The sequence below is a fragment of the Castor canadensis genome, chromosome 2 (assembly GCF_047511655.1).
Source record: "Castor canadensis chromosome 2, mCasCan1.hap1v2, whole genome shotgun sequence".
Taxonomy (NCBI): domain Eukaryota; kingdom Metazoa; phylum Chordata; class Mammalia; order Rodentia; family Castoridae; genus Castor; species Castor canadensis.
The window spans coordinates 12,939,742-12,998,651 of NC_133387.1; the positions used below are offsets into that span (position 1 = coordinate 12,939,742).

Below are 58,910 nucleotides of genomic sequence, written 5' to 3' on the forward strand. Positions count from 1 at the left end.
ATGAGTATAGCATTTAATACATTCCTGGGAAGTATGAAGTGCTCTGTAAAAAGTAGATGTTATTGTTATTGTTACTACTACTACTGGTATTTTGATATTTTTATGAGAGTAAGCCTAAGTAAAAGATCTTGGCATTAGACTAGATTGGGCAGAACAATTCAGGCAACCAGAACATAGTGTCTGCCAAGATAACCATGGTGACTGCTCTATGAGCCATGGCTGCTAGATCACCATTTTGAGAGGTGGCTACTGTGTACACGTGGTTGGGCATGGCAGTGGTGGGGATGACTCATCCAGAGCAGGGCGCAGAAGATAAGGGGGGCCGTGCTCCTGAGGCAGTTCAAGGGACAGAGGTTGCTTTGCTGAGAGGAGGCATCAGCATAAAGAATTGTGAGCCCAGTAAGCTCTGCTGCTATCTCTCCGTAGATGTTGTACAAAACAACATCTCCAAGTACAAAACTTAAGTCCACGCTTTGGTAGTTGCTCATCTAATTCAGTTGCCATGCTTTACCCAACTGAATTAGATGGCAATCAGCTTACTCTTATTTAATCTGAATTGTTCCTATTACCATTTTCCTAGAGGAACATTGGTCAGGGGATAGATAGGTGGCAGAGGAGCAAGTAAGGGATGACAGGTAAATGAGGCTGGATGTTCACATGTTAAGTTCTGAACTTCTTGGGGAAGGACAGCACTGTTAATATGTGCCCAAGCAGACCAAACACTTCTAAAATCCTGAAGCACCGTTTTCCCCTCAGGCTGATCACTACTTCCGTTCTCAGCCATGATTCCACTTCTATTGTGGCCATCGTTGTTCTCCTAGCCATCAAAAATACAACTTGAAGCATATCTCCAACTCTACTGCAACCTCTCCCCAACAATCAGTTTCCAGGACTTTATTTCCTTGCATAACTTTTTCTTTCTATGTACTCCTCTTCCCTTTGCCATCACCCTGCCCAGGCCCTCACTTCATCATTTCTGCAGCAGCAAAGTAGCCACTGTCTCCTGTTTTTTATTCAGTCCATCCAGATAGCAGAACCACCAAATCATCCTTTTGTAGAAATGATTTCATACTGTCACAAAGGCCACATTTTCCCCAATGCCTTATTTCCTACTGCATGAAGTTCTGACTTTTCTTTTTGTCTTTATTGGTACTCTGTAATGTGCCCGATTGACATGGTAGCTTTACTTCACTTCTCCAACATTGCAGGCATCCTTTCACATCCTCCTCCATCCAAACAAATGCACCCTTGCTTTAATTCAGGCTGATGCAATCAGTAAAGTTTGCCAGTGTGCCATTAGTATGGACATCCTAATATACCGCATTTTGTTTAGGAAAAGGACACAAGGGACAGAGGTGAAACATCTGCTACAAGAAATGTGCTAGTTTTGCAGGTGAGAGCTCAGTATGATGTGGGAAGAAGAGTTTCTGGCTTGAAATAAAAATCATTTCACTAACATTTATGAAGCATCTTGGGTGGGTATGAAGGCAGAGGGGGTGCTGTACCTGCCATGAAACAGTTTCTAATTAACAGGGAAATGAAGATGTAAACCACCAGCGTAATAAAATGCAGAATAAAGATGGAGGCTCAGTACAGCCTAATTTCTTTGTAGAAGGCATGAGGCCCTGTGACGCAGGCATGGGAAAATATTACCTTCATTTTCCAGATGACAAAACTTGCTTACCTGACTGAGAGTTTAAGTAGCTTGTTTATTGTCACAGAGCTAATAATTAGCAGATTAGGGTCTCCTAGATGGATGATCTTTTTAATACTTGACTCTGCCTACAACCAGCAGGTCTATGGAACACCTAGAAAAAGCAATTAAGCATGCTTGGGAACAGTGTGAGTGGGCATAGAGCTGTGAGGCCTCCCGGGCAAGGTGGCATTTGATCTGGGGATTAAAGAATCAAGGAGATTTCAATCAGAGAAGAAAGGAGATGAGGAAGAATATTCTAGAAATAAAGGAACTTCATGAACAAAGTCACAGTGCAGGATAAGAAGAGTAGACCAAGGGCAAGATTGCTTAGAAGTGAAGACTCCTCCTTCTTCTCCCCTGAGAAACTGAGATAAAGGAGGGGGAGAGGCTTAAGTGTCTCCCCACTGATAAACAGGCTTCACCCAGAGGCCAATAGTGTGTATTTGGGGACAGACGGTTACTGTGGCAGAAGTGCCCCTTCTCCAGAACCACTGGTCTGGGGCGGGGGCAGAAAGGAGGTCATTTCCTAAATCCCATTCCTCAGATTAAACACCTAGAGCAGAACCAGGAAGGATTCGGGGAGCCAGAGAGAAGCAGACTAATGGCAAGTACCCTGGAGAAAGTGCCTTCTGGAGCCAAGTGCCTGGGGTGGGGTGTGGGGTGGCTTTGTGAAAATGCCCTGCCACTCTACAGAGGAGGGAATGTGAGGTTTTCAGAACAAAGGGAAAGACAAGGGAGATGATGGGAGAAAGTGAGAAGAAATGGAGAATCCAAGGGAGAGGTTCATTCTGAGATCTATCTGGGGACATTGCCTTGAGATGAAAATATGTGTATGGGGGTAGGTGAATGGCAAGGTGTAAAAATGGCCTGGTGAAATTTTTAATGCATCTCCCTTCCTGAACCAGCTTCTTTCTACTCCTCTCTTCCTCTTTCTTTTTTCACTTCAGGAGGCTGAGGACAAAAGTGGGGAACAATTGAGAGGACAGAGTTCAGCCACTGGAATGGGGCCTTCCTTAAGCCAGGAGGTAAGGGTCTCTTCCATGACACTGGAATCATCCCTTCTAGCAATAAAGCCCCACCAACACTTATTGTTTGATCTTTACTCAAGAGAAGTGCTTTTTCATCTTCAAGGCTCTAAAGAGGGCTGGGTTTAAGGAAAAATAAGCAGAATTATCTCTTTGAAAAAGGACCTTAGTACTAACTTCTTCATTCTCTTTCCCCTCCACTCATTTTCTCCCTGTTCCTCTCTCCCAATCCCCTGTATCTTGTGTTTTTCACCTCCTGGTTCCTCCCACAGAGTTCTGCAGAAGAGGGGCTGCCCCCTGAGTGGAACAGACAGAGAGCAATGACCAGGAAGGTGCTGATAGCTATCCTGCTTTTTGGTCTGCTCCTTGGCTCTTCTCTGCTTTGGGTCTACATCTTCCGGAACTGTGGTCCTCGTAAGCAAGATCATGGAATATCCCAAGCTAGGCAACTCTCTCTCATGCTCCTGACTTACTTGCCCTGGCCTTCAACATTCCCCTGGGATCCTGACTTCTTCCTTCTTGAATACCATTCCAGGGCACTCAACAGACTATTTCCACCCTGTCTTTCCTTTGTCCCTCACTCAGAATCCCTTTGCCAGTCCCTTGGGGGAGCTCTTGTCCCTTTCCCTCTTCTCTCTTAGCTCTAAGCTGTTGCCCATAGGATCCTGTGAGACACCTGTGTGTTTGGATCTCCTGGCCCACTACCTGACTTCTGGGAACACTAGTGTGGCCCCCTGCAATGACTTCTTCAGCTTTGCCTGTGAAAAGACCAAAGGGACCAGTAATTCTTTACGGGCTCTTGCAGAGGAGAATAAGAGCCGACTACAGAGACTACTAGGTGAGAAAAGAAGGCTGGCAGATACTCTGTGCAAGTTGACTGAGCCTACAATTATCATGACTGCCCCAAACTTTGCATAACTGTAGAAGAACAACTGGTTTGTGAAATTCTTAATGAACTCTTCAGGGAATTTCCTGGATTTGTTTCTCCATGACTGTTCCCTAACACCTCAGCAATCTCCCTTCTTCCTCTCTTCTGATCTCTTTGTTCATTTTTTCTTTATTTAATCCCCATCCTCTTTCCTTTTTCTTTTATCTATGATTACTCCATTCTCTTCAAGTCCTCCTTTTTTAACAAGTTCTATCTTTGCAAATGTTCATTTTCTATCATATGCATCCATCAGCATCTCTTCAGCAACCTTGCACTTTATTTCTTTTCTTCATCACTTTCGTTGTCTAGCCTTCAAACCTGGTCTTCCAGTGCTTCCTTATAAACATTTCTCTCACTCTCCCACCATTTCCCAGTTCCTCTCTCTCATAATAGCCTCTTGCTTCTTCACTAAAATCTTTGCTATGGCAAGCAAGTGGAGCAGGAACAAGTGGGGAAATAGGACTGGATGATTAGAAATGATGGTAGAATAAGAGGCAGGATAGTGGGGTAAGAAGTGAGATGGAGTTTCATTACTGGTGATGTGTAAGGGAAAGAATAAGTTGTACAAAGGATATGCCAGAAGACAGACAAGTGAAATGGAGGTAAAGAATATTCCTGCACATAGGTCTACAAAGAAGGTAAAACAGCTGCCAGATATGAGAGGAAAAACAAGAGGAAGAACTGAGGTCATCTAAGAGTTTGGAAGTAGGTTTCAGAAAGTTAGTGATGGGTGAAAATTTGGAAATAAGAACATATAAGATAGGCAAGCATTCCATTCCAAGAAAACCTGGAGAATGTGTTGATGGTATAAACTGGAATCTATACACCTTTTTAATGAGAAAAGAGTGGGAAGTAGGTCTTCTTTTTGTAGAGAAATAATTCATAAGGCATAGAGATGAAAAATAACATAAAATGCTCAGATATATTCTATTCCCCATAATGGTATGAAGAGATATCAGGGAGACTGAGGGGGAGGGTTAGATATTAGAGGGTGGATAATTTAGACAAATGTGAATTTGGATTGTTGTGTTTGTTTCCTGGAATCAAGGGGGTTGGGGAGGAGAGTTTGAACTAAGAGAGCCTTCCCATTTCTTCTCTTTCTAAACCTTTTCATCATATGAGTTTGCTTCCCTGAAATCTCTCAAAGTCCTTGGTTTCCTGAAGTTTTCTAAGTTCTTCATTCATCTTGTTCCTGCCTTCCGTTTCCACCCTTTCTCTATCCATATCCCACTTATTCTTGTCCTTTTCTTCCATGTCTTTTCCTTCTTTTTTTTTCCCATTTTTTAAAAAATCCTCATCATCTTTTTGCTGTACTTCCTCTCTCTGCTTTTATACTTCCATTAAGTTGATCTATTCCAACTTGGGCATTTCTTCCATTTTCCTCAATTGGGTCCCTCCTCTTCCTGTTGGTGAACTTCTCTTTCTTTCCTATAAGCTGTCTCCCACTTTTTCTGTTTGTCTCTAAACCAGTCTCCACTCTTAATTCTCCCATGTTTTCTTTCTAGAGGCCCCAGGATCGTGGCACCCAGGCTTTGGGGAGGAAAAAGCCTTCCAATTCTATAACTCTTGTATGGACACAGATGCCATTGAAGCTGCAGGGGTTGGTCCCATCAGAGAAGTTATTGAGGAGGTGAGGAAAGTTGGGGTATCAACCTAACTCACAGGACCAATGCATGCTTGGGGCTGCTATTTTTTCCTAGAGTGTGGGATCCCAAGTTCTAGGAGGGAGATGGAAATGGTAATACCCTGTGAAGAATCCCTAGGGTGAGAATAGGGAAAGAAGTATAAATGTGGAGCCTTAAAGGGATCAAAGGGCTCAGAAGTCTGGAGATAGAAGCTATGAGAGGAAAGAAAAATCACGACAATGAGCCATAGGTGTCACAGATCCCTATGTTCAACACTGTCTCTCTTCTTCCCAGCTTGGAGGCTGGAACATCTCTGGAAATTGGACTTCCTTAGACTTTAACCGAACTCTGAGGCTTTTGATGAGTCAATATGGCTACTTCCCATTCTTCAGAGCCTATCTGCAACCTCATCCTGTTCTTCCACACACACCAGTCATCCAGGTGAGGGATGAACTGGCAAAACCACAGCTGGACCTGTGATAGCCTGGACTTTAGGCTATCATCTCTTAGAGGAAAATTTCAGGCTGGGAGATAAGAGGAATGTGCAATGTAGGGAACAATCCTATCTTAAGGGAACATTATTTCTGTGAGAGCCAGGGACACTAGGTGGGGGTGAGAGAAGGAGCAGCAGGGCCAGTTCTGGGAAGATCGCAGCAGTTCAAGCCTTCCTTATTGCTAATCTAGATTTCTTCTAGACCTCTCAACTAGTCTCCAGGATTGTCCTCCTCTTATTTACCTGTGATTTTTGCTAGAGGGACCTTTCTAAACAAAAGGCTAATTATGCTATTGTCTGTTTAAATGCCTGCCATTTTAATGGATTACCAGGTCATCAAGATATGATTCCTAATCTTTAGCAAAGCTTTGCACAGTTCATGATCTGACCCCTACATACTTCTCTAACCTTATCTCCTACCACGTTCCTTGTCTCCCTTATACTCTAGGTTCTACTAACTCACATGTAGCTGTAAGAATATTCCTCCTTTCTATGCATATGCTGATCCTTTTGCCTACAATAATCCCTCACACTCAGCCTGGAAGACTCTAACATGTTTTCAAATGTTGCCTTTGAGTATCTCTTCCAGTAAGTCTTCACTATTATCTTAGTTATGAATTAGGTGAATTCCTTTTGTCATTCTATTTCCTCATGCTTTCAGCATTTAAAACTCTTGAGTTGAAGACTGTGGGCCTCCTAAGAACAGGCAGCTAGATGTCCTCTTCCTCAAGCAGATAGCAGCCCTCACCAGGTGTTTATTGAGTGAGTAAATAAATAAATGGTGGAGCCATTACTAGTGTGGTAAGCAAGGGAGTGCTATATGTTTCACCTTTAATCTAAAAAAATTCCACAACTTAATAAGATTGTGGATATTCAAGAAGACCAAATAATCAGTATGAGGTATTCTAAAATTCAATTTTAAAGTGTATGCTAGAAATTTAACTGCTGTGGCATTTGGAGATTAGTTAAGATCTAAACTGTTTAAGGAAAGGTTCAGAGAAGAGAACATGAGTTGACTTTTCAAGTATGGTGAAGGTGAGGCTAAAAGGCATTAAAAGAGAAGCATGGAAATTCTAAGCTAAGGGAAGTACTTGGAGTGTTGTGACTTCATGGAGGAGCCAGGGTAAACTGGAATGCAGTAGGAAGAAAAACAAGGCTAAGAATATGAGGTTGGACCTAATTATTGCTGACTTAGGAAGCTAGGAAATGTTGATAACTACTGACATACTAGAAAAAAAGAGGAGCCAGTGAGGCCTTTCAAATATTATGATAGTGGTATAGAACTGAAGTATTCAGCTGCTTTGGCAATCATCTTAAAGGTACTGAAGAATCTAAAATTTTGAGGTTCTGACATAGTGGTAAAAATAGAAAAAGAGTCAGGGACAAAGATACAGGCAACTTCATCCTAGTGGTAGTGGTCTGAGGCGTTTTCAGAAGACTTGAAGACTGAATATAAATAAAGGAGATAGAGGAAACACTGAATGACCATAGGGTTGGTTTGGTACAAGTGGAAGGAAAGTAGTTATCATAAGCTCAAGTCTGAATGGGCTCTTGGGGGCTGAATAGGAAAGACAGAGTCCATGAGGGGCTGAGACAGAAGGAGAAGAACAAGAACAGTCAGGGAGGTGGGAGTTGGATCGGAATTGATGGAGCCATAAAGAAAAAGGGAGGAACTTTAGGAAGAAGGGTCATTGTTGATTCCAGAGATTTCTGAGATCATACAATAAGGAATGGGATGGCACCATTGAAAATCTGGAGGTAGTTTCAAAAGAGAGGAATGGATACAGTTTGTATGGAGTTCAGAAGGGAGATAAGGAAGTTGAAATAATGGGCACAGATGCCTCTTTTCTCTTTAAACTTTGGGCCTTAAAATAGACAAAAAGGTCAAGTGGAAGATTTTCTGTAAAGGAACAGAGGAAGAGTATAGAGTTCAGGATGGAGGAGGAATATTGCAGGAGATAAAGGAAAGGGTAGAAGCAAGGATCTTCAGAATCAAGAGCACAATAGGACTAGAGCTAAGGTGATCTATGTGTGGCATTTGCCTGGGGTGCAAAATTTAAGAGTGTCCCCAGTACTTAGTATTGAGGTAAATAATATTTAGTGAATATTCATAAAGATATCAGTCAATGCAGAAACCTACCATGAGCAAGTTATCACATTTTTGTTTATTATGTACTTTTAAAATTATATTTTTAAGGTGGAATAAAACTATTATGGACGTCTTTGAAAATACTTACAATTAAAAATAAACTATGGGCAACTTATGGGGAAATCATGATAAGCACTTTGTTTTCTGAGTTTTAAGTACCTCTTAAATACTGCACCTGAGATTGAAGGATCACCTTCCTTACCCTAGAGATAATCTTGGCACAGGGAATGACATTCTCCAAAATGCTGATTATCATGCTTCTCTCTGGCTGAGCATTCCCAAACTGGTTGTAACAGCTGTGATCTTTTGGCATTTCCATGTATGGACTCCTTCCCCATTCTCTCATCCCCAATCCCTCCCTTTCTTTGTAATCTTGCTCCTTCTCTGTTGGCCTTTCATTCCCATCTCCCCCCAAGATGTCTTCCATGGTACCTCCTACCTTCCCACACCTGCCCTCTTCATTCCCCATGCTCCCCATTTCTCTCCAGTCTCTCTTGTGTCCAGATAGACCAGCCAGAGTTTGACATTCCCCTCAAGCAAGAGCATGAACAGAAGATCTATGCTCAGGTAAGATGGTGCACAAAGCCCTGGCCTCTGAGACAAAGAGAAAGGCAGGGGGCTCTGGTGCTTGTGACCATGGATGTCCTCCTCCAGATCGTGCGGGAATACCTGTCATACCTAAATCGTCTGGGAACCTTGCTGGGAGGTGACCCAAGCAAGGTGCAGCAACATGCCTCCTTGTCCATCTCCATTACCTCACGGCTGTTCCAGTTTCTGAGGCCCCTGGAGCATCACCAGACACAGGATAAACTCTTCCATATGGTCACTATTGATCAACTGCAGGTGCCTGGAACTGAGGGCCCAAGGACTGTGGGCATAACAATCTCTCTCTTAAACTATTCCCCTAACCTTTTAATTAAAGCATATCTTCTTCCTCTTGGTACCCTTAATTCCTCTCTATCCTTAACTTTCTCTGTCCCCAGTCCCTCCCTCAACACACCCTTCCCCACTCCCAGTCAAACCCAAAGAGAAGCCCTTTCCTCTTCCTCCCTCTTCCTTTCCTCTTCCTTTCCTTTTCCCATTCAGCTTTGTATCCTTCCTCTAAGGAAATGGCCCCTGCCATCGACTGGTTGTCCTGTTTGCAAGCAACATTTACCCCGATGTCCCTGAGTCCCTCCCAGCCCCTCATGGTCCATGACCTGGACTATTTGAGAAACATGTCACAACTGGTAGAAGAACTTCTGCTGAGTCACAGGTTTGTCCAGGTGGGATTGGAAAGACAGGGGGATAAAAGGAGAGTCTCAGGACACATAGGTCTCAGGGACAAACATCACCATGGATGAGAGGGACCTGCTACATGTGAGGATAGAAAGGGTATGGGGTGGATGACACAATATAGAATTGAGGAAACAAGAAGAATGCAAGGTGTGGGAGCATGGGAAAGAGTAATATGAAATGAAGGACACAGGTGTCAGATAAGATGCAGGGTCAACCCAGATTAGAAATCAACCTGTAAAGAGCCCCTGCACTTGAGATGTTGGAAAGCCTGACAACTGGAGACAACTGAAGGCATTTTTTTCTTTTCAGTAGCCAAGGGCTGTGGGAAGGAGGAAGAGGCACATGGGGTGAGGAGATAAAGGTGGTGAAGTCTTAGGATGCTCTGGGGGAGAAATTTGAGAAGGGCCATTCTCCGACTATGTAGGAAGATCCTGGAGCCCTTGTGGGAAAGAATTTCTAAGACCATTGCGCTGATATAAGGAAGTCAAGTCATGGGTACCTGAAGTGATTCTATGCTGGGCTCTCTGCTTTTTCTAACATTCATATGGCACCCCCAAAGACAGTGGCCTTCTCTCAGGAGCTTGGACTTAAGGTCCTTTATAGTAACACAGTGGCAACAGCACCTAGAAAACCTTTTTTGAGGGAAGCAAAAGAATATTTAGGTGGGCTCCAGCAACTTTACATCAGGATACTTGGTAGGAGAGCTGCCAACAGGGCAAGGGGAAGTCACAGAATCCAGCTTTGTGTTGCTTGGGGGATATACCTTAGATGAACTGAGGTTTCTTGGTTGTGGGAATAGATGAATCTTTTTGGTTAAATCTGAGTTCAGCCTTCATCTAGCCAAGGTCCTTTCCCCCCTGTAACTTGAAAAGGCTGTCTCTTTATGTGGTCCCTTCTATCATTCCCCAGCCCATTACAAAAAAGGCTCCTATTGACTTGTTTTCATGTCACAGGTTGTTCTTTGTAAATACAGAGAAGGGGTGGCCTCCAGGAGAATTAAGGTGACTTCACACAAGTTGAATTTTCATGGAGTATCTCCAGATTCCTGAGCTTTATGTGGGGTCACTTTTGTTTCCATAGGGATTTTCTGCAGAGTCACATGATCTTGGGGTTGGTTGGCACCCTTTCCCCAGCTCTGGACAGTAAATTCCAGGAGGCACGCAGAGAGCTGAGTCAGAAACTACGGGAGCTGACAGAGCGACCACCTATGGTGAGAAGAGAGGGTGGCGGTGTATTTTCTTGATTGGGGCAAATATTGGTGCATGTCTATGAGGAAAGGGGCATAAGACTAGAGACCCCTATAAGTCTAGGCTCTCCATGGAAGCAGTCAGGATGGGAAGACAGAGTAAAATTTGAGAACCAAGCTACCTTTAGGTACATAGCTCCTGGATACCTCTGTGACCTTTTGCTGAGTATTAAAGCTCAGATGTAAAACTAAAATTATAAAGGATGACTCTTCCTTTGACATCACACTTAAACTATTTGTTCGGTTATCCCGAGATCTATGATTTGAGGACCTGAGTGTAAGATTTGCTGAGATGAGAGATAGATATGGCAAGCAGTGGCTTTCCCTCTGTGTAGATGATTTCATGTTTAATGCTCAAATGTGCATGACAAAGAGTTCATCTCTGATCCAGTGGGATCCACTGGGTCACACATAGGCTTTGTGGTACAGATCCTAAAATATCTGAGAAGGTGCCCGTGTAGGAAATGTGTCTCACTAACCAGTGTCTACTGCATTATCTAAGATGCAGAGATGCTTTGTTAGTGAGAAACTTGAAATCCTAGGTTAAGTACATGTAAATGCAAGTAGAGAAGTTTACTACATTGGATATATCCCAATCTCAGTGAAGGCCTGCTTATAGATTGAAAATCACACTTTTCTTATTAATTTGTTGTTCATTTCTCTACTTCACAGAAACCTGAAAATATCTGTGAAATACTGAGAGGGAAAATGTATTCACAGAGATTGGAATGGTTGTTGCTTATTGGGAGCTTTAAATGTGTTAGACATTTTCCTAAAACCTTCAGTCTATTGGCTGACTTAAACTTCAAAATTCTATGAGTTCCCATGGATTTAATTTTATCTTTGTTTTAAAGAGGGTGTAATAGTTATTAAGGAACTTGACCATAGTAAAATAGCTAGAATGTTGTTAGAGCAAGGATTTGAATTCTGGTAGTCTGGATTCATGGTCTGTGTGCTTCCTCATTGTTCTTTAGATCACTGTTTATTAAGGGCCTATACTCAAGGGGGTAAGTTCCCAAGTTGCTCCTGCCCAGTCTATCTCTTGATCAGATGAAGCAAAGCAGAACCCTAGCTCCTCTTAGTGGGGTTGCTACAAAATTCCTGGCAACAAACAGCTTCCTGTAAATCCAAGGACCATGGCCTGATGTCATGTCTGGCAAGGTGTCAGAGTGCCAACAGTGATACTCATGCTTAAAGAATGTGGAAGGCCCACAAATCCTGAAATCACCATCATTTCTCTTAGGGTAAATAATTGTCCTTGGTCATAAAACCTAAATCAACAAATACTTGCCAACAAATAGTGATGTGACCTTGGAAAATCCACTTTACTTCATTTTCTGGACCAACTGTACAAAATATGATAGATATAATACATAATAATGATAATAATAGCTGACACGGTATATACGGTATTACGGATAAATAGATGATAGATAGACTGATTGATGACAGAGTCACTGTTTCACCGTCAGGCACTGTATTTGCAGTTAGCAATGATTATTTTATTTAATCCTCCTAGAAATGCTCTGAGGTTTTTAATCCCCATTTACAGATGCAAAAATAGGCACAGAAAGATCAAGTAACTTCTATAAGATCACCTTGTTCCTAAGTGAATAAAGAGATTCTAAAATCAATTTACTTGGCTCATGAGGCTATGTTTTTAAACACAGGATTAAGAAATGCATGTGTGCTATAAACACTGGGTTAACAAACCTTTCTATACAGGGATGGATAGTAAATATTTTTGGCTTTGCATTCTGTATGGTTTATGTTATCACTACTTGATTCTGTCCTTGTGGCACAAGGGGCATAGCTGTGTTCCTAGAGGACTCTGATTTAGACAACAGATACTCTTGGGGTTCCCAAGATAAGGCAATTGGAGGGGCTTGAATATCATTGGAATATCTTTGTAGAAGGTAGACTTGAGGTATATCTAGAGAGGGAAGGTGTTTTCTGACATATATCATCATCTCATTGGGACAGTGAACATGGAGGATCCTTCTGGTAAATATGACTAAGGAGAGAGGATGAGGCTTGCATGCAAGGCTGTGCCCAGTGTTGCTGCTGGAGCATGCTCTGCGTGTTTGAAAACTAGCAACTAAGCCAGAGAAACTGTAATAGAGCAAAAAGGACAATAATAAAGTAGAAATCAGAGAGGGAGGGAGAAAACTGTGTAGGGTCTGCTAGGTCACAATAAGGACTTTTGCTTTTCTCTGAAATAAGGACGTATAAAATAATTTTCTGTTTTATGTTTTAAAGAACATATTGTAGGATAAGCAATGGTGCTTCCTGACTCATGATATATAAGGAAGAAGAGAGTGAGTAATAATAGGGACATGCAGAATAATTTTCTGTTTTAAAATTGCATATTGCATGGTAAGCAATGGTATTTCCTGACTCATGATATATGAGGAAGAATGGAGTCAATGACAACACCGAAATTTTGGGTTTGATTTGACCATTGGGTTTGGCTCTATCCAATGGTCATTGATTATAGATTTCTGACCACATTTTTCTGAAGCAATTTTAATTTATAATGTCTTTATTCTAAAACACTGCTAGGTCTCATTATCTAACCATCTTTTGTTGATTTTGAATACATAGTCAATGGAAATGGCTGTTAAGCTAGCTAGGTCTTTTTTATGAAACTTATAAAGCTGCATTTTAGGAAGTGAAAGCAGGATTTAACATTTGTACCTGTTAAAAAATGAACTATTTATATTTAGTCCAACATCTCAATTCATTCAGGTATTTTAAACCTTTGTTTCAACAGTCCTTCCTCTTATCTTTCTTTTTAAATCTTGGGTTATTTGCAACTTTATTCTGTATTTCTTTATCCAAACTACTGTCAAGATCCTGAAGGGGGAAGGGCATTGGTTGCTACTACTAAAGACTTGATTCATTTATTTGATATTTATTGAGGTCCTACTATATGCCAGAAACTTCTCTAGGCATTGGGGGTACAAGCAGTGAACAAAATAGGCAAGCATTCTTTTCTTCAGGTATTTATATTCCAGTGGAGGAAGAAAGAAAATGAACTAAATAAAGTATATTGGGTAGTGTCAGAAATAAATCAAAACAGCAAATGAAAAAGGGGAATTCGAGGTGGGGAGCAGTACTGATTTTCAGTAGAAGATCAGCAAAGGACATATTAGCTCTGAATCATTCATCACTAATGTTTTGTGTGGTTCAGCCAAGTAAGAGGTCACTCATATTGCATTGTCATTCAATATCAACTGCACCACCTGATTCACAAGAACTTAATCTGTGGTTTTATCAAATGTCTTCCTGAAGTTAAGATAATGCCAACAGAGTAGCATTAGAATATACAGAGTAATGCTAATTGAATTCCAGTGGAATTTGGAATATATAGAGTACTTTCAAGATAGAATATATAGAGTACTATTTCACCTGACTCTCAAATCTGCAGAACAGGCATTATTCTCATTTTTACAGCTGTTATAGCCAAATTACAAGGGTTTAAGTTCATAACCCATACTTGTAAATGCTGGATTCTCTGCTCAAAGGTAGTACTGTGGTAGGTCACTGAGAATAAATTGTCTATAGATATATTTTATTGGCTTTTAGAGTAATATACAAACTTTGAATTAATTGCCAATGTTCAAATATTAGGAGATGACATGCCAATATTCAGATTTCCAGTCCAGGAGTGTAAGCAAGCATGTGTGTGGGATTGGCAGTGCTGGGACAGTGACAATGTCTGACTTACAAAAGTGACACAGCTCACCTTGGCCTGGTGTACTCTCTCCAATATGCTGTGACCCTGCCAAGCCCTATGCTTCTGATGTCAGATGTCAAGTTATGTTATCACACAGCCCCTAGCTGAGCCTGTGGCTCCTAGTCTTATACCCCACTTTAATATGAGTCTTCTAAAGGACATTTTTAAAATTATTTTGACATCATTTGTTCTCACTAACCCCACCCTGACTTTTAGTAGTTGTGCATTATTTTCCAAGTGTTCAAAAACCACTCCTTTGATAATTCCTTTAAAAATTTTGTTTAGAAATTAAGATTCCTAACTGACCTATAATCTCTAAATTCTGCTGTACCCCTATTGAAGACTGGTCAAATTTTTGGTTCCCTCCAGACTCTTGAAATTTTCCTTGATTTCTGTCATTTCTTTATTGTTGTTCATGGTTTGGGAGTGATATGTGCAATTTTTCAGTGCCCTAAAATGAACCCACTGAGCTTCATCATTGTGCATTTATCTTTTATATATTGGAGATTTTTTTCTCTCTTTCATCAATGTAGTTTACTCCATCATGCTATATCTTGAGAGATAGCAATGGTAGTGGTCTGGGTGGTGTTTATATTCTTGAGTAGCCAGGTCCCATTACAAAGGATATTGAATAAAGGGTCAGGCACCAGCCAAGGGGATCAGGAAGAGTCAAGAACTAAGAGATATTAAAAGGGAGGGCATATCCACACTGCCAGGATCCAACAAGTCCCTTGCCTGATGCTGCTTGCTGCTTCCCCAGTTATATCAATAGTCAGAGGAGAGATATTTCTACATCTAAGCCTGTCTGCAGTATGAAGGATGCTGCAGGCAGCCAACAGACTCTCTATTTGATCCAGTCATTGCAATCAAATTCAGATCTCCCTTCAGTCATCATTTACTTTTCCCATTTATGATGCAGTATTCTAAATAGCATATCATAGAAAGAGTCTAAATCCCTTCTTCTTACTAGAAAAGACACGAGCAGACCTTACCATGTTAGGAATAGAACACATAAATATAGACAGTCATGTCTGAAAAGTCCACAACAGGCAGGTCTTGGACTTTCCTTTTCACTGCTACCAATTTGGCCCAACTTTTTGTTCCTTCTAGTGGGATGTCCATATTCCCTTCTCTAATCTTGGGAGAAGCCCAGATCATGCTGAAAGCATTAATGGCAACCTCCCTACCTTCCTAGCTAGCAGATCTTTGGGAAGTAAGTTGCAGAGATAGTTTCATGTGTCCATCATCCAACCCTTATTAGCTTCTTCTTCTCTTCCTCTTCCTCCTTCTTCTTCCTCTTCTTCAAGGTTTAGCTCAGCAACTCTAGGCTGCTGCTGAATCCTTTCCCCTGGCTCCTTGAATGTTTCTCTTTCCTCCCTGTGTCAACTCTGGGCTTACCCCTGGTCAACTCTGAAAAACCATTCAAGCCCACCACTGAAATATTCCCAAGCATCTTGTTTTGTATTCTCTGGGCACTACAATTAGAAAGACATGTCAATGGTTCTCTCAAGCTGCCAACAATAGCCTCTGTTGAAGTCTTCCATCTTACGCTATTTTTTCCCCTGATTTGGTTGAAAAATGTCACAGCTCTCTGAATTAGGCACTTAGTTTTCTTTCCCTTCTTGTAGCAAACAATATAGCATCCAAAGCCCACTTTTGCTGGTGGTTTTCTCCTCTTTAATGTCCACTTGAACAGTGGGCATGGGCAATGATGCAGGAAGGGAATTACTGTCTTCAATTTCCATTTTGAGCAAAGAAGTGAAGGAGGGTGGAGTCATTGCTGAGACCCCAGGGCCAAGTGTGTGGTGGGAAAATGGTGAGGACAGAGCCCTTGGTAGGACCAGCTCACTTCAGCTTTGTCTCTGCAGCCAGCCCACCCACAATGGATGAAGTGCGTAGAAGAGACAGGAGCCTTCTTTGAACCTACCCTGGCAGCCATGTTTGTTCGTGATGCCTTTGGCTTAAGCACCCAAAGTGCTGTATGTGAGAGCTCTCCCCTGCCCATGTCCCTCCACCCTTCCCACCCTGTGTACCCTGCCCTGGTTCTGTGGACTGTGCCCTTCTCAGTACTATCAGGCAGTAGAGAGAGGTCACTGAAAGGGAGAACCCAGAGGCCAGCTGAATCCCTTGGGCAGCACAGTTCAGCTACAGGACACAAAGTATACAAACATGCACTAATTTGGACACGTCATCTGATTTTCCTGGTATTGTGTTTGTTCAACCATAAAACGAGAAAATCAAACTGCTTAACTTTTAGACTCCTCCCTGTTTATCTACAAGTTTTCAACAACATGATACAATATGAGCATGGGATGACGTAGAGTGCAAATTACTGAATGCTTTGTGAATTTCTGCCACATGTCAGGATCTCTTATGAGCACTTTGCATGAACTACTTGATTTAATTCCTATATCATCCTGATTTTATAAGAGAGAACTTAGGCACAGAGAGGTTAAATAACTTGCTCAAAGTCAAGTGGCCACCAAATAGCAGTGTCAGGGTTATAACTCAGGCAGTCTGATGCCAGAGCCCAGGTTTCTGATATTGTCACTCATTTTCTTTCACAAATAAAGGCTACATGTACAATGGTAGATGACTGAGAAAGCAGGGACTACACACTCAGGCTGTGAAGCTGGGAAGGCCCCAACTTATAGGGAGGCTGAAAAGCTCAGGGAAATGGAGAAATACATGCCTTAAGAGGGAGGGTGTGAGGACAAGAGCCCTGAGAGCAGATGGGAACAATAACCCTCTCTCTTCTCCTTCTTCTGAGTGGTTTACCTGGCCCAAAGAGTAAGGACCCGTCAGGTTGAAATCTCCCCACAGTAAGGAACCAACTTCCTAGTCCACCCTCAGAGTGGCCAGCTCCCACTTCCCTCTCCATGCTTGGAATTGCCTTTCCAACTCCACAGACCTTTGTACCCTGGAGGTTTGTGGTACACTGGGAAATAGCCCTAACTACTTCCCACTGTCTTCCTGAGTTCTTCCCCCTTCTCTGACTGCCGCTTGTGCCCAGGTATCTCTCCGGGCCAAGGTCCCTTCCTAGGGTTAGGAGCTGGTCCTGATTTTGTTTCCCCCTGCCCCACAGGCTATGAAATTATTCACTGAAATAAAGGATGCCCTCATCGCACGCCTCAAAAAGCTTCCCTGGATAAGTGAAGAGACCCGGAAAGAGGCGCTGAAGAGGGTAAAGCCAGAAGTACAGGTCACTGTGGCAATGTTTACAGGGTAGATGGAGTAGAGCACTAGATCAAGAGATAATTATGGAGGGGAGAGAGCCAAAGGCGCAGAGCGCACACAAAGTACCAAAGCCACACTGTACACATTCTAGGGACAGTGTTGAAGGCTCGAGTGATCCAAAGGGAATGCTAGGCTCCTACCACTTTTTGTGTCTCTTTCCAGGTCACTCAACTGCAAGTGGAGATGGGAGCCCCACAATGGGCCTGGAAATCAGACATGGCCAGACAAGAATACAGTGATGTGGGTCCCTGCCCTTTCTTCCTCCTCCTCAGTCCTTGACTACTTCTCACCTCCCGGCCCCACAGCAAGTCTTTGCCGGGCAATCTGTTTTCTCTGGGTGATTCTATCCAAACACTTCCATGGCCTGCTGCTGGCTGGCTCTTACTGGCAAAAAAAAATAGAAAATTTAATTTTCAGGTTACGAATGCATGTACGTGTGTGTGCACATGTACACACACACTCATGCAGCATGATGTACCTGTGTGTGTTTATGTGTGCTCATGCATGTAAGTCTGTCTGCACCAATGTGTGGCAATGTCAAAGCAGTGGCCTCCACTAATTTGTGGCCATTCATGTTCAGGGCTTATCTGTTTGGGTTTAAATGTTCCCTTCACATATGTCCTGCCCATCTGTACTTGTCTCTGTGTATTCCTACCTTCCCCCAGATACAACTTGGACCCAGCTTTCTGCAGTCTGTCCTGAGCTGTGTCAGATCCCTCTGGGCTAGAAACATCCGGAGCTTCCTGCAGCCTTTTCCCCACCACAGGTATGAAAGAAGAGGAGGCAGATACTCATTCCAGAGATGACCCATGTATAAATTAGTAAAGAAAAGTGATAATGGTTGGGAACACCTGTGTATGCCTTGGAGTAGCAATAAATGATGGAGCTATTCGATCTCCGCACAGATGGCGGGTACCCCCCTGGGAAGCCAATGCCTACTATTCAATACCTGACCACGTGGTAGTCTTCCCAGCCGGCCTCCTCCAACCTCCATTTTTCCATCCTGAGTACCCAAGGTATGGCCATTCTGTGAGGGTGGGCAGAGGGTTTCTCAAGGAGGATTAACAGGCGTTACGATGGATGGGACCTGTGGTTGGAGAATTGGTGTCAAAAAAAGATTCTGGAGGTAAGACAAGTTCTTGTCTCCCTAGTGCTGTGAACTTTGGTGCTGCCGGCGTCATCATGGCCCATGAGCTCTTGCACATCTTCTACCAGTTCTGTGGGTAGCAGGGGACATTGAGAGGTGGGGCTTCAGGAACCTTAAGGGAGGACCTGAAAAGAGGCCTAGAGGGGAGAGGAAAGTTATTTAAGGGTTGCAGGTGGGACCAGTCCCAGAAATTGTCAATGTTCCTGGGAGCCAGATCAGTCTGTGATACCTCTTACGTCTCAGCCACCAGTTCATTCTCTTGTTCCATTTTCAACAGTACTCCCTGGGGGCTGCCCAGCCTGTGACACCAATGCCTTAAAGGAGGTACTTCTGTGCCTGGAGCGCCATTATGCTGCCTTACCATTACCCAGCAGAGCTTCTTTCAACAGCTCCCATACACTCCTGGAGAATGCCGCAGATGTGGGGGGGCTGGCCATTGCATTCCAGGTATGTCAAGGGTCACGACCTATTTTTAGCAGTGGACTAGAAACCCTGTCCTTGAGTTGGCCTTCCTCTATACTCCATGCAAACATAGTAGCATATCTTTCTACCTTTTACATCTCCTCTGAACAGACAGCAACTTGGAGATTCCTCTCCTACCCCACAGATTCCCCGACCTTCTAGGGTATCTGTAGGTCTTCTGGCAAGAACTTATCTTCCGGCTCAGACCAGTGTGTCAGTGCACTGGTGAAGGAGGCCTATGAACTTGTTTGCAGTATTGTGTAGAGGGCATGGGACTTCCAAATGCCCATGGGTTTGAAGCCTAAAGGCAAATCTCCATCCCATTTCATGCCCAGGCATACAGCAAGAGACTATTACAGTACCATGGGGAGACTACGCTGCCCAGCCAAGGCCTCAGCCCTCAGCAGCTCTTCTTTCGAAGTTATGCCCAGGTAGGTAGCTGCCACCCTACTTGTGATGCTTGCAGGACCTTCCTCTATTAAAGACTCTCCCCACAATCCCCCCAGCCTATTGCCACAGTCCTCCTGTTATCCTTTCTCACTTGTCCCCCTGTAATCATCCTCCAGATCACTATAGATTCTTCAGCCAAATATAGCAACCCACTCCTCCCTCCCTGCTACCACAAAAAAGAAAAAAAATCCCTACTTCTAAGTCCCTCCATGCAATGAGCCCAACTTTTTTGTCTTTCTTGTCCCAGAAATACAGACTGCTTAAAGATGAGTCGACAATAGGCTAACTCTATACGCGTTCCTCTTCAGAGACCTTACCCCAGGAGTGGTCCCCAAGTGACATAACTCAATAACCTTGTGCTCCCTCACCAGGCATGATTCTCAATTTATCAACACACAGAGTCCCTCATGGAGCTCCTCCATTAGACCTCCACCTCCATTCCCGTATAAATGTTATTATTACATGGTCCAGGCCCTCCCCCACACTCCTTGCGTCAGATTAAATGACCTACAAATGGCAAATACTTCATGTGGCCCTTGACCATTCTGTTCCTGCTCCCCTCTTTATTTGCTCCCTCTAGTGGTCCCCTAGTTTCCATGTCTGCCCTGTCTTTTTTTTTTTTTTTCCAATACTGGGACTTGAACTCAGGGCCTACACCTTGAGCCACTTCACCAACCCTTTATTGTGAAGGTTTTTTTTTTTTTTAAGATAGGGTCTCATGAACTGTTTTCCTGGGCTGGTCTTGAACCTCTTTCTCCTGATCTCTGTCTCCTGAGTAGTTAGGATTACAGGTGTGAACCTCCAGCATCCAGCAACCCTATTTAAAAAAAAAAAAAAACCTATCAAAGAACCTATCAGACCTGCTCTGCTCCTTAACTTTCCTTGGCTGCTCTTCCTTCTCTCAGGTAATGTGTAGAGAGCTCAGCACCCAGGATCCTCAGGACACTCACAGCCCTCCCAGCCTTCGAGTTCATGGGGCCCTCAGCAACACCCCTGCTTTTGCCAGACATTTCCACTGTCCACGTGGTACCCTCCTAAACCCCTCCATCCGCTGCCAGCTGTGGTAACTTGGCTACAAAACAGACCAAACTGCAGATGTATGGACTTCCCTGACCCCATCCGGAGAGCCAGGGCAATATCTCCTTTCCCTTTCTGTTTCAACAATAAAAGTCGGCACTTTCCTCCTATCATCTCTTAATGGTCTTTCCTGCTATGTTCTATTCCTTGAAGTCAGAAATGATAAGAGGTGAAAAGCCAGGAAGGGCTCCATGGACACCAGAAAAGGAAAGAACTAATGATTGGTGAGCTGGAAGGTCTGAAGGTCAGTCAGTGATCCAAAGGCTGAGCAATTAAATAAGCCAGTTAAAGACCCAAGGACTTAGGTTAAGTTTTAGAAAGCTGCTCCCATTTTTTCAGGTTTTGTTGCTATTTTATTTTTGCTGCCTCTTCTCTCAAAGTTACTGTTTTGGACAAAGGAGAAAAAGGGTGGGTCTAGTGTCTGTGGCCTGGGACATGAAGCTCTGGGTTGCGGCAATGGCAGTCTTTTCTGCTGCTGCACCCAAGAGTCAGGAAGGGGTGTATACATCCTTTGGGGAAGTCATTGCCTGAAGCTCAACTGAGAGAGGAGGTCAGAAAGTGATCATTAAGTAGAGGTAGATATCCAGTTCCTCATTCAGGAACCAGATCACAACCTCAGCCTCGATGTCCCTCATAAAAAAACCATTAGGCTGGCCAGGTTAAAGCAGAAGACTAGATTAAAAAGGTGGTCTCGGAGAGCTGCTGTCTCGGAGATCGTGTCTTCCTCTTGTTGGGCCATGTTAATCACTTGCCACAGCTCACCCACCGAGGAGGCCACAAAGTGCTCTTCGAAGTGCTCTTGGTCTTGGCCTGGAATAGGGAGAAGGGCAGGAATGGGCAGTCTTAATCCTGAATGGCTCCCACCCTCACCCTGGCTAGAATGGAGAAGAAATAAAGGTCTGAAGAAAAAGGGGGGGTCAAAGGTATTTGGCCCCACTGCCTCACCCTTACCTCCATGAGAGGTAACGTTCCATCTAGAGGTCTTTTTTGATCTCAGTTCAACCACAGCCCCAACTCAAACACACACAAACTCCCACTTCTAACACTAGCTGCCTCCTCCAGAGTGTTACATTATTTGCAGAGTGAGAGACACCTTAAAGCATGAAGACAATCAAAGACCGTCTGCCTGGACAAACATTCATGCTCATCCCTGCAGAAGCTGCATGTTATTACAGCTGGCCTATGGGGTGCTCTGGCTAAGAACCCCTGCTCTAGACCTTTTTACATGACACTATCATTTCACTCTGATAACAAGAAGCTGGAATATTTCCATATTATAAGCTTATCCCAGATTCATGCTTGCCTAATCAGCTGCTGAAGTCTAACTTTAAACAGATCTGACCCTTACCTCCAGACTTTGTCTTCCTCTTCTCCACCTACCTGAAAAGGGCATTTTCTCTTTCTGGCTCTTGTCATCAGAGCCTGGGCTGCCCTTCTGAGATGTCACTCCCTTCACCCACAGCAACAGCAGGATGACTGCCAGGAATGCTGCCCTGCAGAGCTGGGAGTCCAGGGAAGTCATGGGCCTGCCCACCCGAACATTGGCACTGGCCCCCTGCCTCCCAGTACGCAGCAGGCTCCCTCGCCTCCCTTTCCATCCCTGTCCTAAGCCTTAACCTTTCCCAGCATCGTTTTCTCCTTTTCTCTTCCATAGGACCTTTGATTTGATGTGCTCTGTGACATCATAGCCATGGTTTGACCCTCATTCCATCTCACAGAGCATTCCATTGTCAGACAGGAGAGTGGCAAGTAGCCAGTAGGGTTTGGTGGAAGTTTCTAGAATGGCCATAATCAGTTATCCTGTAGACAATAACAAAAAGGACTTAAGAACTTGCAAAGCACATTCACATCCATTACATCATTGGGTCCACATAGCCACCAGCACTCCAAAATCATAGTATTCTGATACCCACTATAAAGATGAGGAAAACTGAGGTTCACAGAAAAAAGGATTTCCCCCACTCAAGATCACAGCTACCAACAGGCAGAGCAGAATATTAATTAGCATTTTTGAGTCAAAATATAACATCTTTCCACTATTCCAAGGAGCCTTTCTCTAAAGAGAGTAATTGGCTTAGATGATGCCCAGATTACATGTAAACAAGGATCCTTATAACCTGGGCATGTTCTTAATTGTCTATGTGAAATTTGGGTCTGTGAAAAACTAAGGATCAAGTGAGGCATGGGGAAGGATGAGAAAGGATACATGCTCTGTGTATCTGCAGGAGAGAGGGAGACAGAGAAAAAGGGACAGAGACATACATACACAGAGATGGAGAGAGACAGAAGTAGAAGCTGTTCTCTCCTCATCCTCCCCTAGTTTTTCCCCTTTTTCTATTTTCCTTTTTTGCACCTCCAGGCAAAAACATTCTCTTATTTTTCACCTTTCTGGATTTCTAAAGCACAGAGAAAAAACCATTACAGGCTCATCTCCAAGAGAAGAGGTAGTGTGGCAGTGAGTCCAGGATCCTAAATAATGACTCTGAAGAAAACCTGCCCTCATACCCCAATGCCTGTCTTGCCCATGAGCCTGGTGAGCACAGACCTGTTGGTTTCCTGAAAGAGAAGTTTGAAGGGTTGTGAAATGGGGAGGCAGAATGAAGAGCCTTCCCTGGCAAACTGAAAATAGACACAGACCATGAGGGTTAGGCAAGGTGCTGGCACCTGGATAGGTTCAGACCACTCCTACTGTCCATGCAAGCCATGCCTGAATGAAACACACAAACACTGGTGCAAAGACATATGAACAAATATGTACCCTTTCTGCAAGAGGGAATTGCAGAAATGGAAATGCACAAAGATGAGATTCCTTTGCAATTACACATGCTAGCAGGCATGCTCACAGGGAGGCTGTTCCACATATAGCAGACACACCTCTTACTTCCTGGTGATCCAAGTCAGGAGGAGTGGTACAGAAGGGCACTTAATGGTGGGGGAGGAAAGATTCAAGTAGGCAGTAACCTTCCCTACCCCTATCTTGTACTCATTGACCTGCAGATCAGAGGACAATGCTTAAATGGAAAAAATAAAATCATTAATCTCCTTCTGGCTATTTTGGGGGAGGAGCCTCTTGGTTCCCTGGCAGGAAAAGAAGCCATCTCCAGCTCTGTGGGTATGAATGGGGAGGGCAGACGCAGGAGTGGCAGGCTGGAGTGGAAAGAACTGGGTTAGACTGACCATCATTAACTTTTACCTCCTCACCATTCACCTGCCTGACTCCTAGTGTCCAATGAGGTAAATCTTTGCAGGAACTAGTAATTCCTTAAAACTTTTTTTCTTATTACAAAAGTATAAAATACATAAAAGTATCCAAAGAACAAAAAAAAAACCTTAATAATTTCACCATCCAAAGACAATAGCTACTAATGTGACATTAAAATGTAGTACTGAAATCTTTTTCCTAGATGCCTGTAAACATGTGGGGTGATGGTATATTTTCTAAAGATTGAAATCTAGATTTGTTTCCACCTCCTCTTTCCCACATCAGAAGTTGCTTTGCTGGAAAAGGTCTCTGGAATCTGAAAAAGCAGTAAAGTACCCCAAACTGAGCTGTTCTGTTGGTCACCTAGGAGGCTCCAGGAGACTGTGAGGCATCTTTGCTGGTGAAGCTGATATTTGTCCAAGAGAAGTCTAGAAATAGAGGAGATGAAAGGAAAACAGGATGGTAACAGAGACTATCACCAAGATGAAGGAGTGGTGGAGAGGAGAGCCAGCAAAGGGAGGAGATACTAGTCAAATCTTTGGTCTAGCAGCTGCATCAGGCAGGCCAACTTGGTACCCACGTAGGCTGCTGTTTTTGCCCCTCCCATTGAAGAGGACAATGCAGGCTGAAAAGGGCAGGGGAGAAACTGAAGACCCAGGAATAGGGGCCTGAACATCGGGCCATCACTTTTTTCCTTCAGGGACCCATGGCCTATGCCCTTAGTGGTGAGCCCCTGCACACCTGCTCTGTGCAGCTGTGACCTGGCCAGCCTCCTCCACCACAGCACCTCCCTACCCTACCCCTCCAGGATTAGCTTTATGGGTTGAGCATTTCCTTGGCAAGTGCTCCTTTCCTGACCTCCCTCCCCCCTTATCAGAGCATCTACAACCCCCACCTCAACCTTATCACTCCCTCCATCTCCTTAGACTGGAAGTCCCTAGGCTTTGGAGACCATTACCACCCACACTGCTTCAACCCCCTGGTGAGGCAGAAAAATGTCCCACAAGGTGACCCCTCCCCACTCCCTGGGTGAGATTCCTCCATGTCTCAGGCACCTCCTCTTCCTTTCCATATTTATTTTCCTTTCAAGTCTTGTCCTTTTTTAAAGGTTATTTTGTCCATCCCTCCCTCATTCTCTGGAGCAGAGTTCTCTTGCTTAATAGCAAAAGAAGGGGGCAATCCCCGTTCCTGAAGACTCCAAAGGGGAGGGTCCATGGCATATCCCTACCTGAGTCTCTCACGTCTTTACAACTAAAAGTTTTCCAAGAAACCACAAGATCTGGAGAGTTATTTAGTGGGAGCTGAATCCCAGCACCAAAGTCAGTTCCAGCATTGCCTCTAGCCCTAGAATTTGGGGTGATCACACTCCTTCTCTGTGCTCTGTCTTCTTATTCAGAAAACATGACTTGGGCCTTATTCCCACTGATTTCCAGGTCCACTAAGTGATTACACTTAATAACACTGATATGCATCTTTGAAAACAATCAGAGTGATAAATAGGAGCTATTATATAATATAATAATCTAACTCTATCTTATCATTACTTGTTCCTCCTGCTGTCTCATTCTTGGAAAGAAGTCCAAGATTTCTTTGTCCTCTGCTTGGTTACTTCAATTCAACCTCCAGAGACACACAGGACCCCATCTGGGAAAAAAGAGTGCTTGTGGGAGGGGTCTTCTGTAATTTGGATCCCTGGGTACCTGAGAGTTGGGCTCCTCCAGGGCTCAGAAACTGGCAGGGGAGGAGGAGTTCTCATGGGGAAGAGTGGCTTGAACAGGGTTGGGGCAGAAACCCTCTTTTGAGGTGGGTCAGTACAGAAATGACTGAGGGACTGAGATCACTGGGGTGGGGCTCAGAGAAGCAAGCCCTCAGGTTCTTTGAGCCCATCCATGGAAGGAGAAATAACAGTTGGTGAGCACTTATGACAGGTGGTGCTTCACATACACCTTCATGTGACAGTGTAATTGCTATCCCTGCTTAAGAGGTTAGAAGAGTGAGGCTCAGAATGCTGACCTGAACTTGTAAAGGTAAGATCCTGGATTTAAACCAGGATCTGCCTGATTCCTGAGTTGGAGTTCTTTATTCCCTCCCCTCTTGCATCCTGCTTCCTGCACACCTCCTGTGTGGGACCTTCAGGACTCTATCTTTGCTCCTTCTCCAAATTCCTGGGCTCCACCCTCAGCCTCTCAGGTCTCAGCTGCCCAGCCCACTGCCATGAACCAAGAAGTTTCCTTCCCTCCCCCTCCCTGCTCCTGGCCACTCTGTGCCCCCAGGCTCAGCTCTGCTGAAGGGCTCCTCCCATCTGTCTCTCCAGCAGGATAGTCAGTCCTTCACTGCATGTGCACATACTCATATCCCACAAGTCACACAGGAGACATACTCACTTGGGTCCTGAACCTGTCTTTTCCTCAGTTTCTGCCATCCTAGACTTGTTCTTTTTACCAGATTCCCATTACCTACCAGTGTCTGCATGAAGATATGGGGGCAAAATGGCCTTGGATCCAACTCCAGAAGCTTCTTACTGGGTTGATTGATCAAGACTGGGACCAGCACCTGGATCAACTCCACATGCTGCAACAAAAGAGGTATGCTCAAAGAGTGCTGGTGCTCTACACATTGATCTTAAACCATCTGATCCACAGTGCTGTTTCCTTGATAGACCACCTAGAACTCAGTGCCAGGCGGTCAGATATACTCTTCCAAGCCCCACTCCTCCATTATAATATGCCCCTCTCAGTTACAGCAGAAGGTAGACATTGAGCCATATAGGAAGACCTAGAGAGTAGATTGTAAAAGCCCAGACAGGGAAAGAATTATAGCTAAGGCTCAAACTTCTTGCCTCATGAAAGGGGCTTTAAGGGTGTCAAAAGAGACCAGAGAGAAGAGCAAGTTACTGGGGAGCGGGTTGCTGGGGAAGAGATCAGATTCTATAGACTTTGAAGTACCTTTTGTTTACATGACTTGGTGGAAGAAAGAGCAAGGAGCTACATCAGAATGAAAGTTGATTGTCTTGGAAAGGGGGAGAAGAGATTTGTTTGTGTAATGCATGGAGGTGACCCGCTGAAGAAGGTAACCCAGGTGATACTGTAGAGTTTTGAGTTCAGTTGAGCTTTTCATTGAGGGTACTGCATGTGGTGCATGCAAGGTCCTAAGAACACAGAGATCGGATGAAGAGCAGCCTAGGGAGGGGGTGGGGACCCTCTTGGAGGGACCCTCTTGCAGGCAAGACTTGGTCTCTGAGTGTTTGCAGGACTTGTTTCCTGCAAAGAGCTGGCTGGGGGTTGAGGTGAGCAGACAGCCACGTTTGTTGCAGGGCTTCCCCGGTGTGTCAGAAGAGTCTTGTGCTTGGTTCAATGCCCTGCTGTCCCTGTCTTGAAATTCTTGATAAGTCTGAAAAAGTAGTCTTGCATTTGCATTTTACTCTGAGCCCTCACCAGCAAGGCACTTTGCTTATCACTAACCTCTACCCCATGCACTGCAATGGGACCTTTGGCCTCTCCACTTCCTGATTCAGAATAGTACTAGGGTGGTCTCTGAGAAAGCTGGCTTCTGGATCTCCCCTCTGCAAAGGGGCAGTGGGACCTATGGATGGGAGGGCCAAGGGCATTTGTATAGTGACCTTAGGACAGTGGGTGAGCTCTGAAATTCAGCCCTGGCCACTGTGGACTGGCCAGGGACACATAGTTCACAGAGACTGAGAGCAGGATGACATAGGGCAGGAGCTGACCACTCACACTGCAAGTGTTTCCTGGGAACATTACTTGGGTTAAAAAAAACTGCTGCTTTAGCTAGAAAACTTTCCTTTGTGGTGCCTGGAGCCACTGGAAGAGAAAGATTTTGGGGTTGGGGGGCTTCAGAAGAACCAGTAGTTAGTCTGTCTATATCCTGCTCTCTCCCATGACCCTCAACCTGCCAGACCTTGTATTTGCCTTTGGAGCCAATATTACCTTGTTTAGAAGGACAGGCTTTGGCTTTATCTCCTGTTCAGTTCAGATCCAGGCAGAGGCAAAGGCAAAGATTAATCCCCAGATTGGGGTGGGGGTTAATCTTGTCCTGTAGGGTGACAAGACAAGTCCAGTGCAGTGCTCACTCTTCTTATAAACAAGGTGTTTGGAGCCTGGCATTTAAGGGAAAATTGCAAGAGGAATGCATGGCCCACACCCCACCCAAACAGGGATGTGTTTCTAAACAGCCCAAAGGAGAGATTAGGACTTGAGTAGCTCATGAACGCCACAGATTTTGTAAATCCTAACAGCTGATCTGGTCATCTTTCACTATTCTGGTCTCTAAAACCCCCTTGGCTATAGAGAGCAGGTTCAGCAGGCCTGGGAGCCTGGGGAATCCTATGGAAATAACCCATCCTCCACCAGCTTTCTGACCATTTATTCAACTTAGATGAAGTAGTCTAGGCCTGAGGACCACTTCTCAGGGCCACCCCGACCACCTGTTCCAAACATCAGGCCCTTCTCTCTTAAGAATTGCTCCTTCTAGTAACACTCTCCCCACCGCTGAGCCAAAGGCCACACACAGCCTTGTCTTGCTTAGGAGGAATTAACATGATAAGAAACTCATGGGAAGCCAGGGGCCCCTTGAGACACACTCTTGCCCCATTTCCTTGATTTTGGCAGACAACTCGAGTGACAAAGTCGTTTTGTTACTGCACATTTTGTCTTAGAGAATGTCTGTGTCCCTTCTACTAATGGCTTCTCTGTGGTGGTCCCTACCTGACTCTTAATCATCTTCTTCCAGAATATGGGAGTCTCCACTGCTTTGTGCAGCCAAGGAAAATGACCTGTGTGCCCTTAAGAGACTTCTGCTGGACCAGAACTGTGACTTTCGGCAAAGAGGTGAGATCAGAGTTTAATGGGATAGAGGCAGAAACAGAAAAACACCCTCTACCCCAGGACTTGAAGGACTTTTGAAAAGGTACTTTGGAGATGTCTCTGGAGCTAGGAGCCTCTTCGTAAAGGACTATTGCAAGTGTTTGTCATTCTTGTCTTATTCCACTCCAGGAGCTCTGGGGGAGACAGCACTGCATGTAGCAGCTCTCTATGACAACTTGGAGGCCTCCGTGCTATTGATGGAGGCTGCCCCAGATCTGGTCACAGAGTCAACTGTGTGTGAGCCATTTATTGGTGAGGGGACTGCTTAGTAATTCAAGTGGAAAGCAGGTATGGGAGGGTTGACTGTCATTTATAAAACAGGCCTGTGAAGGGTGGGCATGGAAAAACAATGGTCAAGAAGAGCTCCCATCAGTTGGAAGAAATCTAGGAGACTTGGCTTTGGCTTTTAGCATCCATGTCTTTCATTAACCTTTCTGTATTTCCTTTCCATCCTCTCATGGTCCCTGAAGACATATCTCTCTCTCTTCTAGCAACATTAGGATGGTTATATGTATGCCTCAGTCCTCAATAAGTGGGAGGTAGGTGGGGATAATGTGTTGGGCTACAGAGATGCTAATGGTCCTTATTGGCTCTTCTGTGGAGCCTGGAGAAGTTTCTGTGAGGAGCTGTCAGGGAATTCTGTAGGGGATGTTGTGTCTGAGGTGTTATGTCCCTGAGAGAATTGGAGAAGTGACAGACCTGTGACTCATGACTCTCTGGGCCAGGTCAGACTGCACTGCACATTGCTGTCATGAACCAGAATGTGAACCTGGTACGCGCCCTGCTCACCCATGGGGCTAGTGTCTCTGCCAGAGCTACAGGCTCTGCCTTTCACCTCAGCCCCCACAACCTCATCTACTATGGTAAGAGCCAAGGCCAAGGTGGGAGTAAGGGGAGGTAGAAAGCTGGGCAGAGGCAAAGGAGGGCCTAGCCTTCAGCTTCATCTGTCAGGAAGTTGGGAGGGGCGACCCTTATAGGACTTAAGGCCAGAGGTCAAATCCCCCCCATGACCCTCTGCACAATCCTTTCCTCCAGTTCTACTGACTAGTGTCCCCAAACCCCAAGCTGAGATGTGGGAGGAGGAGACAGTCACCTGGGTGAGAATACTCCTCTCTTCTTATAATCCTGCCATGGACCCCTCTGTGTTGGCAGGGGAGCACCCTTTGTCCTTTGCAGCCTGTGTGGGCAGTGAGGAGATTGTGCGGCTGCTCATTGAGCATGGAGCTGACATCCGGGCCCAGGACTCCCTGGGTAAGAGCTGGGATGGGGAGAGGTCACACTGGATGTGACTGGGGTGTGAGGGGAGGAGCTGATTCAGGCCAACCCAGGGTGGGAGTGGGACCATGAAGAACTTTCTTTAGACCTGTGTCCACATGGCAGCCCCTGTCCTCCCCCAGGAAACACAGTGCTTCACATCCTCATCCTGCAACCCAACAAAACCTTTGCCTGCCAGATGTACAACCTACTGCTGTCCTATGATGGTGGGGACCATCTGCAGTCCCTGGAGCTTGTGCCCAATCACCAGGGACTCACTCCCTTCAAGCTGGCAGGCGTGGAGGGCAACACTGTGGTGAGGAGCCTTCTCTCCAAACTCCCCAAATGGGAGGTAGTCCCTTATTTCCTACTGCATCACTAAATCTTCTACCTCAGTTTCCCTTACTTAGAAATATATGAGACTTTCATCTTAGTATAGGTACCGTAATAACTCCAGGTCCTGCTTCCTTTTCCTGTACTCTTCTTTCAGAGCTTTCTGGGGTTTGTGGGAAGGAAAGATGCAAGAAAAAAAAGATTCATATAAGCAGAAGATTTCCAATTCTCCACTGTCTATTGATTCCAAGGAGTGGACGACTGGCCTGGTCTGCCGGTACTGTTTTCTTAGACACTGTCATTCATATAGTGACCTTCTGATACCTCCTGTGTTCCCTCAGATGTTCCAACACCTGATGCAGAAGCGGAAGCACATCCAGTGGACATACGGGCCACTGACCTCCACCCTCTACGACCTCACAGAGATTGACTCCTGGGGAGAGGAATTGTCTTTTCTGGAGCTTGTAGTTTCCTCTAAGAAGCGGGAGGTATAGATGTCAACAAAGGTCAGGGACCTTCATGTGAGGGACTTAGTGTTCACACAGAGCTTGTCCATCTGCTGAGATCCTGGGATCAAGACTTACATTAGGAAGAGAAGCATGGTCTCCTGGGAACTGTGGGGTAAAGGCCAGTCAATACTTATCCCTTGAGAACACTCACCCTCTGCTTAGCTCTAGAACATCTTGTGTAACTCATTCTAAACTTTCAAATGAGGAATTATCCAAATTAGAGTTGTTTCCTTCCTCCCTCCGTCTTTCCCTCCTGTTGTGTCCCGAGCACTACACAAGGAATTAGAAGCACAGAATTTGATAAAAGACATTTTAGTCAGTCATCTTCCTCAATTTCTGGTCTCTGTACTCAAAAATTGCAATAGAGTACAGCATATACTTTAATAGGTGTGTGTTACTGTGTACAGGGGTGGCAAATGGAAGGGGCATCAACTTGCCTTGGAAGGGCCAAAGAAATTACATAGAAAATGCTCTCATTGGGTCTTCAAGGAGGAGTTGGGAGTCACTGGGAAGATGAGGAAAAAAAAAAGGAGCTGTCTTGGGAGGAAACAGCACACAGATCCTTCAGACATACTGGATTGAATGATAAGAAGGATAGGAAATCTTGCTGAGAACTGTGGAAGAAAAGTGAAAGTACTAGCTGGGGGTAGTGGGCACATGTCTAAACCTAGCATTCATGAAGCTGAGGCAGGAGGATCATGAGTTCAGGGCTAGCCTGGGCTACATAGTGAGACTGTCTCAATAAACAACAAAACAACAAAAAGAAAAAGGAAAATAGAAAATGTCTCTGCCTTTCAGGAACCTCTGAGATACTGGCAAAATAGACTTTTTGATTGATTATCTGCTACTTGACAATTTCCTAAGCACCATGAAGAGTTATACAGCATGGGAGATTGTTAATTCTAATGAGAAGAAGAAAGGTTGAATAGCTAGACTGTGTGATTGTCTTCAGAGAAGAATCCTGGAAACACATGAGTTTTGACCAGTTTTTATTTGGAATGAAAACCCCAATTGCTCCGTGTGGATTTTGCTAGTGAGCGTCCTTGGTCTTTGATATCAGGTGGTTCTCAGTATTCTTCTGTGTGGTTTATGCACCTTGCGCCAGCTGCTTCTTTCTTCCCTAACACTGCCTATCTAGCCTCCCTTCGTATTCCGTGCTGCCTCCATCCTTAGTTCCATTAGCAGAACCAGACTTCTACCTTGTGACAAAATTAGTCTCTCTGGCTGGGGCTCCTCCACCTTCTTGCCCTGAACTGTCAAGCATGTCTGTAAACTGCCTACTATGTCTCTCCTTCCCTTCCTGCTTCAATGGGAAAAACAATATTTCTGCTGATGATCAATCTCTTTAGCTCTGCTTTGAATTTGCCTCTTCTAATTTCTTAGATGCCTCATCCCCCCATCCTCCTCTCTCATTTGTATCTTAACCCCTTATTGTCTATTATCTGAGCACATTCCCATCTGGTTTAGACTATTGCTGAATCCTACTATTAGGTGTACTGCTTAGACTTTCCAAATGCTTTCCATTACATTCCAAAAAAAATTCAAACTCTCTACCTTGGCATCCATGGTGCACAACAATCTGGTTTTCACCCATTATAACTTCTGTCAACTAATCCCAACAGTTTCTCCTGTATTCCCAACAGCATCTCATTTACAAATGGGCAATGACTCCTTATATTTTCATGCCCTGTTGACTGCTGCTACTTCCTGGAATGATTTTTCCTAAATCTCCCTTCACTCAACTAGCTACTAAGCATCTGTCAAAGCCTAAGTGGCACTATATACCTCATGTTTACTTCTGAAATAATTTCTCTCTAGTTTCAGCACAAAGCCTAGCATACAGTAAAAAGTGACTAATTGTTTGTCAAAGAAACAAGTGACTAGTTAATGAATGATGGTGATGATGGTTACTGCTCTGCCCCTCTAGAACACCATGGGAACTCAACACTCCTCATTCTTGGTCACCCATGTTATACTCTCCTTCCATGGCAGGCTCGCCAGATCCTAGAACAAACCCCAGTGAAGGAGCTGGTGAGCCTCAAGTGGAAGAAATATGGGCGGCCCTACTTCTGCCTCCTAGGTGCCTTGTACATTCTCTACATGATCTGCTTCACCATGTGCTGCATCTACCGCCCCCTCAAGTTCCGTGATGGCAACCATACAAATTCTCGAGATAACACCATCCTCCAACAGAAACTACTACAGGTGATTGTTCTCCAAAGGGACAAAAAGGGACTAGTAGAATGGGGTGATGGTGCTGAAGACCTGACTGATATTATCCAGGAAAGATACTTGCCCCCAGGCTACAAAAGTTGTAGGCTCCTTGATCACTAAGGTAGGAAGTAGGTATGAGAGATAAGGAGGCTGGAGATGGAGCTAATGAGTTAAGGAGTATTTATCCAGGGACCTGTAGATTTTATCACAAAAAGTTTGAAAAGGAGTGCTCAGTACTAGTAACTTTGTACTTTTTGGAAAATTTTTGTAAAATTTCTTATAATTTCTAGACAAGGCCAGCTCTTTTTTTTTTCAGTACTGGTGTTTGAACTCAGGGCCTCCAGCTTACTAGGCAAGAGCTCTACCACTTGAGCTAGACTCCAGTCATTTTTGCTTTATTTTTCAGATAGGGTCTAATGCTTCTTGCATAGCTGGGACATCATAGACATGGTCATGATGCCTGGCTTGTGTTGAGATAGGATTTCACTAACTTTTTGCCCAGGGATGGCATTGAACTGTAATCTACCCATTCTCCATCTCCTCAGTAGCTGGGATTATAGACATGAGCCATTGCAACCAGCCCCAAGACAACAATTTTGTCATGGGATGCTCAAGGGAAACCTTGCTGTTCTAAGGAAGGAAAATTGTGCTCCAAGTCAGCCCTTTTGGCCTGCATTCCCCTCTGTGTATTATCAAGATGAATACATGAGCAATAATAGGTCAGCTGTCTGGCCACCTTTTACAGACGGTACAGAAGGATGCTTGGAATGGGTGGTGGGAAGGAGTAAATCATCTCTGAGGTCTTTTTACTGCTGTGGGCCTGCCATTCTGTGGTGTCCTTCAGAGACCTGGGGTTGTGAGAAGGGCTAATCAGAGATATATAGTAGACGTAAAATTATGTTGTTGAGGAAAGCAAACATCTTCCTTGGGTGTCACTTTCAAACACATATATTCAACCAGTATAGCAATATTTGGGGGATCAATTCATGGATTACTAAAATTTTGTCTTGGTGGGCTAAAAATAGTCCAAACAGGATGTGTGCATATGGACATAAAGGAAAAGAGAGGGGAAGAAAAATTTTTGTGAGCAAGTAAGACCTAGGTGATTGTCGATTTATGCTCTATGCAGAATAGAGTAGCCTTTGGACTAGTTCTCCATGGTCTAAGAAAGGGGGTAGTTTGGGTTAGAAATAAAACACAAACTTCTGGCAGTCAAGAAGCAAAAACCCTAAGCTGGGTTAGGCAAAGACAGTATGCAGAGAAAGAACAGGGCAAGTGTGGTAGACACTCCTTTTATCCCATTTCTATCTCTGTCTCTGTCTGTCTTTCATACTTTCTGTCTGTCTCTTCTCTCCCTATTTCCTCAGATGTGTTCTTTCCCACCCTTCCTTTGTCTCACACTTAAGTGGAGACATGTGTAATATAGATAATGTTCTGCCCTGAGAGTTGGTGATGCAGACCAATTAATTACAACTAAGTTCCTTTCTGTATGTCTCCTTCTCTTTAGGGCAGGACTAATTATGTATAAGCATGTTCCTTTGGCCCAGATAGTCTAAAGATTCCTTTCCTTTACCTCAGGACTAGGAGAACTGTAATTATAGCTATGTACCCCTATCTGTTCTTTTTTCTCTGCTCTTCCTTCTTTCTTCCTCCTTAGTATTTTACCCTTTTGGTTTCGGCTTAGGTCAAAACCACTTTGGCTCAAAGAGAAGTCTGTTGACATTTAAAGTTTTTTATTGGTGGGAGATAGGGATTAAAAGTGTTGAGAAGCTGCAGTAAAGGGTCTAGACAGCAAAGAACGTCAATGAAAAGTCCTTATTCTTTGGTGTTAATCTTTGACCCTGGCCCTGAGTTTATGGAATATCTGTATTCTTTTTTTTATTTGTTTATTCATATGTGCATACATTGTTCGGGCCATTTATCTGTATTCTTTAGTTAGTAGCAAGTGAGTTTGGATTAGAACAGTGGCTCCCAAACTTAATACCATGATTTGAAAGAGTTTTGCTTTCACATTACACCAAATTTGTTAGATAGTAGGAAATTCTCTTTTTTCTACATTTTTTTGTTACTCAAAAGTCTTAGAAATATAAAATTATGCAAATATGGTATCTTGACTTGATGAATGCATTTGTTGACCAATATTAGTTAATGGAACTTTTTCTTAAATAAATCAATACTTTTATAGCAAATTATATAAATAAGTCTGGAAGCACAAGGCTGTCAGTCACTCTAGGATTTCCTCTGTGAATATTTTAGGATTTGGAGAAATCAATGGCTGACTATAAAGATCCCTTTTAGCTTATGAAATATAAGCACAGTCCAGCAGTAACATCTCAGAACATTTGAAATGAAAGAAAGCAAACTACTCTCTTTACATGAGGAAGAACAAGCTACACAAAAGCTGACCCATGTAAGGATTGAATTAGTTTATCTCTATCCATTTTGAGGGATGTCTTAGTGACAAGATGCTTCATTGTTCAGCCATAAAAGGCACTTATCCAGGTTTCCCAAGAATTCTATTAATTAGAGTTAATTTCTTCCTCCATTCAATTTATACTTGTTCTAGTCAGACCATGCATTATAGCTCTAGCACTCTTAAGTTGCAAGAATGGGAAGTTCAAAGTCTGGGAGTCAGGTGGTTTGAGTTGTAGTCCTAAATCTGCAATTAAATAGTTGTTTGACCTCAGGCAAATCCTACCTCCTCTAAGATCTGTGGTTTTTAACCAAGACTGCCTGTGAGAAACCTGGGAAGTTGGTTAAAAAAAAGGGGAAAGATCAGCTCCTGTGCTATATCCCTAACAAATTGCAATGTCTGAAGCAGAAGCCCAGGCCTCAGTATTTTTAAGAAACTCTTTCAGTGACAGATATTCACACAGAGAAGAGAATTACCAACCAGAGTCAGTCTTTGAGATTTGTTCAGCTCCACTTTTCTAGTCTTAGGCCTACCACTTCGGTCATTTGATTCCTGGTGTGAGGTTCTTTGGCATGAGAGTATTGATTAATATCCTTCATCCCCACTCTTTTTGTTTCTCAGAAAAGATTCCCTCAAACTATTCTTTTCCTTTTTCTTTCCTAGAAATGTTCTACTAATTCATTCATTAGACAAATAATGCTAAACAGTGTTCTAGGTATTAGAATTTCAATAACCATGGTCTACTCAAAGCACAATGTAGTGTTCTGCCTACAAGTTTACAGACTGATTTACATTGATCAAGTTAGCTTATGCACACATATTTCATTAAAGTCTGCTTATCATTAATATTGCCCCATGGTCAGAGCGCTTAGCAGAGTGTTAAGAGGGGGATATAACAGGAACCTTGCTCCTCTGAAGGCCAGAGAAAGCTTCTGAGGAATTCTGGTTTCTGAAATGAGACCTGGATGAGTTGAAGGTAAAAAGAGAGTTTTAGGAAGACGGGAAGCATACACAAAGACCCTCAGACAGGAAACCCTCCTCAAAGCTTAGGAAATAAATGAATAGCTAGAACACAGAGAACTAGGTTAGGCACCTCTAAATGAGGTTTTCCAGGCAGATTCTTCCCCAGTCACACAGGGTATTGCTGGCCATATTGAGGATTTTACTCTTTATCCTCAAGGTAATGGGATGCTCAGAAGGATTTTAAACAGGGGAAGGACTTGACAACATTTTAAAAAAGATTCTGCTTGCAGAATACAGAACATATTTGAGTGGACTAGAGAGGATGTGGAGAGACCACCCAGGTGGCTATTACAATTTAGCAAGCAAGAGATAGTGGTGGATTGGCATAGGGATGTACGGAGGAGCTGGAGGGAAGGATGGAGCTAACATCAAGAGATTTATCAAAGGGAAAAATTATCACTCTGTGTGATGGATTGGATGTAGGGAGTGAAGGGGAGAACAGTGGTAAGAGTGGCATGTCATTTCCTACCCATTTTAAATCATTTCTATCTGTCACAGACAGTAGGAAGGATATGTCTATATATATCATTATTCCTCATAAATTCTGGAATACCCAAAGCACCATAGCCATATCTATATCTATATCTGTTTCTGCATCTATATTGGTATATGTATTTATAATACATATATACACACACACATATATATTTGGGACTGGAGTTTGAACTCAGGACTTTGCACTTGCAAAGCAGATGCTCTACTGCTTGAGCCACACCTCTAGTTTATTTTGCTCTGGTTATTTTGGAGATTAGGTCTCTCAAACTGTTTGTCCAGGTTGGCCTTGAGCAGAGATCTCTGCCTCCCAAGTAGCTAGGATTACAGGTATGAGCCACAGGTTCCCAGTACATCAGAGCTACTTAAAAACACAACTGATCTCCAACTCTGTACAACTTTGTTCAGGGGTCCTAACCAACTCTCTACAGAATAAGCACAGTAAATTAAAGAGAAGGAAAGGGATGAGGAGAAGCGGAGAACCCACTAGGTAAAAATGACATCTATTGAGTGCTTACTATGTACACTTGACATGCATTTATCAGCACTGTTGAAATCTTGATAAACTGAAGATTCTGTCAGTTAGGCTGGGGTGACATGAAATGGTGCATTTCTGACAAGTCTGGGTGAGGCTGACATTGTGAATCTTTAGAACACATTCTGGATGGAAAAGGATTATATCATTTAATCCTAACAAATATCTTATTAGTAAATAAAACTATCACCATTAAAACAATGGTAGATCTGAGATCAGGAGATATTAATCACTCTAAAGACATTCAGCTAACAAGGGCAGTTTTGGGGTTAGGGTACAAGTCTCCTTTGCCTTAGAATCTTGGTCTCTAAGTACCAAGATAGGCCACTTCCCCTCCAGAGTGATGTTCTGGATCTTTTGTTTTTTTTTCCCTTAGGGCATCCATTGCATAAGAAATTCATGTCTTCGGAATTTGATCTAGGCAAGGGTTCATCATGCTTACTTTTATGTAGCTGTATCTAATCTTTCCCTGTCAAGATGAGAGGGCCCTGAAGCGATGCATAGGAGATCAGATCAAATATAGGATGCCTGTCACCCCCAGCTACTGAACTACTGTCTATTCTCTAACTTTGATAATCAGCACAATTATTTTTATGTTGCAAATAGAGTAAGACATACTTCTGTTCAAATGGGAAATTGTTTTTGGGCCCAGGACCAGGTGCTTGTCACTCGAAGGCTAAAACTCAAAAGAGGCAAGTTGGTGGGAAGGAAATCAGTTCTATTCAAAAGTGAGCATCCTGAGAAGATGGAAGGGCTATCATCTTCAAAGTTCCATTTTGGGGAATTTAGGCATATGAAGATGATTTAGAGGGAGGTACGGGGGGCAATGGGAAGGAATACTAAGTGCCAGATAGAGTCTTCATCATCTAGGGCATTTGTTTTCTTCTTTAGCTAGAGTATGATAACAGACTAGTTCCTATAGCTCTTTAGACAGACATATACTTTTCTGCAAGTTAAACCTGATGATAATCTGCATGCTTTGCATTAGCTGCTGACCACAGCTAAAGAATAAGGAGAGGTGTTTCATATTACAATATAATCTGAAGGTCTCCAAATGTTTTGGGTTATGTAAATTTAAAGAAAGTGTATTCAGTCGTTAACAACTTAATCAAGCAAGTGTGATTTGTCTTTAGAATTTAGAATGCCTGGTAAAACCATGGGGCACAGCCTTATGAAGGGTTTAGGGATGGAATGTGAGTACTCAGGAGTCTGAGGCAGAATTGTGAGTTCCAGGTCAGTTTGAGCTACTTAAGGAGACCCTGCCTCAAACAAACAAACAAAAGAAAAGGAAAAAGAAAAACAGCTGAAGGAGTGCTCTCTGTTACATAATGACTTCTCTGAAGAGAGTGAAAATTTCTCAAGACAATGTTCCAGAGCAAATGCAGACAGACTAGGACATAAATCTTGAGAAAGTAACCTTTCATGGGAACAAGATCTTCCTCTCCTTAGGGCCAGCAATTCTCACCTTGGGATACATATCAGAAATACCTACAGAGCTCTTTAAGAAAAACAAATAAAAAGTTGGCTCAAGTAACCCAAAGCTGGCCTTTGTATGTGTGTTGTAACAAAGACTTGCCAGTTAATTCTGACGGGCTGCTCTGTATAGGAATCCCTGCCTAGTTTAGAGAATCAGAGCAACTTCATCAAGAGTCAGCAAAGCCCTTCCTGGTTAGTTTTATTCTTTGGCAAGACTATGATTTGGGGGAGAAAAAGGAATATCTAGACTGGGGTTGACAACTGGTTCTTGTGCCATCTTACTTCCTATCAGCGGTAATTTACTGTTCCCTTTATGGTACACACTGACTCCCAGGCTCTGCTGTGCCCTCTCTCTCTGGACATTTCCTTTAAAATAATGTGCAAAGGAGTGCGTATGATAAAGTCTAAGTACTTTACATCCATGTATGAAAATGAAACTATAAAACTTGTTGAAATTGTTTTAGGAAGGGAGGAATGGGGGGACAGAGGGGGAAAGGAGTTAAATTTTTTCCAGGAATATTGTATACATGTATAGAAGTACCACAATGAAACCCCTTTGTATAACTAATATATGCTAATAAAAAAGAATTAAAGTTCAATTAAAAAGAAAAAGAGTGAGCTCAGTCAACTGGTAAGTGAGAGCAATCTCATTAGGACAGTATTTTAATGAGATATAAATGACCAACCTCTGCAGGGAAATTGGTTATTGACAATTTCTAAAATTCTAACTTATGTAATGATATAAAATTTCCAGTCATTGTGAAAAGAAGTTATTTTTAGAGTAGTGGGTGGAGTATTTTCTTGGTACGTTATTAGTTAGTCCTGATTAGGTGACCGTAATCTAGGAATCTGGAAATCTCAGAAAACCCCAATTAGTTATCATTCTTTTCCTTCTTTTTCCTCCTAATAGGTTTCCTCATTCCCAGTTCTTGATTCCTTCTTTATTCCCCTTCTACAACTTTCAGGTAGAGCTCAGGTTGAACATGCCTCTGCTTTCTTCTTTCCTTTCTTACTAATTGAGTACCTGCTACCGTGTAGTACATTGTGGATAAAAAGTTGGAAAGAGATGTCTTTGCCCCGAGAGAGCTCTAAGAGTCCTGGCGAGGAACTTGCAGTGTGCTGGGAGAGGGTTGTAAACACAAAGCAGCACCAGAGACCCTAAGGCCACACACCTGAGCTAGAACAGAAGGAAAGAGACTCCAGGAGAATGTTGGTCTAATATGAGTTTTGAGCGTGAAGAACGGTAAGCTAGACAGATGTGGTGGCAGAGATATTTTAAGGAAGAGGAATATCCTGCTTTAAGGCCTGACTCAACAACCTATAGCCCCAAGAGCTCAGTGTGGCTGCAGCTCACACAGAACATGGGGTTACTAGGCAGAAGTCCGAGCAGTGAGGATTTGGTACATCACATTTGTTATCTGGTTTTCCTTTTCAATTATGAGCTCACAACAAACATTTATAAATAAAAAAAACACATATGATTTAAAAATTAGACTGAGCTGATAATGAGTAGGGATGTCCTAGATTATTCCTTCTCCCTACCCATGTCTCATTCCCAGGAATCACAACTTTTTACTTCTTTTAGTTCTTCGCTACTGTTGTCATCTTTATATGTTAATCAAATATAGACATTAGTGAATTTCTACTATGGTAAGGATTTAGGAAACACCCTTCACTGCCATCTCTCCTGCATTTTTATCCTGAAGGTAGCTAGGAGAAGCATTAGACAGAGAGGCAAGCTGGTGATATTTGTATTTTAGATATATCAGTGCAGAAGCTTTAAGAAGAATGGGTTGAAAAGAGAAATTGGATACAGGGTAAAAAAGATGATAGCATCCATGTATTTGCCTTAAGGCATTAGTTCAGTAAAGTGAGGAAAATGGAAGACTGAATGAACAAGGCTTGAGAATGAGTACCTCTGATATAACATTGATCTTGACCTCCAAACCTTACTGTAAGGATCACAATCTAGAGAACTATGGATTAACCTCTTGATATAGACAGAAAATCTTGAATACGATCCCTAAAGAATAAAATTTTAAAAATTGAAAGGAAAATTCATTTGTTTGGGTTTAAGGTTTAGCTCTAAGGATGTCAAGGTGTCTAATCAAAGGGGAATTCTTATTATCATTTCAAGAAGCATCAAAATCAATTACTAACATTGAATACCCCTTTCCATTCTTAACTACATGAAGAGTATCTATTCTAAATAGAGCCAACATTACATATTAAGGTGAAACACTAGAATTCCTTTAAAATTAAAAGCCAAGTATTTTTAAAAGCCCACTATTATAATTTTTATGGCAAATTTAACACACATAATTTTTTTTCCAGAGAGAACAGTTTAAAATTAAAAACGAAACAAGAACATGTATTGGTGTTGAAGAATAGCAAGTCAAGGGGTCCTTAGGAGACCCTATACTCTGTGGCCTGGTGTTAGGGAGGGGACCCATGGGGACAGTCCGGGGCAGTCAGGTACTAGGCAGAGCAACACCCAAAGATTGAGGTTTCTTGATGTCTCACTTACTCGTGCAGGGGAATGCCTCCATGTAAAAGTATCTGCTAAATAAGCAAAAGGGAGCTGGAAATGGGAAGTCACTAGGAGAGTTGTGTTCCCCCAAATTTTCTGTTAGTTGTTTTTTCATCTCTTGAGGGCACAGCTGGTGCCACTCCCTCTCTGGCCCCTAGAGGTGCTCTGATCTTCACAGATCCCTTGGCCACCCTCCACACAAGAAAAGTTTGGTGGCATTTTCCAGACAAGATACAAAGTTTTTAAAATAATTCAGCCATTTTGTACAGACATAGATATAACATAGGTACAGTTATCTTCTTTATATATTTAATACTATTTCTAAAGTTGATGTGTTTATTATTTATTAGATGGGTCTAAAAAGGAGTAGGAATGTTTTAGAATAGAAGATAGATGATATAGGAACATTAAAATAAATAGGAACACAATCCATGAATTCCATTTCAGGAGAGAGGAAAAGGGATTGAATGACAGTTGCTAGGGCTGAGTACAAAACAATAATGAACTCTGAAGCAGCGTAAGAGCTTCATGAATGTATTGCAATTACTTATTCAATTTTATGTGAGAATTGTCCACATATAAACATCTTTTCTGGAAAGAGGGTCCACAGTCTTTCATATATTCTCAGGTGGGCACATGACTTCAAAAATTTAAGGATAATTAACATCTGTGTTGTGTTACAGAACTTTCACTGTGAGGTAACAGGCACTGAAGTAGGATGATCTTCATTTGCCTTTGATCCTAGGACTTCTACATCTACTGCTCAGGACAGGCAGGGACTCTTTTTGAGAACTAAAATCCATAAAACATCTGTAGCTCTATTTATACCCTATTCTTTATTGCCAAATTATAATAAAACCACAATGAATGTATCTATGGTCCCTTATGGCTTATAAAATCCATCCAAATATATCATCTAATGTGAGCTTCATAATAATTCTGGGAGGAAAGCATTGGAGATCCCATTCTACCCATGAGAAGACTTGGATTGAGAGATCTTCAATGTCTCATTAGAGCTAGTATGTTCATAGTCGAACCTGAATTCTAAGATTGCTTACCATTTCTTCTACCTAGCATGAGCCACGATGAGATTGGAAAAGCTTCACTTTCCCCATGACTGCAAACATCGCAAGCCACTAAGATTCCTTTTACACTTGGTATTCTTTTTGTTTTGTTTTGTTTGAGACAGGGTTTTCCCATGTAGCACAGGCCACAGGATGGCCTGAAGCTCATTAGATAGCCAAGGTTGTCCTTGAACTCATGATCATCTTGCTTCAGCCTCCCAAATGCTGGGATTACACATGTGTACCACCATGCCTGGGATTTCATTTGTTCATTTCATTTAACTTGGTGTTTTCAAATGTCTTCTCACCTGCTCAGTACACACATCATAAATTACTGCTCACAGCATGTACAGACATAGCATATGACTATGGTCATAATATATGTATAGTCATTAGCATATGACCATACAGTAAATCTTGGACACATAGACTATTGTCCCAGTCACAAAGTTAGTCACAATGGGGACTATAATGGGGTAGTGATGATGGAGGGGATGTGAGGAGCTCTTTCTCATCTTGGATAGACCGTGGCAGCTCTAGACAACTTGCCCAAATGGACTCCATTCTCCACCCATCAGAAAGCATTTCTTCTTTTGACTTTCCCTCCATAGGAGGCCTATGTGACTTACCAGGATAATGTCCGATTGGTTGGGGAGCTGGTGACCATCACTGGGGCTGTGATTATCCTGCTGCTAGAGGTGAGGTGCAAGGAGGTCCAGGCTAAGACCGTCCATCTGAGGCCCCAGACCAACTCCCAGACCAACATTGTCTTTTGTTTTTCCACCCTCTTCCCAGATCCCAGACATTTTCAGAGTTGGTGCGTCTCAGTATTTTGGACAGACAGTCCTTGGGGGGCCATTTCATGTCATCATGTGAGTGCCTTTTAGCCCCTGCCTTCACTTACCAGAGTTATTCCAGGTTTGCAGATAACTCTCTGGGATCTAAATGTCAGGTGACCCTCACTCCAAGGATTTATCTGTAGTGGGCACTTGGCTACAACTATATGTGCCTTTTAGATGTTAGAAGTAAGCCTAATACCTGGTACCACCTTGGCAGCACCTAACTCACGAACATGTTAGAGGGGAACTAAAATATTCCCAGCTCCCATCTCACAATTTGCTTCCTGCTCTTCATCCCCCATCCCAGCATTGCCTATGCCTCCCTTGTGCTGGTGACCATGGTGATGCGGCTCACCAATGTGAATGGGGAGGTGGTACCCATGTCCTTGGCCCTGGTGCTGGGCTGGTGCAGTGTCATGTACTTCACTCGAGGATTCCAGATGCTGGGTCCCTTCACCATCATGATCCAGAAGGTCAGTGCTTTCCCAAACCTCCCTCTGGCTTAGCCACAGGACCTTCCCAGACAGAAGGATGGGGATAGGTGCAAAGAGAAACTGCTGCTCAGAGTAGAGCTGGAGGAACCATGATGGAACCTCTTGATTTGTCAGCAACAGTTGCTTAGAGACAGTGGAGAAAGAATAACTCCAATCTTCTTCCTCCTCTCTCTTTCCTGAAGATGATATTTGGAGACTTAATGCGTTTCTGCTGGCTGATGGCTATGGTCATTCTGGGATTTGCCTCAGGTAAGAGCATTACACCTTTTTCTAGATCATTGGATGCAGATCTCCTGCTCTCAGTTCTCACTTATATTCCATTTTGTCCTTTCTGTTGTTTCTTGTTACAATTTGAGTCTAAAAGCATACCTTTATCCATAGGGTTGGGACTACTCAGGTTGGCCTAAAAGGTGAACTCATAGATTCATTACATTCACATTAACTAACTGCCCTGAAAGATATTTAAAGGAGAGCTGGAAAAAGGCCTTTGGAGAGAAAGCAACATTAAACAGGAAATGCTGGACAGTATTTCCTCAAAAAACTATTTAGGCAAACAGAGACAGTGTAATGTTTATCCTTCCCATGTTTACAGTTCAGAAGAAGAGACATAAAGTGTTCACAGAGAGAATGTGCTCTCTTTCTATATGTAGCTGTTTAAAGTTAGGATAAAAGGAAAGAATTAGAAAAAGGAAGTACAGTGAAAGAGTTCCGAAGAGTCTGAAGCATGGCAGAGAAAACAGAAAAAGAGAAGTTGGGAAGAAACTGAGAGAAGAGGGATGTGCAGGAACTCAGTCATGGTACAGTGGAGAGTGCCAGAGAACATGGAAATGAACAGCACAGGAAGGAAAAACAGGTAGAGAAAGAACAGAGGGAATGTGAATGAGTAGAAGAGAGTTGTTAGAGTTGGAAAGAGGAAGATCCAAGTCTGAGGAGCGAAAAGCCAGCAGCTCTAACTCAGTCCTCAAGGTCTGCAAATTGTTGTCCATATTAGTTTTGAAGACCCTAAACTCTAAACGACTAAGACTCTTTACAGAGAACTCTATTACTATCCCCAGAAATTTTCTTGTTCATTGAGGTTTTCCACAAAACACATATGCAGATTATAAAATAGGTCAATGGTAACAGCCATTTTTTTAGGTGTCCTATCACTAGAATTCCCTAAAGGATCACTTCTTTGCCATTGCACTTACTTTTTTTTTCTTAAGTAATGAAGCAGTTATTTATCCTACATCCTACTTCTTCTCTGGAATCATCTTGCTGATATTTCAGTACCCCATGCAGATAGAAGCCATTTAAAGGGTCTAGTGCAATTACAAGGTTTCAGGATACCTAACTACTATCTAGTAGACCACACATCTAGGAAGGATAACTTTTCCCTGATGGTCCAAGCTCATCTAGGAAATCTTAGAGTGATGGATAATTATCTAGAAGCCATCAAGGTAAAAAAAAAAAGGTGCTCTTCGTTCAGCCTTATTACGTGCTCTATTCTTTAAAATTGTTGCAGATTCCATGCATTCTTTTAAGGACTTATCTTTCAAATATTTGTTTTTCTAAAAGTAAGAACTTGTTAGGTGACTTATTACGCATATACATGCACACATTTTTTTGATAAATGGCTGAGTATTATCATTGCCTAGCATAATGAACTTAGTCATAGACTGTCTTAAGGTTAGCCAGCTCCATAAGTAACTACATTTATGGATGTGTATTTGTGTTTACCAGTGTAAGTGCTTAGAGATATATATGTCAGAAGTGGAATGAATACTAACCATGCCCATGCTTACTGTGATAATTTCATTTCTCATCTCCATGTCCTCCTCCCGGGCGGAGCAGCCTTCTATATCATTTTCCAGACAGAGGACCCAACTAATCTGGGGGAATTCTCAGACTATCCCACGGCACTGTTCAGCACCTTTGAACTATTCCTCACCATCATTGATGCCCCTGCCAACTACAGCGTGGATCTACCCTTCATGTACAGCATCACTTATTCTGCTTTTGCCATCATCGCCACACTACTCATGCTTAACCTGTTCATTGCCATGATGGGCGACACTCACTGGCGAGTGGCCCAGGAGCGGGATGAACTCTGGAGGGCCCAGGTGAATTTATTAGTGTTAGTCTTGCTACAAGGAAGGGGCTGGAAAGAAAAATCAGCATGGGATATGTTATGGTGGACCACTCTTAGGAGAATCACAGGATGAATGGAGGGTACAGAAACAGAGTAAAATGGAGGATATGGACAAGAGATGGGTCTTATGTAACAATAATCTTTTAGAGTCTGCTATGTGTTGGGAACTATTTAGTTGCTAGAGCACAAACACAAACACCAGAGATACAACCAACCTGTACCCTCATGGACCTTCCAGGCTAGTTGCAAAGACAGACAATAAGCAAGTAACTTCACAGAAGGCTGCAAAATAACAGAAGTAAAAGTGCTGCAGAGAAGTACAAGGTGCTAAGAAGGATGTGACTAAGAAATCTAACTTTTAATTTAAGATAAGGCCACTCACAGTCTATTATGGAGAATAGACTAACCACAATTATATGCAGCTCAGTTTACTAAAACTAATGAACTGAGAGTGGTGAAGGAATGATTATGTGGATGAAAGGTGAGTTATGTTACTAGAAAAAAAGGGGGGGAGCCTGGATAATGGTGGAAGAACAATGAGTGTGCATTTTGAGGACAAGAAGAACTTTCCAGGAAGAGAGAACAGAACGATTGGACATCCTGGGGTAGGAGAAAATTTGGTGCAGCTAAGAAGCTAGGAGAAGTATAGAGCAATGAGAAAGACAGTGGAAGAACATAATGTACAAAGCCAGCTATATTAGGATTGCTAGATTCTTCTACTACTAAGGCCTCCTGGCCCCAACCCATCCTCAGTGCACACTCTGTTCTTGCACTAATAGATCATAGTCCTTTTGAAACTAAAATGACCCTTGATAATGGGAGCAGTGTAGTACAAGGAGAGGTTGTGCCTTTCCTTGCTTTGGACATAATGTTACTATCAATAGTACTTAAAATGGGGTCAAGTCTTCAAGCAAAGATACAACTGGTACTTTCTAAGCTAGAACCCCTGAATTTTGTTATGACTTACTTTACTAAGCTCTTTAAACATAATGTAATACCTCACATTTATGTTATTGGCTTTAGGACAGCATTCCATTTTGGTAAGATCATTTTATATTGCTTTTGTCATTCTATATATGTCCCTCCCAGATTTGTGTCACAGGTGTATTTGATAAGCTTGATTTCTATGTTTCATCTAGGAAGTATGAGGGCTTGGCAAAGGACAGAACATGGGGCATACTACTAGACGTTCCCCTGTCAGCCATATAGCTAATAATCAACTCTTTTCCTTCCCAAGATATGAATATTTAATTTGCTATGAACTCCCTGAGCTGGGGCAGCATCACTGTCATCCCTGAGATCATACGGATTCTATTTAATCATTTTACTTAAGTCAAGATCATTGGTCTGTGGCTTTCCTATGAAAAAGGAAATTAAATTACTTTAGAATGACTCATATTCCATGAATCTGAATAATAATGTAGGGGTTACTGTTTTATTCAAAACAAACTATCCTCTGTCCTTTTCTGATGAGAAAAGCAGGTCAGTATCATCCTGGTACAGAATAGAGATGGATAAATGGTGGTCCTTACAGCTGGTCTCTAGGGTCCTATTGCTTTTAGTTCTCTTTGTGTTTTGGTGGCCTCCGTCTCTCTGACATCGTCTCTTTCTGAATTATTCTCTGCCTCTTACCTTCTTCCAGGTTGTGGCCACCACAGTGATGCTAGAGAGGAAGATGCCCCGCTTCCTCTGGCCTCGCTCAGGGATCTGTGGGTATGAGTATGGCCTGGGAGACCGCTGGTTCTTGAGGTAAGTGACAATGTACATGTGTGACCTGTACATGTGTGTGAATCACAGGGGTGAGGGCTACCAGGAGATGTCATGAGACTGCATTAATCTGCCTTTTTAAAAAATCTTACCATACATTCATTGTACAAAACGTTTTCATTCTGATATTTAAATATGCATTTAGTGTACTTTGATCAAATTCACCCCACTGTTCTTTCTCCCAGTTTAGCCTCTACTCTATCCTCTTCTCTTCACTTGATTCTAGATGCTCTTCTTGCTTAAATCCTGGTCCTATCTTTCTCTTTCCTTGTGATCCTATTTCTTCCATGTTCACCTCTGCTTCCCCACATGGCCTGTCTCTCCTAACTTCAACTGAGCTCTTTTTGCTCTCCCTCATCAGAGTTGAGAACCAACATGACCAGAATCCTTTTCGGGTGCTTCGCTATGTGGAAGCTTTCAAATGCTCAGACAAGGAGGATGGACAAGAGCAACTTTCTGAGAAACACACTTCTGTTGCTGAGAGTGGGACTCTAGCCAGAGCCTCTTTGGTCTTCCAAACACCTTCCCTGTCCAGGACGACATCCCAAAGCAGCAGCAGTCACCGAGGTTGGGAGATCCTTCGTCGAAATACACTAGGACCTTTGAGTCTTGGACAGGACCTTGGTGAAGGGGATGGAGAGGAAATCTACCATTTCTGATGAGAATCCCCATTATGATTGACCTGGATCTTAACCTGGTCTAGATGGGGGAAGTGAGGGAGATGCCTTCATATGCAAGTGTCTTACTTCCATTCCTGTTAATGAATCATGGCAAGGTGTGGACAGAATAGCTCCTAAAGGGCTCCATCTCACCCCTCACAGCAGCATTTCTGGAGATCAGCAATGGCCATCTATTGTTGCATGTATCTTGTAGGTTCTTGGAAGTCTTACATCTTGGGAAAAGTCGATAGCTTTTTGAGTAAAGTTGTACCTGGCAACTGAAGACACGAGGGAGGCTAGATTAATGTCTGTATCATCTCTCTTCTGCCCAATCCAGGCACCAAAAAGTAGTATGCAGTGAGGCATGTCAGGTTCCATGGCTTACTGTGGGAAGAGACAGCATGGCATAGAGCTGTGACCCTTCCTCTTTTCCTACCCCTGTAAGACTCTCTCCTTACCTAGCAACCAGGCTGCAACTAAGAAATTGCAAGAAGAAAGATTCCTTATCCTTGCTTGCTTTAAATGATTTCTTATTGTGGCAAAATACATGTAATATACCATTTTAAATATTTTTAGATTTAGAATCCAGTGGCATGAAATACATTCTGGTTGTTGTGCAACCATCAACACTATTCATTTGTAGAAGTTTTCCATAATCATAAATTGAAACACATATCCACTGAAAAGTAACTCTCCACTATTCCCTTTAGTTCCTGATAGCCAATATTTTACTTTCTGTCTATGAATTTGACTCTCCTAAGTACCTCATGTGAGTGGAATCTGGCACTTGTGGTAGTTCTAGTGTGTCTGGCCAATTTCACTTAGCATAATAGTCTCAAGGTTTCATCCATGTTGCAGCAGATTCAGAAATTCATTCCTTTTTAAGGCTGAATGTTATTTCATTGTGTGTGTGCACACATGCATGCACACCACACCACAATTTGTTTATTCATTTATCAATGGATATTGTGTTTTCCCCCACCTTTTGTCTATTGAGAATAATGCTATTATGAAACTGAGAGTACAAATATCTGTTGAAATCGCTGTTTCCGGTTCTTTGGGGGCATATACCTAGAAATGGAATTGCGGGATCATATGACAATCCTATGTTTAATTTTTTGAAGAACTGCCATAGTGTTGTCCACATGGGCTTCATCATTTCATATTCTCTCTTGATGGGTATGAAATGGTATTTAATTGTAATTTTGATTTACCTTTCCTTAAAGACTAAGAATATTGAACATCTTTTCACTAACTTATTTATGGGACATTTGTATATCTTTAGGAAAATGTTTAAGTTTTTGCCTCCTTTTGAATATGGTTGCTTTATTGCTGTAGTTGTTGAGTTGTGTTATCTTCTTTTTCAGACTCAGAGTCTCAAGTGTTGTATCTCATTTGCATCCTGGTGTGTTTTTAAGTCTGGGTGATGAATTATGCCTTACTATGCTTGAATAACCCAGTCATTTCTTCAAGTGGACTGTCATTGCCCTCTCCAAGATGGCTCATTTGTAGCTAATTATGCTTAAGCCTGAAGGCAAAGGTTCTTCCTTTGTATCCTGAAACTGCCACGCTCCACCCTCATGTCCTTTTGCCCCTATGCTGAGTTGTAAAGTGAACAGTAATAATAAAGGACAGGACATACCTACTGGGAGGAAAATTTGGAACTAAGTGTCCAGGGTTCCCATTACAGAGCTCATATATAACCCTTTTGTCCCCATCCCTTATGTCTCATCAGGACTGTATACGCGTGTGCAAATACATATGCTTATACACATTGGTGACGTGGACCTTACGAAAGCTGAGTCACCATAACTCCTCCTCCTTATTCTCATTTATGGTGGAAGCACTCCATGACCATCTGAAGTGAAGATAAACTCCCATCTGTGTTCCAGATCCTGTTCTGTTTTCAGACACCTGTGTCCATTCTGTCTTCTATGACCGTTCTCACTTGTGTTATCTTCAACCTCTCCTTCTCTTACTAGCTCTGTGAGCAAGTAAACATGCTTCATTCCTTACAGCCTCCTTCAACCCCACCTCTCCTTTCAACAACTGCCCTTTTTTATTCCCTGTTCAAGGCCAGACTTCTTAAGTGCAGACTTCATTGTCTAGTGGCCTTCCGCTGATTTCTCAACCCATTGTGATTTGACCTGGTTCTTCTCTATGCTGCTGATCCCACTCTTGTCTGAGTTATCTCCCTGAAGTTAAACCTACTGATTCATCTTAGTTTTGCTTGAACCATGTAGCATTCTGACTACAGTTGACTGCTTACCACTTTTCACATTCCTACCACTCTGGCTGCTTCTATTCCACCACTCCCTTAAGTAATTTTGGTCCACAAGGCTCTCTGATTTTGACCACCTGGACCGTCTTACCTACTGCCATAGATTACCACGTACAGCTTTATGATTCATAAGTTCCTGTCTTTGGTTTGGATCTGTCTGCTGAGCTCTAGGCAGGAGCAGCTTGGATGCCCATCTATTGGACTGTTCTATTTGGATATTTTATAGGCACCTCAAATTCAGCATGTCCTAAACTGAGCAGCTTTTCTTTCTCACCAAACCTGCTCCTCCACCAGTGTTCTCAACCAAATAAGTCACAATGCAACAGGCAAAGTTGCCTAAACCAGAATCTGAGGTGTAATCCTCAATGCTTCTGTCTCAGCTCTCATATGCAACAAATCTCAAGTCTTGTGGATAGTCTATTCCCTAAAACATCTTTGAAAAAAACCTGATTCTGATTAAATGGGAAAAATAAGCTTTCCTACCTCTGCCTCAGCTCTGCAGGTATTTTCTCCAGTGATATTCACTAATAAAAATTTGTCATTTATCTTTCCAAAAATGCTCAGCATATGTGTGTGTATGTTTTTCTTAAAAATAATATCAAAGGGTAGGATATTAGAAAAACAATTTTTGTTTTTCTCATTTAGTGTATTTTAAAGACTGTTCCATACCAGCATAACATTAAGAAAAACCCCAGCCAGACATGGTGGTTTACATCTATAATCCCAGCACTATGGGGGCTGAGACAGGATGATCTTGAGTTAAAGGACAGCCTGGGCTATATGGAGAGACCCTGACTCAAAACAAAACAAAACAAAACAACAAAAACCTTCCATTTGTTTTTTGCTTCCACAAACACTACTGTTGCCATTCTTTGAAAATGGGCCACCGTCATTTCCCTCCTACTTTATGGTGTATGCTCCTAATTGCTGTCTTTGCTTGCAGTCTGTTCTTCTCCAATGCACAGTACACACTACACATGTAATGATCTTTGTAGGATGCAACCCTGCCTCAGACTATGGTCTTTGGGAAGCACTCCCCTTAGTTAATGCCTGGCAACCTCTCTCGCCATCTCTCTCTTCCTGTACCCAAATGAATTATTTTTTGTTCCTGGATAGTAATTCCCCTTTCTCTTGATCTTTATGATTTATGAACCCTCCTACATCTCTGCATTGATTCTCCCTACCATGAACCTTTTGTTCATCCTATTGGGATCAGCTTACTCATTTATTTTTGGTGATACTGGGACTTGAACCCAGGGCTTCAGGCTTGTTAGGCAATGCTCTACCACTTGAGCCACACCTCCAGTCCCTATTGGTATCAGCTTAAAGATTAGATATCTGGGGAGGAGGATGTGCACGCACATATGTGTGCACTTGTACCTACTCCCCATCACTGGAGGAGAATCCTAGGGTAGGTTTCGAGACCATTTATACTTTCTTTTGCATTAGATGCCCTGCATTTATTGCACTTATTGTTTTAAATGTCTGTTTTCTTTAGTAGACTATAAATGCCACAAAGGCAAAATGGTGCTCATCTTATTTTCTATTGTATTCCCATAACCTGGCATAATTCCTGGTACCATGTATTGTGAAATAAATATTCATTAACTGACTTTATGAATAATTGACCTGTTTTTAGTTTAAGTTCTCCCACTGACCACACATGTACTTCAGGTTGTTTTTTAGTTTCCTGTCTCTTAAAGGAAATAAAAATAGCTACCTTTGTGTGGGGTCATGGTAATTAAAGATGAACACATATGAGTAGAAACACTTTGAAAAGAATAAAAAACAAAGCAAATGCAATTAGTGGGAAATATTTTCAGCTTAAATATACTTCTGTGTGTGTGTATGTGAGAGAGAGAGAGAGGAGAGAGAGAGACAGAGAGAGAGAGACAGAGAGAAAGAGAGGAGGAGGAGGAAGAGGGTGGGGAGGAGGTACTAAAGGAAAGAGGAGAAGGAAAAACAGAGATGAGGACTATGAGGAAGAAGAGGCAGAGTAAGAAGACTCCAGAAGCAGAGCTCTCTGGATTCACCCACTGGTGTCTGGTGCCCTCTGCCAGAGGTATAGGGGTGATCTATGAGTTTCCACATCTGCCCTTAGAAGCCCAAAAGGAAGGAAGAGAAATCATATACAGATCTTGTCCTGCCAGCCTGGTTTATGAGCTCCAGAAATGGCAACAGAGAATAGAGTAAAAGAAATACTGCTGTTCCTGCCTCAAGAATTCTTCAGGTACCCCAGGTGGCCACCATTTTCTCCTTGCCCACCTCCTTCTCTGGTTACTTTAGAATAGAACGTAGAAAATTCTTGCTTCTGCATGCCTCAGGGAAATGATGAGCATATTTTTTTCTTGCAGGTGTCACTGAACTTTAAAAGATGCCCCCCCTCCCAGATGTTTGCAAAGTCTGTTATTGACAAGGTGGTGGGTTCTGGTGAGAATGGTCAAGCTGCACCTGAGGAATGACTCTGCTTGTAGCTTTGGGAAAGAAGGCCAGAGGTCAATGTCCCTTTCCCTGGGTGGCTGTACTTGAAGAATTGCAAGATAAGGTCTGGGGTACTGGGACTGAATAAGGGGGAGAAAAGGAGTGATAGGGGAAGGAAAGGCTGTTTAGCTGGCCCCTAGGGCAGGGTGGGCTTGGTCTAGCCAGGACAGAGAAAAGGAGCTGGAGAGAGAAAGCAAACAGCGGCTTGGCACTGCCAAGATCACACAGTGAAAAGCTAAGAAAACACCTTGATGTGGGGTCAAGGATCATTTACCTCTCTGAGTCAGGCACACTTGTTTTTGAAAGATTAATGGGGTAAAGGATGAGAAACACATAAGGAAAGAAATACCTTAACCAGATGACACAGTAGTGTTATACAGATGGGAGAGGTTCAGGCAGTCCAGCCCCCTCTCTCTGCCTGGGATGGCAGCCAGGCAAGAGCCACCTGGGGAAAGGATGGACACACCTCCTTCATTCTGCTTGTACCTCTTCTTTGTCATCCAGGATTGAGGAGGCGGCAATTAGGGCCAATTGGGCCCGAGGGAGCAGTGGCTTGTGCAAGGCCAAACTGCAGCTGGAAAAAAATGTGTGTCCACTCTTACCAGTACAGTGCCAGGACAGGGGTTCAGCTTAGAGATTCTTAAGGGTTGCTCTTATCAACAAAACTGTCACTCCTGGACCTGCTTTCCTAACTCCTTCCTGACCAAGTCACAGAGCCAACTGAGGAGCTGGTGCGTGCAACGTTCTTCTCATGGCATCATTACCACCACCATGGACTTTCTGGCTAGTGACCACCATAATTTCTGGGCTAACTTGAGGCCAGCTCAGTCAGCAGCTGTCTCATTTCTTATCCCTATGAGCAGAGCCCTCTGGAGAAGTGGGTTCTTTGAGGACAACATGTGCAGGTGAAAACCCAATTCTAATCTGCAGCTCTGCTAATGGGATTAGCTGAGGAAACTTGGACATCAAATGGTGTTGACGATAACTTCTGACTTGTCTACCTGGCACGGTTGTAACAACAAAATAGTACCATGCATGTGAGAGCATGCAGGTTACTAAGATTTTACTGATGTAAGGAATTATCGCAATGTCTTGGCCTGCCCCCAGCTTCTTGTCTGTATTCTCGTTCCCTCTGCTTTTCCTCAGCCCTCAGGCTCTGACTTCCAATTCAGAGATAATAAAGCAAGCGAAAGAGACTGAAATATCAAAGGACGTGGTTTCATGAATATGGCCCTGGCTGGGTCTGTTTAGTTTCTCTTGAGTCCCTGGGTCAGAGAACAGAACCCCCAATGGATGGATGGCTCCTTCTCCCAGGGGCTCTCAGACCCCAGCCCTTCTCCTAAGCCTTCACTTTCCCTTTCTTCTCCCCATGCAAACCACATCCTGAGAGGGCAGCTGCAAAGGAGGGGTGGTAGCAAATGTTCTTCCTTTCCCCACGTAAGAGTCTCTCTCTTTCCCTCTCTGCCTCTATGGAAAAACCTGGTGGGCAGAAAAGAGGCAACTACAAGGCCCTGTGGCCACTGCTCCAGCCCTCCTAGATCTCATGCTGGGGATCAGTCTCTTCCCCTAGGTGATAGGCCCCCAGGATAGACAGCTTAGTTCAAAAGGGTGTCAGTGACTTGGGACACAGGTGCCTTTGCGGCACACACCCCGCCCTCTTTTCTATCCCAGCTGCTCCTTCCTGCCCACCTTCTCTAGGACAATAAATCTTTCAAGAGCAGATGGCCAGTCAATTTACAGTATGTGGGCTGGGAAATGACCAACATGCCCCCAACCTCTATCAGTAAGAATGTGCACGCGTATGCATGTACAAACACACACACATTCTTCCTTGCCACCTCTGGGTCCCTCTCTTGCACACTGACCTAGCTTTACCCTTGGGGCCTCAGAAAGGAAATACACCTACTAAATGACTTGCAATTTCTTTGACACAGCTTATTTTTCACAAAATGTAGTTCAACATACACTTTATGCCAAGTGCTCTAATGGGGAGAAAGAAGAATTCAGTGTGATTTAGCTTCTTCCTTGGAGATTCTCCAAGTGAGAGAAACAGGCAAGTGAATGAAATCTGTTAATGACATAGGTCACCTCATATCCAGAGCAAGAGGAAGAGAGGACATATGGGAGACAGGAATGAGCCCAGCTGGGTAGGATTGGACACAGAGGGAAAAAGGAGAATATGGCATGACAATCCAGATAATCTGTGGTACCTTCCTGAGCTTGGCCAGGGATGGCCTGGTTAGAAAGCCAGAAAGGCAAGAAATGTCATCGGCACTATTTCTTCCTGACTGAAGTCAACAGTGAACAAGGGAGTTAGATTTAAATGGCCTCTTCCTGAGGGATAAGGGGTAAAGCCTGTGGATTGAATGCTGTAGAAATTTATCTTGTGCAGGTAACTGAGGTTGGATCTGCCTGTTCCCACAGATGAGGGAGGGTTGGCTCTTGTGAGAGTTAGCTAGTCACTGAATGGTCTCCGGGATAGAAACACAGCCACAGATGAAAAGAATGAGGAATAAGAACAAAGGTTATTACTATAAATTTATCATGGTCCAGGTGCCCCAACACCTGTCTTATCTAATTCTCACAAACCTGCAAGTTAGCTGTTGTTATCCTCATTTTACAGACAGGCACCTGAGGGTCAGAGAAGGGTGAGTTTCTTGCCGAAGGTCAAGTGATGATTACTGTGCTCATTTTGTAGACAAGGAAGCAGAGGCTAAAGGAGGTGGATTAATTTGCCCAGGATCACTCAACCAGCAATTAAGAGTCTGACTTTAAAGCCAAATATATATGGACCCAAAGCTTGTACTTCCATTATAAGATTCAGAATCCTTGAGACAAGATGACCCTAATATCTCTACCAGAAAGGTATTTCCTAGAGTCTTCAATTTCAATACTCCCACCCAAAGATGATAAAACAAATGGCTTGCATTCTTACCACACTTTATAGTATATAAAGTCTTTCATGTCCATTTTCATCTTTAATCCTAATAACAGTCCTATAAAGTTAGTAGAGAAGGATGAGTGTCTGGTTTTACAGACAAGGAATTGGATCCTCAGAGAGATTGTCTGTTTGAGGTCATGGATCTCATCAGTATCAGGCAATAAGATAACCTAGGATTTACAAGCTCCTGGAAAGACCTGTCTCCCTCATCTGTATGGACAGATGGACAAATCCAGACCCAGGTGCGTGGGGCACTACCCTCTCCACAAAGTCTGTAACAAGGGTTTGAAACCAAGAGATGCCTCAGCACAATGCTAAGCTCAAAGGCACTTGCATAGCTCTGACAATAAATGTACTTTAATAGCTTGCTCTCAATAACGGGCATACAAGCTAACCACAGAATCACACACCTTCACCTTCAATGTTGACTCCAATAGGCAGCCCTGTGCTCTGATGGTTTCCTTCTGCACTCTGGTCTGTGTAAAAGCACTTTTGGCCTAGCCCTGGCTGCAAAATAGTTCCAGGACTTTTTGTTAGCTTGGATACTCATGGGTTCCTGGGCATTCCAAAGTCAGCTCTTGGAATTGGAAACTTTAGCAAAGTAAGAACAGGTACAGGATGGATAATAGGAGTCATACAGAAGAACTGATCCCTAAGGCACAGCACATAACTCTGCAATAATGTGATGACTATGTGAACAAACCTCCTACCCAAAGATCATTGTACGCTCCATCAAATGCCCTTCCACCCTCATGCTTCACTCCACCATCCCCTGGGCCATGCATGTTCCAGTGCACATACGCCGATGTACACACCCTCACAAGTACAGAGACCTACACAGGAGAGAGCAGCATAGCTCTTGTCCGACAATCATAGTAGAGGGGCAAGAAAGGTGGTGACAGAGTTGCAGACTAGGTAAGAACTTTTTTCCCCTAGTTCCTGTTATTGTAGTGGTTCTGTGCCTAGGTAGATCCAGAATTGCCCAACAGCCACCTAGAGAATGTAATGTTTGGCTTCAGTCCCTGCCTTGTTCTCAGCTGGGACACCTCCTCCTGCCCCCTTTGGCTCCTGCCTCTCCACCCTCCTTTTGGCCTCCCACCACACCGCACCCTGCTCAGGCATCTGCCACAGAATCTCTCTGGCCCCTCGAGCCCCAGCTTTGTGCTGACTTGCAGTCCAGGGCATGCAGACAGTGGGCTCTGACTGCAGCTCCATCCTGGGGTGAACTACAAGCCCCAGGTGTGGGAAAAAGATCACCCTGACTCTAAGGATCAGGGTCAGCCTTCTAGGCCCTAGGTTCTCACACATGGTCCCCTCACTCTAGCATATTTCTTACTCCACTGTTTGGACCTTTCCCTGTTGTTTCATTCTTTCTGTCCTGGACCCATTTTATCTGGACCTTCAGGAAGAAACACTCTTTCTTGCTCCCAGTGTGTCCCTCTCATAATTTGTATGTGTCTGCCCATATTAAATAATCACTCCTCCTCTTAAACAAGTCTAGCATTTTGCTTTGTTTTTATGACAGAGGTGGTGGGGTGTCTGGGTGAATACTTGTGTTAAATAAATAGCATTTGAATGAGTTCTTATCACCTTCCGCCCTTGCACTGAGTTTGTTGGGGTGGGGAGGGAAAAGAATAAGAAGTGCAGATGGGGACAAATCAGGGAAAGATCAGTGATAAAATGTGCCTCTGCAGGACTACTGATGGGAAAGGCTGTGGTTACCAGTATATGCTTTTGAATATAGATTTGGCTTTGGGTTTGAAGTTTTGGCTGCTCTGATGAGATTTGAGACAATTGTTATGTCCTGTCTCTCTAGGCTTGGGGACCCTGCACCACCTCTCCACTTCCAAGCCTGAGAGGTTACATGGTTCATGCACAGCAAAAACATTTGGTGGTGGTGTCAAGCCTGGAACCTGAGGACACTTCCTTGAACGGGAGAACCAACATGGTAGGAGGGGCCACACACCTTGCCTACTCATCAATCTATGGTTTTATGGCGCTCCAGCAGTCACGATGATTGGGGAATTTCATCTTTTCCCCACCCAGAGCTATAAAGGCAATCAGAAGCTGTGTGCCCAGGTTCTGCCTACTACCCTCTCTTTCTCTTGGCCTACTGGGCCACCTGCCAGCATCACATATACAAAGACAGACAGACTTCACCTGAGAGGAGAGAGTCTTTCTGATGTAATGCTTCTCTGAGCTTCTTCCTTCCTGCATTTGGAAGCTGATGGGGGCTGCCTGGGGGAGCAGAGAAAGAGAAACAAGGGAACTTAAGATATGAAGACTTTAGTTTTGCAAATCAGGAAACCTAAAAAGTAAGTGACTTAGCCATGTTCAAACAATGATTTCTCACAAAATTGAAGCTGGAATTTAGCTATCCCAATTACAAATCAAGTGTTCTCTCTTTTTTCCTGTCCTAGAAAGCCAACTCATCTTAGTACAATCAACATGCTTCCAAAGCTCACTGGCAGGCTGTGTGCACTCTGCAGCCTGTCTTCCTGGCTGACTTTGCTGCCTGCAAGAGCAGAGATGGGGCTAAGGATAGTTGGATTAAGAGGATTGGGGCCCAGTTTTGGAAGGTAGAAGCCCCCAGGGTCTGGTAAGGAAGAGAGAAAAAGTCAAAAAAAAAAAACAGGCCTGGGGAAAACAAGGCCAGCAGGACCAGCAGCTCACCCAGGGGCTTTGACATTCTTCTTCATACACCATATTTCCTGGGAGCCCCTGCTGGAGCCCAACATGACTCTATCCTGGTGCTAGGTAGGTCAGTTCAGAGCTGTGGGGTCCCTGGCATCCAGGGCTTACTTTAAAGCTCTGAGCCTTCCCTCACAAACCCAGGA

The 58,910-nt window shown here is 43.3% G+C and overlaps 3 protein-coding genes across 6 annotated transcripts; 2 read left to right on the top strand and 1 right to left on the bottom strand.

The window, feature by feature from the left end:
• The first annotated feature begins 1,980 nt into the window (after positions 1–1,980).
• Positions 1,981–20,654, top strand: Kel (Kell metallo-endopeptidase (Kell blood group)). Of its 2 annotated transcripts, XM_020179028.2 has the most exons (19): positions 1,981–2,300; positions 2,644–2,721; positions 2,994–3,135; positions 3,383–3,559; positions 5,155–5,279; positions 5,569–5,715; positions 8,421–8,483; positions 8,571–8,759; positions 9,023–9,171; positions 10,275–10,404; positions 16,048–16,158; positions 17,265–17,363; positions 17,579–17,656; positions 18,082–18,182; positions 18,322–18,432; positions 18,568–18,635; positions 18,841–19,010; positions 19,361–19,456; positions 20,381–20,654. In XM_020179028.2, exons 1-19 carry the CDS (start codon positions 2,298–2,300, stop codon positions 20,540–20,542), a joined length of 2,199 nt encoding a protein of 732 aa, XP_020034617.1. In that variant the 5' UTR covers positions 1,981–2,297; the 3' UTR covers positions 20,543–20,654. The 2 variants fall into 2 exon arrangements, with proteins under 2 accessions (XP_020034617.1, XP_073917665.1); XM_074061564.1 differs by lacking the exons at positions 16,048–16,158; positions 17,265–17,363.
• Positions 20,655–21,073: 419 nt separating this feature from the next.
• Positions 21,074–22,074, bottom strand: Llcfc1 (LLLL and CFNLAS motif containing 1). The gene is made up of 2 exons (XM_020179031.2): positions 21,933–22,074; positions 21,074–21,362 (listed from the first exon to the last, which is right to left on the bottom strand). Exons 1-2 carry the CDS (start codon positions 22,072–22,074, stop codon positions 21,184–21,186), a joined length of 321 nt encoding a protein of 106 aa, XP_020034620.1. The 3' UTR covers positions 21,074–21,183.
• Positions 22,075–26,035: 3,961 nt separating this feature from the next.
• On the top strand, positions 26,036–49,611 carry Trpv5 (transient receptor potential cation channel subfamily V member 5). 3 transcript variants are annotated; one of them, XM_074061572.1, is made up of 15 exons: positions 26,036–26,339; positions 28,504–28,601; positions 28,767–28,889; positions 29,363–29,500; positions 29,790–29,888; positions 30,035–30,207; positions 30,566–30,712; positions 32,726–32,938; positions 43,092–43,178; positions 43,276–43,352; positions 43,627–43,792; positions 43,996–44,062; positions 45,647–45,915; positions 47,587–47,693; positions 48,073–49,611. In XM_074061572.1, the coding sequence occupies exons 1-15, from the start codon at positions 26,233–26,235 to the stop codon at positions 48,368–48,370; spliced, it is 2,169 nt and encodes a 722-aa protein (XP_073917673.1). In that variant the 5' UTR covers positions 26,036–26,232; the 3' UTR covers positions 48,371–49,611. The 3 variants fall into 3 exon arrangements, with proteins under 3 accessions (XP_073917673.1, XP_073917679.1, XP_073917685.1); XM_074061578.1 differs by lacking the exon at positions 26,036–26,339 and having other exon boundaries at positions 28,576–28,601; positions 28,767–28,925; XM_074061584.1 differs by lacking the exons at positions 26,036–26,339; positions 28,504–28,601 and having other exon boundaries at positions 28,791–28,889; positions 29,368–29,500.
• Positions 49,612–58,910: the final 9,299 nt, after the last annotated feature.

Bases quoted from the DNA above. Each gene is read 5' to 3' on its own strand.
- Kel (XM_020179028.2), top strand. The intron at 3,560-5,154 runs GTGAGAAAAGAA...TTTTCTTTCTAG, and splicing joins CCGACTACAGAGACTACTAG to AGGCCCCAGGATCGTGGCAC. The intron at 17,657-18,081 runs GTGGGTCCCTGC...ACCTTCCCCCAG, and splicing joins CCAGACAAGAATACAGTGAT to ATACAACTTGGACCCAGCTT.
- Llcfc1 (XM_020179031.2), bottom strand. From the start codon at position 22,074: ATGACTTCCCTGGACTCCCAGCTCTGCAGGGCAGCATTCCTGGCAGTC. The intron at 21,363-21,932 runs GTAGGTGGAGAA...TCCCTATTCCAG, and splicing joins AGAGAAAATGCCCTTTTCAG to GCCAAGACCAAGAGCACTTC.
- Trpv5 (XM_074061572.1), top strand. From the start codon at position 26,233: ATGGGGGCAAAATGGCCTTGGATCCAACTCCAGAAGCTTCTTACTGGG. The intron at 30,208-30,565 runs GTGAGGAGCCTT...GTGTTCCCTCAG, and splicing joins GCGTGGAGGGCAACACTGTG to ATGTTCCAACACCTGATGCA. The intron at 44,063-45,646 runs GTAAGAGCATTA...CGGGCGGAGCAG, and splicing joins CATTCTGGGATTTGCCTCAG to CCTTCTATATCATTTTCCAG.